The 52952-nt window shown below is 44.5% G+C and overlaps 2 protein-coding genes across 3 annotated transcripts in view; one reads left to right on the top strand and one right to left on the bottom strand.

The window, feature by feature from the left end:
• The first annotated feature begins 6574 nt into the window (after nucleotides 1–6574).
• On the top strand, nucleotides 6575–35453 carry TEX33 (testis expressed 33). Of its 2 annotated transcripts, none has more exons than XM_043969132.1 (6): nucleotides 6575–6839; nucleotides 20147–20201; nucleotides 21782–22266; nucleotides 23079–23220; nucleotides 34509–34619; nucleotides 35313–35453. In XM_043969132.1, the coding sequence occupies exons 1-6, from the start codon at nucleotides 6810–6812 to the stop codon at nucleotides 35399–35401; spliced, it is 912 nt and encodes a 303-aa protein (XP_043825067.1). In that variant the 5' UTR covers nucleotides 6575–6809; the 3' UTR covers nucleotides 35402–35453. The 2 variants fall into 2 exon arrangements, with proteins under 2 accessions (XP_043825067.1, XP_043825066.1); XM_043969131.1 differs by having other exon boundaries at nucleotides 34497–34619.
• A 14717-nt stretch (nucleotides 35454–50170) lies between these two features.
• LOC122729732 (cytokine receptor common subunit beta-like) overlaps nucleotides 50171–52952 on the bottom strand; it is a 19670-nt gene continuing 16888 nt past the window's right edge. The window contains 4 exon segments of the mRNA XM_043968750.1: nucleotides 50171–50519; nucleotides 50521–50745; nucleotides 50747–50956; nucleotides 50958–51522. Coding sequence (XP_043824685.1) covers nucleotides 50475–50519; nucleotides 50521–50745; nucleotides 50747–50956; nucleotides 50958–51522 — 1045 coding nt within the window. The 3' untranslated portion in view covers nucleotides 50171–50474.

Below are 52952 nucleotides of genomic sequence, written 5' to 3'. Positions count from 1 at the left end.
ATCATGGGCACACTCACTCTGATTCAAGCTGCCCACAAGGACTAGACCTGTGATTTTACCAATATGGGGAATTCCCTCTGTCAATGAGGAGGGTAGAGGTTTAAAATACCCTCAGGACAAGGTTTCTTAGCATTGTGTGTCCTGGGCCCCTGGGCAGTAGGTCTGGTGAAGCCTATGGACAGACATCTTCTCAAAATCATCTTGTGTTGTTTTTTGTTTTTTTTTGTTTTTTTACAGGGCAATCAGGGTTAAGTGACTTGCCCAGGGTCACACAGCTAGTAAGTGTTAAGTGTCCGAGGCCGGATTTGAACTCAGGTTCTCCTGAATCCAGGGTCGGTGCTCTATCCACTGTGCCACCTAGCTGTCCCTCAAAATCATCTTGTTAACAGCAAAAAATCAAATGTACAAGATTGTCCAGAAAGCCTATTAATTTGAAATAAAGATAAATTTTTCTCCATCTATATTCATAGATCCCCAAAGGGGCTACAAGTTAAGACACCCTGTTTTAGAGAGTTGCCCAGGACACCTACAGTTAAATGACTTGAGTCAGAATTTGAACCCAAGTCCCAAGGATGCTCCAGTCCATCCTCCTTCATCCCATTTGAGAGTCAGGAGGGAAGTGGAGGTATGGAGTATATGGTGTAGGTGTCTTCACTCAGGTTATGGAGGGACTCCTCATCCCAGTGAGTATTGGTGGGGAGCCAGAAGGGAGCTCAGAGGTCAGCCAGTCCAATCCAGATGCAGAAGCTCAGACAGGAAGAAGCACTTGCTACCTGTGTGACCCTAAACCAGTCACTTCCCCTGTCAAGGCTGAACTTTCCTCACCTCTTAAATAAAGGGATTAGACTTCCAGAGTTCCCCCTTTCCATGGTATGCTGGAAGTTGGGTTTGCCCAGTGCCTTGTCCATGATCAAAATCATGGTGTTTGGAGTCCAAGGACCTAAATTCAAATGCTGTGTGACCTTGGGTCGCATCATCTCTCTTTTCTTGGCCTCAATTTCCTCAGCTGTGAAATAAACAATGGAGTGGGACTAGATGGCTTCCCAAGTCTGTCCCAATTCTGGATCTGTGGAAGATCACTGGATCTGGGGACTGAAGACCTGAGGTTTGAATCCCAACTCTGCTGTGGCCTTAAATAATACCCTGGCTCCCCTCACAGACACAGACACACACACACACACACTCCACTCCATAGAATGAGGCTGTTGGACCAAATGATCTTTAAGATCCATGTAGCTCTTCTGTCCTCACTCCTTCACTAGCCCCAGAATGTCGTCCCATCACTGCCCGAAGTGATACACATTTAGACTCATGGCTCATCTCAAGCTCCACCCCCTGGACTATCCTTTGTGGTCTCCCCTCATGAGACAAGCCCAACCCTTTCTTCTTCACCCCTCTGGGTGGGCCAGGAGGGTCAGCCATCCAATTAAGGTAACAGCCCTGGGCATTGTGGTCTCCATGGCAACCATTGACCACAACTCAGGAGGGCTGCTGCCTAGTAACCAGCCAGGCCTCTTGCCTTTGGCCCTGTGTGCTCATCAAGGCTGGAGCAGAGACCCCAGGGATTTTGAAGACTTTGTAGGTGTGAAGGTATGAGAGAACCGATTACGCAGGTGAGGTGGGAAAGAGTGGCCCCTTACCCTGCAGAAGAGGGTGTATTTCGTTCCTTCAGTCCATTGGGACTTGTGGAACTGCTTAAACCTCCCATTTCTCTCTGGATTTCTCTTCCCTCCATACTTCGAGGGAGATAGGAGAAGAGAAGAGAGGAGCACTTCTCTCTGAGTAGAACGAGCTGTCTCAGAGAATAGTGAGTTTCCTGACACTGAAGTCATCCAAGGGGAGGGTGGATGCTCTCGAGGGGATTTCTGAATGTAGATTTGACTGCACATTTGGGTTGGGGCTGGACCTGTTAATGATGGGGTGGTAAAACCTGAACCAGCTGGGTCCAATGTAGGTGACACAGGGATTCATGTCTCCTGGATGGTGTCCAGGGCAGGAACATCTCTCTTAGGCCATCTCTGGATGGTGTGGCCTTCTGGGAAAAGCACAGCCAAGTCATAGGACCTGTTCTCGGACATCATCTGCCCTGTGACCCTTCATGAGACCTTTCATTAGAGCTAAGGAAGCATGTCAGAAGTCATATAACCCAACCTTATTTTATGCCGGAGGAAACTGAGACCCAGGGAGGTAAAGGGATTGGTCCTAAGCTGGCACAGATGGAATTGGAACCTCAGTCCTCTGAGAGTGAATTCAGTGCTGCTTCCCTGTTTCCCTGAAGTCACTTTATGTCCCTGGGCCTCAGTTTCCTCAACTGTAAAATGAAGAGGCCAGTTTGGACGACCTTCAAGGCCTTTTCATCTCTAACTCTTTGGTCAAAGGCTGAACATGTCTTCTGATTCCTCTCCCCTCCCCCACCCCCCAAGGAGGATATTTCAGTAATCTAAGAGTCAGACCTAGGTTCTTGTTTCCATACTTGTAAAATGGGGGTCATTGATTTATAGCTTGAGGGAACCTTGGAGGAACTTTAGAGGTCTTCTGGTCCAAACCCCGATTTTCCAATGAAGGAAGGAGGCGCCTGCTGGCCGTGAGACCTTGGGCAAGTCATGTAACTTCTAAGGGCCCCCAAGCCCTAAGTGCCAAGGTAGGCATCAATCTGCATTAGTGAAGGTGGTTTTCCTGGTGTGATTTCCCTGCCCAGATGGAGTTACAGATCTTTGTTCTCCCCCCCACTTTCCCTTAAAACAGGGCTGGACTAGATTCTTATAGATATTTGAGAAGTCTGGCTTTGGCTGTCTGGTGGCTTAAAAGATGCAGACAGAGCCTGAAGAGACTAGAGATTGTTTTTTTCCAAGTTGGTTTTGCCTTACCCATTAACCCTGGGCTAGTAACTGGTGAAGAAATCAGAATGAGTGTTTACCACTCACATTCTTAAGTGATCTTAAAGCCCTGGAAAGGGAAAAAGGCTTCTCATTCTACTTAAAGTAGAAGACCAATGGAACTCTGTAACTCAAAAGGAACAAAACAATGAGCATCGATCAACGTTGAAGGAAACCCCTGCTTTGGGGGAGAGTCTGGGAGGAAGGTTCATTTTGCCATATCCGGTGATTTGCTGGTGGTTTCAGGGGGAGTTGGGACATGTTAGCACTGAGTAACCCCTATGGGGACCTGGGGGGCTGGCACATCTGGATCCCAATCCAGATCAAAAATGGCTCCTCTGAAGATTCACATACCTAATCCAATCCAACAAGCAAGCATTTATTAAGTGACTGCCAGATGCCAAGCATGGTACTCAATGCTGGGAATACAAACACCCTTTGTGCTTTGCTGAAGGTGCCTACCTGTGTCGAAAGGAGTTTACCAATGAAGTCACTATCACTTTGTGCCAATCATTGTGCTGTGTGATTATCTAACATGCTGGGCACAGGGGGGTGGGGCACTTCAGCCACTCCCTCTCCACCAAGGAGCACCTCTGCTGGGGACCCATGTAGGCTCCCTCAAGAGGTAGGTTCAGCCCAAGGAGGTTCTTTACTGAGAAGAGGGATGAGGCTCTCTTTTCTCACACTCTAGCTCATTAACTTCCTCACACCACCCCAGAGCCTTCAGTGACAAATTCAAGCTTGGGTTCTAGCTCATATCTGTCTCTCCAAAAGATGGGGGAGGGGGCTGGAATAATATCCATTGTACAATTATGAATCAGGTATTGGTTAGGTAATTATTTCCTCTATACAAAAGAAATGCTAAAGGACACAAAAGATTCATTAGGATGTATGGACATAAATAATTCATAAGGTGGATGATACTCTAACCCCTTCAGAACATACAGTAGATTGTGGGATCATGGAATATGTGTGGCCATATATTGGGGGGTTTTTGTTTGGTTTTGCTTTCTAAACAACTTCTGGTCATCATCTTACTGGTGATAATCTTCTTTGATGAAGACATTCCCTTGACCACCAGGCATCTCTACCTGTAGACCCAATGTACCCCCAGACTGCTAAAATTCATAAAGTTATCTCCGAGCCTGCATGCATCTAGCTTGAGACTAATGGGTCTATCACCTCCCCAGCAAAGGCAAGACAAAGCCAGAAGGGCCCCCAAGGAGCCCAGGCACAAGCTTGCTGGTTGAATCACCCCAGCTTTTAGCCACAGGGTCACTATGATGCCAGAGTGAGATGGGTCAGACGTTCCCTCTTCCATGGGAAGTCGTTGGGGTTCTATAATGACACCTGTAGGGTGCATACAAGAGAAGGGTCAAGCAGGAAGCTCTCTCCTTTTTTTCAAGTTTTACTGAGTGATCGGCACCTCCAGTTTATAAGCCAAAGAGACGATCCTTTTCCCATTTCAAAGCACCCACATTCTTTAGACCTGAGTCATCAGGAAGGAGCAAGAAGCCAGCCTAGTGCTTCCTGGGATAACCCTCATTACACAACCACAAAAGTGACCTTCTTGCCCTCAGGGGGCTCACATTTTGCTGGGGCAGGGGGAATATTATGGCTCTACTTCTACCTATGTGACTTTGGGCATGCAACATCACTTTTCTGGACCTCAGCTTATCTCATTTTGAAAATGGAGAAATTGGATTAGACAGCCCCTGAGGGGTGCCTTCTAAACTCTAAATTCACCAGTCTATGTTCTCTCAAATGACGGAGGGAAGAGCCACAATCTCTTGTTATCTCCCTAGTAGGCTGTAAACTCCCTGGGGACAGAAACTTTTTGGTCTTGGTATTCTCAGTGCCTAGCACACTGCCTATCAAGCAACATGCACTTAGTGAGCCCCGCTCATAGTTCATTGGTGGAGTCACACCTTACACTCTGGAAAACAAAAATGGGCAGGAATGTGAAAGCTGGAGGAGCCTGCCCTCGAGTCCAACAGAACACTGAACATTGGGAAAAGGCAGGGAGGTGGATGGCCCTTCTGGCCCTGAGGGAAACTAAGGAAATCGCCTTCACTTTCTCTGACAGGTTGGGTACCTGCAGGGGCTTGGGAAAGGCCTTCCTACTCTCACCCTTGAATCTTCTCGAGGTCTGTTTCTCAATGTGGCTCCTTTTTGAGGATCATAGATTGGGAACTGGAAGGGTCTTTATCTACTTACTTTATAGAAGGGCCTCAAAGGTCCCTTCCAGATCTAAATCTACCATCTAATGACCCCCATTTTACAGATAAAGAAACTGAGGCTCCAATGAGTTAATAAGGCAGGTGGTGAGCCCGTGATGACAAAGCTAGTTAGTGTCAGAGGCTGGATTTGAACTTAGGTATCTTCTGACATAGTGGCTGAATTTGGAATCAAGGAGGCAAATCCTGCCTCAGACACTTACTAGCTATGTGACCCTGGCTAAGTCATTTGATCTCTCTATGCTTCAGTCTCCCCATCTGTATTTTGTTTGCTTTGGTTTTTGTCTTTTTGTGAGGCAATAAGGGTTAAGTGACTTGCCCAGGGTCACACAGCTATTAAATATCAAGTGTCTGAGGCTGGATTTGAACTCAGGTCCTCCTGAATCCAGGGCTGGTGTTCTATCTGCTGTGCCACCTGGCTGTCCCTTTCCCATCTGTATTTTGGATTCATACCATTTGGTGGTCCTGAGGATTCTATGAGAGAATGTATTTTTTTTTTAATTTTCCAAACTAAGCTAAAGATCTAACAAAATGTCAGCTACAAAGGGGCAACTAGGTGGCCCTGGAGTCAGGAGGACCTGAGTTCAAATATGACCTCAGACACTTTACACTTACTAGCTGTGTGACCCTGGACAAGTCATTTAACCCCAATTGCCTCACACACACACAAAAAAATGTCAGCTACAATTATTTTATCCTGACATTCAGTGTGGCACAGCGTATAGAGAGCGGGTCAGAAAGAGCTGGGTTCTGCCTCTGAGTGTGTGACCCTGGGCAATGTCACTTAACTTTTCTGAGCCTCAGTTTCCCCATCTATAAAATGGGAATGATTAAAACTGTAGTAAGAGGCAGTATGGTACAGCATGCTAGAACTGGGTTGAGAATACCAAGGTGGCTGATAATCCACTGAACTTCCCAATGCCCTGGGTGACTCTCCAAGATGATAAGTTGTCAAGAAGGTAAGCATCTACACTCTAAGGTGTTTAATCATTGGGACTTTTCAATTCCAATGAAATCACAAGGCCACTCCCATCCTGTCTTATTCTGGTTTCATCCATAATCAATTAATGTGTGTTTATTTGTTTTGTTTTTTGTGGGGCAGTGGGGGTTAAGTGACTTGCCCAGGGTTACACAGCTAGTAACAGTCAAGTGTCTGAGGCTGGATTTGAACTCAGATCCTCCTGAATCCAGGGCTGGTGCTTTATCCACTGTGCCACTTAGCTGCCCCGTAATGGGTATTTATTAAGCACCGACTATATTCACCAGTTATTATACCAGATGCTGGTGGATGAAGTGGGAGACACACAGTATGTAATTTCCTCTGACCCTTGAGCCCTGAGATTTATTTGTTGTTCAACCTGGGACAAGTCCCTTCCTATCTCTGGGCCTTGTTTCCCTCATCTGTAAAATGAGAGGATTGAGCTTGTTGATCTGCCTCTAAGACCCCTTCCCACTAGATTCCTTGAGCAAGTGATTCCCCAGTGGGGACTTCCTTGGTCATGGCTAAGGCTGATGTCCAAGAAGGGAAGAGTAGCAGGAATCCTTTCTCCTTCCTCAGAGACTTGTGCGCAGATGGGAGCCTTAAGCCTCAGGGAGACCAGAGAACAAGAGGGGCAAGGTGAAGAGGACTGAGTTGGAAGTGTCTGCCATTTCTGCATGAGACAGGGGAACAGTCTCCTCAGATCAACTCATAGTAATGGGGGAAAAGGTCCCTGAACCAATGAAGGTGAGTCACTTCTATCTAATCCTTCTTACCAGGGCTACTCTGGGCTGATTAGATTGGGGACTGATGGTAAGGGGAAAGCCAAGAACTTGCTGGGTGACCTTGAATGGTGGGGGTTGGACTACTTGCACTTGGCCTTGAAAGCTTTTCACAGGTTTCTGGAATGAATCTTATTATCCACCTACACTACATGTCAGAAGTCTATTTTCAGATCTGTTCCCAGGCTCTGTTTCCTTATCTCTGCTTTTTAGAATCCCTAATACCTTCCAGGGTCCAGCTTAGGTGATGGCTCCTCCCTGAGGCCTTCCTGAAACTCCTAAGCTATTAGTGATCACCTCACCCCAAAATTAATTTCTGTAAATTTGGTATTTATTTTCCCATGTTTGTGTTGCTTTCTTCACAGTAAAATTTCAGCTCCTTGAAGGCAGAAGCTGCCATACTTTTGTCTTTGTGTGATCTGTACCCATCTCCAAGCCTGGCACAGAGTGGGGTGCCGATTAAATGTTTTCTTTCCTTTTTTCTTATTGGATCTGTGAGCTCCCCATGGGGCATTGCCTCTCCTAAAGTGGATTCGTGCTTGGTCTCCAATCTCTGGTCTTAGAGTATGGGTTGGGTTGGAGGCTCTGAGAAAAAGGGACTTGACCATGAATAAATAGGCCATATCTCTAGGCAGGGCATCCTAGTTCAGAGGCAGCTCTTGATCCACCTAGAGCAAGACATACACGTACATATATACTTTAACAGATGAAGAAACAGGTTTCTTGTTTGTTTTGTTGTTTTTTGAAAGATGCATGGTTCAAATCCTCCCTATGACACTTTCTAGTTGCGTGACCCCAGATAAGGCACTCACTGACTGCTGTGAACCTCAGTTTCCTAGAATATAAAACCAGAGAGACTCCACTGAGAGGAGAGAGTACCGAGAGTCTAGAACCTGATCAATATAGTTCCCCAAATGGAGAAAGGACTCACATAGAAGGAGAGTTGTCTGACTGCTTATGGGCATGGGTCTTTGATTTTTTTTTTCAAGCGACATAAACCTGTCCTCTTATCTGATGTTTTGTTAGCCTGAGTCCTTTTGGTGTGGAGAAGCAGATGGGAGCAAAATACTGATATTCCTAGGGAAAATCTGAGTGGGAACATGGGAACAAAAAAGTTAACTATTAAAAATCCCTGGGGACTAAATAAACCTTCTAGATATAAATCTATGTCAGAGGTTCCCAAGTTTTTTTCATATGATGGATTTCTTTGGCAAACTAGCGAAGCCTTCTTGGAAAATGTGTTTAAATGCATATAATAAAGTATGTAGGACTACAAAGGAAAGCAATCCCATTGAAATGTTGTTCCAGCATTTCAGTCGTGTCCAACTCTGTGACCCCATTTGGGGATTTCTCAGCAAAGATACTGGAGCGGTTTGCCATTTCCTTCTCCAGCTCATTTTACAGAGTGGGAAATTGAGGCAAACAGGGTGAAGTGATTTGTCCAGGATCAGATGGCTAGTAAAAGTCTGAGGTTGAATTTGAACTCAGATATTCCTAATTTCACAGTGATTTATCCATTATGCCACCTAACTGCCCCCTTTATATTGCACTTCTGTTGTTTCAAAAAACAAACATCAACTTCACGGACCCCAGGTTAAGAATCCCTGTCAATTCTTGGAGTTTTGTCTGTAGGACCATGAGTTACAACTAGAATTAGTCTATGAATTACAACGTGATGTCCTCCTTGTGCTCCTCCTTAACTGCTATTCTTCTGCCAAATTATTTTTTCCCATCAGATTAATCTTCCTAAAGCCCTTCTTTCATTGTACTCATGCCAAGGGCCTCCCTCCCCCCCAAAAAACCTGTCATATTATCTCTTGGCACACCCAGACTAAACTCCTTTGCTTGACATTAGGACCATCTGGTAGCTGGCTCCATCCTATCACCCTGATTTCCCGTACTTCTCAGCCTTACACTCTGTGCTCCATTGGGTGTCTCTATTCTGTCCTACCAGCAGGCTTCCCAGCACCTCCCTCAGAACTTCACTCACCTTCCCTCTTTTGTCCAGAAGGCCTTTTTTCTTTGCAGTGTCGACTCCCCTCCCCCCAATTTGTCTATCAGACCCTTGATGACCCCATGACTGGATTTTGAAGGCCCTTCCAGCTCTAAACAGGATACGTTCTACATTCACACGTGGCCTTATCTCCTTCATCACAGGCTTGTGAAATCAAATACTATAATGGATGTGAAAATGCTTTTAAAATAATAGGTTTGCTTTCATCCAAATTTTTTCTAACCATTGTGTCACTTATGGTAGATTTCAGCTCCCTGTTGTCCTTTGTAAATGCCACCCTACCCAAATCCAAAGATCCCTTTCTTTGGCAGAGAAAACAGAGCAGAAGGAAGACTGAGTGATTCTTTCACCCTTGGCATCATCCAAACCACTCCTAGTAGCAGCAATACCATGTATTATTAGACCTTCCTCTTTTCCTTTTTTCTTCTCAGTTTTCCCTTGGTCTCCAAGGGTTAATCTTACCCCCCCCCTCTTCCACTACCACCCACCTTGCTATATTATGGGATCATAAATTTAGAGCTGCAAGGGTCCTTGAAGATCATTCAGGACAACCCATTTCTTTCTACAATAGGCCTAGAACAGGGCAGAGATTTGCTCAAGAGGGCAGAGGTGATAACTAACAGAGCAGAGAGTGTAGTTCCAAATATTCCCAGCTCCCCTGAAGCTTGGCAAGTTGTTGGAGTCTGTGCCCTCTCTTTGTATCTCTCAAGTTGGTGTCTTCCATCACGTGTAAACAGATAACAGACACCGGCAAATCTTGGCCGCCCGTTTTCCCGTCCAGTTTAGGGGACTTACCAAGTAAGCAGGCTTCAGCCAGCCAAGCAGTGTTCTTCAGGGTTGGACAAAGAGCCAACACGTGGTTTTAGAATAACCCTGAAGTGCTAGGAACTTTGGTGGTGGTTATTCTTTCAAATTTTCATTTCTGTTTTTTGCATTGGAGTCACCTTTATTTCCAAATGCATCCCTTATCTCTCCCCTTGTCCTTTACCTCAGATCAAAGAATTAAAAAGAAAAGAATCAATGATATTAATATTGTTACTAACCAGATACTAACCAAGTCTGATAGTATATGCAAAATGCTCTACACTCATACTTCCCCACCTCTGCCCAGATAGAAGGGGAAAATATCCTTTTCTTTCTGGGTCCACCCAAGCAGTTCTTGATAATTACATGTGATAAGAATGACAATTGGGCAGCATACTTTCTTTTTTTTTTCCCTTTTCTTTTTTTTTTTTTAGTGAGGCAATTGGGGTTAAGTGACTTGCCCAGGGTCGCACAGCTAGTAAGTGTTAAGTGTCTGAGGCTGGATTTGAACTCAGGTCCTCTTGACTCCAAGGCCCGTGCTCTATCCACTGTGCCATCTAGCTGCCCCAAGGCAGCATACTTTCAATGATAAATAGGTTCAAGATATGGCTGGATAAGGGACTATTGTAGAGATCACCGGGCATTCCATTTGTTATCCGGTGATGTTAGCAAGGTGATCAGGAGGCAGGAATCAGGCCAGACTTTGACCACATGCAAGCAGTAACTAGGAAAATGATTGACCCCAATAGAACTGTTATCACTAAGGGTCATTGAACCTTTCTTTCCCCTTTCCCCCAGAGGTTCCTAGTTCAGCCTTAAGAGTCTTACAGGATCAGGATCATAGACCAAAGCTGGAAGGGGCCTTTAGAGATCATCTACTTTGACCCCCTTCATTCTACATAAGAGCGAACTGAGGCCAACAGAGAAATTATTTCCCCAAGGTTACACAGGCAGCAGAATTCTGATTTTTTGCACACCCCCCCCCCAAGCAGTGTCTCCTCCATTTCACCACCCTGCATCTCTACAGTAATACCACCCCTCACCCCTAATCAAAACTAAATGCTTTGAAGGTCTAATACCCAAGCATGGACTCCACAGAACAGATGTGAGAAGGCACTTTTCCCAGTCTGCTTTGCCAAAGTTGGCAACCATAGTTGTAGAACAGTGATCTCCCATAGAAAAGGGGCCACAAAACTCTACATACAGATCCTTCTGTTGCATATTGACTGAAAACCAATCTATGTTTTTATCTATGTTTTGCTGTATTTTCATTTATTTTGCTAAATATTCCCCAATTACATTTTAGTCTAGTTCCAGTCACACTAGGGAGGATTGCTGGCCCCATGTGTTTGACATCTTTGATTTAGGTCCATCCTTTTATCTGTTTTCTCTCATAACCTAGCTAATGTGGAGATGTTTTCCATGACTACTCATGCATAACTTATATTGAATTGCTTGTGTTCTTTGGGGTGGGGGTTGGGAAGGGAGGAAGGAAGAGAAGTCGGAACACAAAGTTTTTTTTTTTTAATGATGTCAAAATTTGTTTTTACAAACAATTTGGAAAATAAAATTCTAAACAGAAAAAAAAAAAGAAATCAGAATTTAAGTGCTCATTTTGGTACTTAACTTACAGACCTCAAGTAAATTACCTAACATCTCTTAACCAGAATCATTTCCATGAAGTGAGTCTGGTGATGACCTTGGAGTCTGGGTTAGAGGTAGTTGAATGTCCCCAGACTTAAGGAGTCAGAGATTGTCAATATGTCTGTTTTTTCTCAGTGGAAACATCCAGGGGGTTGAAAGCAAGGGGAGTTTTGTAGGAGAGTCTTAATCCTTCCTCCTAAATCTCCTTCTGCCTATGTCAGGGTTCTGGATTTTGGGGATATTAGACATGTATTCTATGGGTGACATGCAAAAGGAGTATCTGGTTCCCAGGTCTGGTCTTCAGGACCATAACTCCTCTCACTTGAACAAGGTATTGGAGTGATCCTCATCTGAGTTGGGAAGCCCAGGATTACTTACACTCCAAGTTTTTCTTGTCTGTGTACCAGAAAAGATGGTGATTATAACAGTGCTAGGCTTGTGGTAGGTTAACAAAGGTAAAGTTCAAAAGATCCAGGGGATCATAGATGGACTTCAGAGGTCATGTGGTCGCATTCCCTCATTTTGCAGTTGGGACAACTGAGACCCATGGAAATTAAGTAACTTGCCCAAGGTGTCACACAAGAAATGAATGTCAGGGGTGGGATTTGAACCCAAGTCTGCTGACACCAAAGCCAACACTCTTTCCACTTGATGTATAAGAGTACATTTTATATGGTCAAGTGAGGAGGGGCATGGGAACCCATACACTAAGGGATTCATGATCTTTGCAATGGGAAATGGTTACATATTTCCCACAGAGGTACAGTAGTCTGGAGACAGCAGGTAGACAAACAGAACGAGTCTCCAAACTTCAGGGGTTCTTCTGGGGCCTGCCATCTGTCAGCCTGGACCCTGTAATGCAGCCTTCATATGATGCACTATGGTGAGGAGATGTTAGCATTGTAGGACTGAAAGACTGATGGGGCCCTAGAGCTCATCAAATTCAGTTCATTCGTTTCACATTTGGAATAGTTCAGGCCTTGGGAGGGGAAGGGATTTGCCTGAAGTCATATAAGCAACACAAGTGAGATTTGAACCCAGGTCCTCCTGATTGTAAAAATTATTATTCTGTATCTTAACTGGGGGAGGGGGGGAAAGGGTCTATGAACTTGCTTGTTGATCTTTTAAATATTTTGATAAGTATATTTCAATATAATTTTGTTTCATGCATTTAAAAACATTATTTAGAGAAGGGGTCTGTAGTCTTCAACAGATTGCCAGAGGTGGGGTCCATGACACACAAAAAAGGCCAAGATATCCCCCTTGTGCTCCCTCTTGAGTTCTCTGTGGTCACAATAGACATGGCTGCTGGGGAGTTTCAAGGCTGAAACTCCTAGCTAGTTGAGAGAGGTGGATTGAAGAAGAATGTAAGAAAAAGGCTTTCTCACCCAAAGTATAGGTTAACTCAAGAGGTAATTGTGAGCACCCCATCACTGAAAGTCTTTAAATGGAGGTTGGATGACAACTTCTTAGAAATACTGTAGGAGAGGTCTTGATCTGGTAGCAGCTGGACTAAATATCCTCTATGGACTCTTTTTTTTTTTTTTTTTGGTGAGGCATTTGGGGTTAAGTGACTTGCCCAGGGTCACACAGCTAGTAAGTGTCAAGTGTCTGAGGCCGGATTTGAACTCAGGTCCTCCTGAATCCAGGGCTGGTGCTCTATCCACTGCACCACCTAGCTGCCCCCTCTATGGATTCTTACAACAGCTCTCAGATCTGTGAATTAGCAAGACACAACATAGTCATGTAGACAAGTGATTGATATAATTATAGGAAGATTCCACTAGGAGGAGTAGTAAGGTTGAGTTATCCTGGTGCATTGTGGCCATAATATCAGAGGCACAGTTTCAATGTGTAATCAGTCAATTCAGTCATTCTGTTGGCCTGAGAGACTTACATAGGGTTGGTATACCTTTGTTTGGAGAGGGAGGACGAGAAATTTTTTTCCCAGAAAGTTGAGAGAGGGGATGCCAGCATGTTGTCCAAGTAAGAGTTTGTGTTTAAGTCTTGCTCTTTGTCATCACTTCCAAACAACAAGAAATATAACAAACAGGGCAGAAGAACAATCCCAACAACAAATGGGAGCTAGGAAAAGAACTCATCATAAGGCAGACCTGGAAGAATAACTCACAGAGCCATTGTCAAAAAAAAAAAGAGTAAAGACAAAAAGAAGTTGTAATACAATAAGCAACCATTATAAAGTAAATACTAGGAAGCGATATTTAAACCCCAGCGACAGTGATGAGAGTCTGGAATAATAATGAAACAGCTGCAAAAAACTCCCAAATTCTTAGATGATCCATAAAGAAAGTGATGGAAGTCAGAAGGATGGAATTGGAAGCACTCAAAGAACTTAAAAAAATAGATTACTTAAAGCAAATGATGAAGCGTTTTTCTAAAACAGAAGATTCTCTGAAAAACAGAGTAGAAGGTTTAGAACTCAAAATTGCAGAGGTAGAAGAAAAAAGATCAGTATCAAATCAAAAGACTGTAGGATTAGAATACCTGAACTCTCCACAAGCCACAACAACTAATCTTGAAGATATTTGGAAGATGGCAAGAAACTTTGATGATGATCATTCCTTCAAAAGAGCACAATGAAATTAAAACTCTGACTATCACATTTCAGGAAATAATACAACAATATTGCTAAAAGGTATTGGAAAACAAAGGGCAAAGAACAAATTGATAAGATTCACAGAATTCATCATCTCACCCAGAAACATTGTACAATGCCAGAGTTTCAACATTAAACAAATCTTGCAATCAACCAGGAAGAAGCCCTCTAGCAAGGACAAAGAGCCCAAATTGCACAAGACTATTTCTTATCTCCAAAAAATGAAAGGAAGAATTGGAATGCTATTTCAAAGATCAAAGAAAGTTAGTGCTCCCTCCTGCAAAGTTGAACTTAATTATCATTTAAAAACTCTTGGTTTTCAGCAAAAGGGAGACGTTTGAGTAATCCTTGCTGAAGAAACAAGAGATGAGAATTATATTTGACATGAACATCACCAAACAAAAGGAACTTCAAAAAAATAAACAAGTCCATATAGCATGACCAAAACCCAAGCAAATATCCTTGTTTACACATTTCAAGGATTGGGCAAGGCTTCTGAGCTCTCATACATTTTTTGTGCAATTGAGAGAAAAATCACTGTGTGTGTGTGTGTGTGTGTGTGTGTGTGTGTGTGTGTATGGAGAGAGAGAGAGAGAGAGAGAGAGAGAGAGAGAGAGAGAGAGAGAGAGAGAGAGAGAGATATCCAAACAAAAGTCACTTGAAGAGAAGGAAAGAGAGAGAAGGAGAACTGAATAGTTCTTAGAAAGAAATGTCCCAGAGTTCACTCAAAAGGATGGCCAAGATGAAGTGAAAGGGGGAAGAATCAGAAAGACATTCATATAGAGGATGAGCAAAAGAGGAGACAAAGCACTCCTCCCTTCAAAGTCTTGCCTTGCAGATGACGGAATTATCCCAAAGGGTGAATGAAGCAGAGGAGAAAGGCAGAAGTCAAGCAAAATTAGGTTAAGAGAAGTGAAAATTCATCTAGAGAAGGAGAAAGTGGAAGGGGATAAAAATTCTGAATCCCATGTTTAGTTGCACCAAGAAGAGGATGCTTTCTAGAAGCTTCATGTTGTATGAGGCTCAAAGAGAGAACAACTGTGTGCAAAGATCTAGGGGAGCCTAAAAGGAGAAAGGCTAAGCTGATAAATTTAGAACTGGAAGGGACCTTTGAGGTCATCTAGTCCAATCTCCTTATTTAACAATTGAGGAAATGGATTCTGAGAAAAGTTAAATAGTTTGTCCAAGGTCCTATGGGTAACAAGTAGTAGAAACAAAATCCGAACTCAGATCCTCTGAGTCCAAAGTTAGTACCATCTATACTGTATACCATGTTGGGAGCTTAATGGACTGAATTAATATTTCTTTTTTTTTTTTTGCGGGGCAATGGGGGTTAAGTGACTTGCCCAGGATCACACAGCTAGTAAGTGTCAAGTGTCTGAGGCCGGATTTGAACTCAGGTACTCCTGAATCCAGGGCCGGTGCTTTATCCACTGTGCCACCTAGCCGCCCCCTGAATTAATATTTCTTAGAAAAGGACAATGGACATTCATTTGAAATAAAAGGTGAGGTGATGATCAGGTGAAATAAATCTGAAGTATACTATTATCTGGGAGAGAGGAACAGAGAAACAGACATAGAGAAACAGAGTGAGAGAGACAGAGACAGAAGCAGAGAGGAGACAAAGACAGATAAACTGGGTGGGGGTGGGGAGTGGAGATAGAGACACAGAGTCAATCACAGATACAGAAAAAGACAGAGAAACATATAGACACAGAGAAATCCAGAAACATAGAAAGAGAGGAAGAGATAGAGAGGAGGAAGAGAAGGAAGGAGGGAGAAGGGAAGAATCAATCCACTGGGCTTGAGCTCAGTAACAGGAGGGTGGGAGCAATGTCTGACCAAAGAGACCACAGTCTCATTACTGTAAGTGTACCTGTTGGTACTGATTTAAAAGGGGAAAAAAATAATACAGAGAAGCAGTATTTGGTAGTGTTTAGAGAACTGGGCTTAGAGTCATGAAGACCTGGGTTTGAATTCTACCTCATAAACATACTAACTGTGTGATCTTGGGCAAGTGACGTTACTTCCCTGGCCTCAGTTTCCTCATCTGTAAAATGAGAGAGTTGGCTCAGATGCCCTCCCAGGTCACTTCCAGCTCCAGATCCAGGATCAAATGAATCAAGAGAAGAAACACCCTGGCTGAACTCCTCATACTCTACTATGGTCACATCATATCATTTGAGAAAGAACCTAGGCTTCTGAACCATGTAGAAAAGTGGGTAGCCAAGATGGTCAGAGAACTGGAAACTTGTACTACTTGATAATCCATTAGAAGAATTTTATTTAATCTGGAGAAGAGGAAATTTAGGGGATGATAATGTTTCTGTTCAAAGACTAGAAGAGCTGTCAGCAGAGTAAGGATTAGACACATTTTGCTTGTTTCCAGAGGTCAGAATGAGGAATAACGGCAGATTATTTACTTTTTTTTTTTTTTGGTGAGGCAATTGGAGTTAAGTGACTTGCCCAGGATCACACAGCTATTAAGTGTTAAGTGTCTGAGGCAGGATTTGAACTCAGGTCCTCCTGAATCCAGGGCCGGTGCTCTATCCACTGCACCACCCAGCTGCTCCTCAGATTATTTAGTCTTAAAACAGGGAAATACTTCCTAAGATTCCCAGACATCCCAAAGCAAAAAAAGGCTTCTTCAGGATGTATAGGTCCTATTGGATTATAAGCTGCCCCCTTATTGGAAGTCTTGAGGCTGAAGATCAATGACCATTATCAGATAAATGCTCATTGACTTGCCTTGACTCCATGGCCTCTGCATAGGGTATTCTGTTCTGGTACAGTTTGGGCTAAATGAGCTCTGAGGTCCCTTCCAATTCTGAAACCCTGATTATTCTCTTAGATTAATGAACTGTCAGCCAATACTCCAAATTGCAAGGTTCAGTGAATGTCATGACTGGGTTGCTCCCTTAAGGAAATGGCTCGAGAGCTTGAACCTGACTTTGATTGCTGGGGTGTCTTTTTGCCCAAGTCATGTCATTTCAGTATCAGTGTATTTTTTGGGGGGGGGGGGAGGGGGAAGGCATACAGGACTGCTGCTGAGCTGGGTCAGGGCTCTGCTAGGATGGTCCTGTCAGTGGTACCTACCTGCATCACCAATGGCTTCTGAGGGTCACCCAGGGAGAATGAATTTTTAGTGATAGGAACCCTACAATTCTAGTAAGTTTCAGAGTTATAACTATCCATGGCTAGAAATCCCACACAGATGATGAGAGGTAGCCTGGTTTAGTAGAAAGAGCATGGACTCTGGAGTCAGAGGACCTGGATTCAAATCCTGCCTCTGATACTAACTAACCTATAAGTGACCTTGAACAAGTCACTCAATTTCCTTGGACCTCAGTTTCCTTATCTTTAAAATGATGGGGGTTGGGCTTGATGATGACTTCTAAGGACTCATCCAGTTTTAGATCTATGATCCTATGGGTCCTTCAAATCAACCAGCAAATATTTGTTAAGCATCTACTGTATGCCAGGTACTGGGCTCAGAATTATAAACAAAAGTTAAACAGTTCCTGCCCTCAGGGAGCTCCCACTCCACTGGGATAGGTAAACAGACAGAGATAGAAAAGAGGTGCAAAGTACACATAGTCATTTGGTTGGGGAAAGCACTACTAGTTTGGGAGGTTATAAGGAAAAGCCTTATGAAATGGTTAATATGGACATAGCTTTTGCATGATTTTACATGTAAAACTGATATCATTGCTTGTCTTCTCATGGGAGGGAGAGAATTTGAAATTCAAAATAAAATTTTTAAATTGCTCAAAATAAATAATAAATTAGAAACCCAAAACAATTTAAAAGAAGATGGAAACCTTGACTATTGTGCTCTCTTTGAATTTTGTACTTGGTGGGACTAATGCTATGGATTAACTCATACTAGATTGTGAGTTCTTTGAGAACAGGGACTGGTTTGTGCCTTTCTTTCTATCCCCAGCATTTAGTACAGAGCCTGGGGCATAGGAGGTGCTTAATTAAATGTTTATGAATTGATTTTTGTTTGTTTGGGGGTTTTTTGGTTGGGCAATGAGGGTTAAGTGACTTGCCCAGGGTCACACAGCTAGTAAGTGTCAAGTGTCAGAGGCTGGACTTGAACTCAGGTACTCCTGAATCCAGGACCAGTGCTCTATCCACTGCACCACCTAGCTGCCCCCTATAGATTGATATATATATATATATATATATTTTTTTTTTTTGGGTGAGGCAATTGGGGTTAAGTGACTTGCCCAGGGTCACACAGCTAGTAAGTGTCAAGTGTCAGAGGCTGGACTTGAACTCAGGTACTCCTGAATCCAGGACCAGTGCTCTATCCACTGCACCACCTAGCTGCCCCCTATAGATTGATATATATATATATATATATATATTTTTTTTTTGGGTGAGGCAATTGGGGTTAAGTGACTTGCCCAGGGTCACACAGCTAGTAAGTGTCAAGTGTCAGAGGCTGGACTTGAACTCAGGTACTCCTGAATCCAGGACCAGTGCTCTATCCACTGCACCACCTAGCTGCCCCCTATAGATTGATATATATATATATATATATATATATATATATATATATATATATTTTTTTTTTTTTTTTGGTGAGGCAATTGGGGTTAAGTGACTTGCCCAGGGTCACACAGCTAGTAAGTGTTAAGTGATTGAGGTCAGATTTGAACTCAGGTACTCCTGAATCCAGGGCCGGTGCTCTATGCACTGCGCCATCTAGCTGCCCTTAGATGGATTTTTAAAAAGGGAAAGCCTTATGAAATACGGGGCTCTTGAGCTAAGTCTTCAGGGAGATGAGGGATTCTAAGAAGGGGTGGTCAGGGGAAGTACATTCCAGGAAAGAGGGGGTTGGGGAAAGATGTGTTTCCCCTTTCACAGTAAATACTTATTTCGGGAAATGTCTCTTGCCTTGGAGTTGCTGTGGGGTGGGGCAGGAACTCATTGGCTGGGCTGAGTTTAGCCACCAGGTGGTACTGTAAGCCACTGGAAGGATAATTTAAGAAGAGGTCAGTATCAGGATTTCCCACGCAAAGGTGGTGGGAGGCAAAAGGCAATCTCTATTCGGAAATGAACCTCCTTAAATGCCACTAAGGCTTACCCCACCCTGTTGGGGGTGGGGGTGGCTCAGTCTGGTCTCCCTCAGTTGGAATCGATGACTCTTGGGTTTCCTTAAGATGAATTAAATGTCCCAAGATCTAGAGAGCAACCACCTGGACCCGGTCCAAGAGGTGCCTGTCTGCATTCTACTCTAAGATTTTCACTTTTCGTTGCTTTGTAAGCATGCCTTGTTAACTCTGAAACAGGAGAGGGTACTTTTGGCCCAGTCATCTAAGGCTAACCCCTCCTCTCTACAACCCAGAGTTAGAAAAGGGAAAGTTTCCTCCGTTAGAGGGGCCCCTGGTATGTTCCCCACCTGCTGCTCTTTCTCACCTACCAGGAGCCAGCTAACCTTTGCTAGGGAGATGGTTAATATTGAAGTTCAAACATCAAGGGAGATATGAGGCAGCTGAGCTGTTGGGAGATGGAGGGCAGCAGTGTCCCTCCCCCTCTCTGAGGCTTATTAGTGGATGGGATTTTAATCTAAGGAGAACCCAGGCTTCTAAGCCAGCTGGTGTGATTTTAGAGCTGAGGGAAGAGCAAGAGAATAAGGTGAGGTGTCTGACAAAGAAGGACTGACTTACTTGTCTGGTACTTTTTTTGTGCCTGAATTTGTGTGTCTGTATAGTAGAAAGAGTACTGAATAGTGAGTAAGGAGAGACCAGGGTATAAATCTTGGAGGCAGCACTTCTGAGTTATGTAGTCATAGGCAAATCACTTCCCTTTTCTCATCTGTAAAATGGGCATAACAATATCGACACAAGTATCTTAGAAACTTTGAGAGAAGGGAATGAGCATTTATTAAGCAACTGAAGTTTGCCAGGCACTGTGCTAAGCACTCTACAAATATTATCTCATTTGATTCTCAGAACAACCCAGGGAGGTAAATCCTATTATCATGCTCATTTTATACAATTGAGGCAGACAGAGAGACCAGATGACTTGCCCAGAGTCAAACAGGGTCAAACGTGTCCGAGGCTGGATTTGAACTCAGGTCCTCCTGACTCCAGGCACAATGCTCTATCCTCTGCTCCCCCTAGCTACTATAGAAGTGTGGGTTCTTTGTATTGGTTTGTCATTTTCATGTTGTCATTGACAGGATCTTGATCTGGATCTACAGGACGCAGAGAAAGAGGGAGCAGGCCAAGCCGCAGGTAGGAGGTATAGACAAAAGGGCAGATGTAGGAAGAAGATGCTGGCTGTGAGATCTGCCGGGGATATTGTAGGGCTTCCTTATCCTCCTATAAGTGGCCCTATTTCTGCCTCTATCTGTACAAGTCAGCCTATTCCCCCTCTGCAACATGATCCTGCCACCCCAAATGAGATGGCCCTCCATCATTAAGGGGATCATTGACCAGCTAGATGAGGCAGTCAGAGCTGGGCTTGTTCACTCCCTGGGTTAATGAGGACTTGGGTCTGAGCAGGCCTACCCTCAGGGAGATTACATTCCACAATAGCACACCCCATGTTCATTGATAAGTGCTTATAGGAATTATGTGAGGCTTTGTGTTGAGGGACTTTGGGGTGCAGGCATCCCTTGCTGCCATCATGGTACCTAGGGATAACACTATCCTCCCAAAACTCCACCCAAAGCCCCACTCCCTCCCCATGACCAACCAGAAATGGCCTGGGCTTGGCCAGGCCAGTCAGTCCATGGGGCTCAGTGGGATGCTCCCATTACATAGATGAATACACAAAATAAACAATGCCCTTCATCTTGTTCATGCCTTCCCAAAGTAAAGAGAGACTTTGGAGCTGGCCAGGACTGGTTGGCTATGAGAGACTGCTAGGACACTCTGGGAGAATTCAATTTCAAAGGGACAAGAGTCTGCTCATTTGTTTTCTGCACAAAGGATTTAGCGGGTTCCTGGCTAAATGAACCTGATACTCAGGATAAAGTCCTATGAGTGGTTTCCTCCCTCCCGTGGACCCAGTTGAACAAGACAGATTTAGGAAAAGGAGAGAGATTTCCCAGGCTTTTCTCTCTTCACCACTACCCAATGCATAGCTTACGGCTGGGTACTTAGGATGGTGCTCCATAAACATTGGTCATACTGGCTCATGCCAGAAGTCAGATAGTTGACAATGCGGTTTAGGTGGAGGTGCAACTAGACTAGCCATAAAATCCAGAATCTGGCACTCAGTACCTGCAGGACCCTGGACAAGTCACTATCCCATGGTAGTGGCATGGTAGACATGAGGAAATAAATGCTCAATTAATGATTAAATCAAAAGTTGCAGAAAGGCAGATTTGGGGCAGATAAAAGGAAAAACTTCCTAACTGTAAAATCAACACATGGAATAAGCTTTCCCTCCCAGGGGGTCTTCCAGTAAAGGTTGAAAAACCAATTGTTAGTGAGGTTGCAGAGGGAGGTCGTGCCCAGGTGCAGGTTGGGATAGATGGCCACTGAGATCCCTAGCACCCCAGAGACTCTAAGATTCTTTTAGTATGTTTTCCTCCCCCTCTCTTTTTTCCCTTCTTTCTGTCTTGTTTTTTCTTCTCATTTCTTTCCCCCTTTTATCTCTCTCCTATGTCATCTTTTGCCTCTCTTTTTTCTTTTCCCTCACTTCCTCCTCATCCTTTCTCTTTCTGTACCTTTTAATGCCTTTTCTCTTGTCCTTATCTCCTCTTCTCTCTGTGTCCCCTCTTCTCCATCTTAATGTCTTCCTCTTTGTCTATCTCTGTCTCTTTACGCTTTTTCTGTCTGTGTCCCTATTCCTCATTTATCTCTAGGTGTGGCTTATGGGTCCAGGCCTCCGACAAACATCCAGAAAGACAATGACCGGCAGTCCCAGAAAGGACCCAGGACTCCTTTGGACCAATCCCATCCCAAGAAGCAGTCACCATCTCCTATAGAGCCTCCCCCGACAAGGGACATCAGCGTGAAAAGTAGTAGCCGGCTGGGAACAACTCATTCTGTGGAACCAAGGTTGAGCACTGGGTCATCTGATGGGAGGGATGTCTCCAGCCGTGAGGCAGTCACCCCCAGGAAATATGGGTCAAGAGGCTCCTGTCGGTCAAGCAGGATGAGCTCAAGAGAGGAGATACATTCTTCCAAGGGGGCAGAAGATTGCAGAGTACCCATGGCTGAAGGGGATGACAGCTCTGGTGCCGAGTGCCAAGAGGGCATGATCGGCAGAAGTGCCAGCTGCATCCCCAGCAATATCCGGCACAAGTTTGGGAGCAATACGGTGGATCAGCTTGTGACTGAGGAGCAGGTATCTATCTCTAGGGCATTCTTTGGTCTGGTCAGGGAACAAGGAGAGGACCGAGGATCAATGGTGGGGGATGGCAATGAAGGGACCTACTTTAATTTAATTTTTTTTTTGGGGGGGTGAGGCAATTGGGGTTAAGTGACTTGCCCAGGGTCACACAGCTACTAAGTGTCAAGTGTCTGAGGCCGGATTTGAACTCAGGTCCTCCTGAATCCAGGGCTGGTGCTCTATCCACTATGCCATCTAGCTGCCCCAAAGGGACCTACTTTAAAGCTGAAATGGCCCTTGGAGCATGGAATGTCAGAGCTGAGAGGAACCTTAGAACATGGAATGTCAGAGCTGAGAGGAACCTTAGAACATGGAATGTCAGAGCTGAGAGGGACCTTAGAACATGGAATGTCAGAGCTGGGAGAGGCCTTAGAATGGGGAATGTCAGAACTAGGAGGGGCTTTAGAACAGGGAGAGCTGGAAGGGAGCCTTAGAACATGGGGTGTTAGATCTGGGAGAGATTTTAGAATAGAGAAAAGGTCAGAACTGGGAGGGTCCTCTAGGAGGGGCTTTAGAACTGGGAATGTCAGAGCTAGGAGGAGCCTTAGGACAAGGAATTCCTGAACTAGTCTGTACCTTAGAGAATGTCAGGACTGGGAGCATCATAGAACAAGAAACCTCAGAACTGGGAGGGGGCCTTAGAACACGAAATTTCAGAGCAAGGAGGGTACTTAGAACAGGAACTGTCAGAGCTGGGAGACACATGAGATTGGTAGGAGTTCCGAGGTAGGTGCAGAGCATAACACCTTGAGCTCCCTTCATCCCAGGCTCGAAGGGCTATATATGAAGTGATCGAAGGACAGAAGCAGGCGAGCAACCACGTGAACAAGACTCGGAATTCAATGGAATCCTCTGCGTTTGCAGATTATTATGAGCTGGGATACAATATGAGATCCAACATATTTCAAGGTCAGAGGGTGGTTATAACTGGGGTGAGGAAAGAAGCCAATGGGGTGAGGGGAGGAGAAGGGAGAAACAAAATGAAAACCGCAGAATATTCCCAAGTATTCATTGTTCCCTAAAAGTTGTTGTCATGGTGATATGGACCGTGTAAGCACTTCCATCTGTGATCTCCTGAGCCTGGGTTATCACAGACAAGTGCCCCCCAAAGTGGCTAGACATGTGCTCTCATCGCAATCCTGCCACTAACTCATTGTGGGACTTTGGGAAAGTCACCTGTCTTGGCAGCAGGTAGTTTCTTCCACTGTATAGTTAGTGATTATATGGCCAGTTGTTTACAGAGACTTTTCAAAAATGGGTTTACAGCAAAGCCATTCTCAGTGCTCATAAACACACACATCTCAACTCTTCCTTAAGCTTCACCCTTTCCTGCATGTGCCCCAACCCCTGCCTAGTGCTCCCCAGTCACTGGTCCCTGTCCCCCCTAAGCTCCCCAAAGTGGCCAAACTGAGGCTAGAGAGGGTGGGGTGCTGTGTGCCCAAGAAGTAAGGTATCTCACCCACCCTCTCTCAGGCTGTTTCCTCATCTGTAAAATTAGGGGATTGGACAAAATGGTTCCTCAGGGTCCCTTCTACCTCTAATGTTCCATGTGCTAAGGACCCTCCCACCTCTGACCTTTATTCTAGTCTCTCCCCTAACATCCCATGTTCTAAGGTCCCTCCCAGCTCTGACCTTCTCTATTCTAAAGTCTCTCCCAGAGCTAACACTCCATGTTCCAAGGTCCCTCCCAGCTCTGATATTCCATCCCCTTAGAACCCTCCCCGATCTAACATTGTGTGTTCTAACAATGAGTCTGTTAGTTATTGGCAGCCTGCACTAGCATCATGGTGTAACAGATAGAGAGCAGAATCAGAAAGAACAGGCTTCAAGTCTTCACTCCAACACCTATTTGGCTGTGTCCCCTTGAATAAGTCATTTAACCTCTGTGTTACAAGAACTTTCGAAGTTCTTTCAAGGGAGGTACCTCCCTGCACAGGCTCTGACCCCTCACCATCCCTCTAGTTCATCTATACCTATGATTTCCCCAGTGCAGCCCCTGTATTGAATTCCGACCTTCCAGGGCCTTTAGGGGCTCACTCACAACAGCAGCTCCATGGGATTTCAGAGTATCAGGCACCCAAGGGTTCCGAGTAGCACAGTACTCTAGAGCCAGCTCTGGCCTTGGGCCTCTGACTTTAGCTTGTGTCTGATTCTCGCTCTTGTTTTGTTCACCTCCTCGGTTCTCTGGTTTGACTTATGTCTCGGCTTCGGTGATTTGATGTGCCCCCAGCCTCCAGGGCCCGCCTGCCAGCCCTTCCTCTTCTCCAGGAGCGTCACAGTAAAAATCTTGCTTTTGGGATAAAACTGGGCTTCTGGGGTCCAAACAGCACTCACGTTCCTGAACTGCCCCAAAACTACGAAAGCCCCACAGAGTTCGGCAGGCATAAGTGGCCCCTCTTACCATTCTGACCCTTCAATCTCGTCCCCCTTCCCCTGTCTTAGAATATGAGATAGAGGCATAAATGCTCTAAAGCTTATGAGTTGCTGTGTCTGCTGTTTCCAAGTGTACGGTCTTCCTCCCTGTCGGCCGTCTAGCCTGTCTCTGATCCCCCAGGATTTGATCCCTCCCTCCCCACTCCCACCACACACATAAACCTACCAGACTGCTTGAAAGCAGAGACTGTTTTTGGATCTTCAGAGCCTAGCGTACATAGTAGGATTTCCCTTGCCTGTAATAGATGCTTAATGGATTGAGGTGAATCACCATGAGCTGGGAGAGCACATAACCAACCTTGTTAGTACTGTGTATAAAATTAGAGTAAATAGGTTCAGAGACAGAAAGAGACTTGGAAGTAGTCTCCTAGAAAAGCTCATGAGCTACAGTGGAGAGAAGCAGGATTAGATAGAGTTAGGGTTAGATGGTTAGGGGTAGGGTTAGAAACAGGGAATTAGGGTTAGAAGCACAATTAGATGCCGAATTAGGGATAATATTTGGAATAGCTCATCTCTGCTCAAATTTTTTTTTTGGGGGGGGTAAAGTGAAGGGATAATTGACAATACTCATCTTAGACTCAAATGAATGCAAAGCCCTATATAAATTCTAATTATCATCATAATCACCACCATCATTAATCCCTGTTAAATGTAAATTTAACCATTGCTGTGAAGGGGGCATCACCTTCAGTTCCCATAACCTCCAGTTAACTTTTTTTTTTTTTTGTGATAGGCCTTGTATCCACTGCCTTTCCTGACCTCCTTCTTCCCCGGCTACATTGTTTTGTTTTGTTTTGTTTGTTTTTTTGGTGAGGCAATTGGGGTTAAGTGACTTGCCCAAGGTCACACAGCTAGTAAGTGTTAAGTGTCTGAGGCAGGATTTGAACTCAGGTGCTCCTGACTCCAGGGCTGGTGCTCTATCCACTGTACCACCTAGCTGCCCCTCCCAGCTACATTGCAAGCTTCTCCAGAGCAGGGGTTGTCTTGATTTTGGCTTTGCAGTACCTGGTAGCCACAGTAGGTGCTGGTTGTGTATTGTGCTTGATCCTGTCTCAGTTCTAGCACCAATGATTTGTACAAGAGCGCAGCTAAACGTCATTCCCATGTGCAGCAGCTTGCACCCACAGCCTGTTTCATGTTCCCTGTTCTTTTGCTTATAGCATTAAAGAGACTCATTTTGGGAGTTCCCCTTGAGGGGGTTACACTGAGGAGTTCTGGCTAACTTCCCCTCCTTCTCCACTATCTTTCCTTCTCATGGAGAATGAGAAAATCTCAGAGTTGGAAGACACATTAGTGACCAAGTCCAACTTGTCACCTGATTCATTGTCACCAATGAAGGGTCACCCAGACTTTTCTAGAAGCCCTCCAATGAAGGGAAGCCCCCCCCACCTCCTAGGGCAGTCTGTGGGGACAGCACTCATTATTAGGGATTTCTTCCTGATATCAAGTTAGAATCTTTGCATGCTTCCCCCGCCCCCCCCCCCACCCCGGTTGCTCCTGGTTCCGTCCTCTGGGGCCAAACAGAAGAAGCCTCATAATTCACATGATCCAGATGTTTAGAGATGATAATGATGCCTCCCTTCCCACCCCACCCTCCTTTTAAGTTTTCTTATTTTCAGGTCAAACATGCCCAGTTTCTTCAGAATTGATCTCCATGTAACACAGATATGATAGTCCCCTCTCTGTCCTGGGCTCTTTCCTCTAGATAGGCCCTGCTTCCTTCATAAAATGTTACCAGACCTGAATTCACTACTCGAACTTCAGCATCTGACCAGGGCAGAGGTCAGTGGCACTCTTAATTCCCTGGTTATGAATAGATTTCTCTTTTAAATATAGCCAAAGCACCCTGGATTCAGGAGGACCTGAGTTCAAATCCGGCCTCAGACACTTAACACTTACTAGCTGTGTGACCCTGGGCAAGTCACTTAACCCCAATTACCTCACTAAATATAGCCAAAGGTCATCAGAAAACTTGAATAAACTTAGAGCAACTCAACTCATCGTTTGAAACTTCTTTCCCCAAGAATTAAATTTGGAGACCCTAGTTACTCACCAAGACCATCCCTTTAAACCATGTGGGGAAGCAGAATGGGATTGAGATGTTCATCAATGGATGGACCAGCTGCTCAGATACATCCTTGAAACTTTCAGACTTCCTGTTTAATCACTTAACCAAAGGACTGGATATATTGTGCTTTCTAGGATGCTCCTCAGGAAATTCGCACTGGATTTTGACTTTGACCAACTTCACTGGAGTTAATATGAGCAAGAGTAATGAGAGCAAGCCGTAGGAGATAAATTCTAAGGGTCTTTCAAAGCCCAGCATTCTATGTTCTAATATTTTGTGTTGTAAGGTCCTTCCATACTCTGACATTCCCTGTTCTAAGGCCCCTCCCAGCTCGGACATCTTCTATTCTAAAGCTCCTCTCAATTCTGACCTCCTCTTTTCTAGGGTCCCTCCCAACTCAGATATTCCATAGTCTAAGTTCCCCCAGATTTGACTATAAAATATATATTTATATCAGGATACTTATATGTAATATATAATATATAATATAAGAATATATCATACATGTATGTAGTACATAGATAAATATTTCTATATTATATATTTCTATAATATATATTTAATATATACAAGGCAAGGCGATAGGAAAGATATGGAGTCAAAATACTGCCTCTGATGCTTGAATGTGACCTTGAGACAACATTTAATATCCTGTCTCTGCTCTTGGTTCCTTTATTTGTTGTTTTTTGGGGTTTTTTTGTGGGGCAATGGGGGTTAAGTGACTTGCCCAGGGTCACGCAGCTAGTAAGTGTCAAGTGTCTGAGGTTGGATTTGAACTCAGGCCCTCTTGAATCCAGGGCTGGTGCTTTATCCATTGCACCACCTAGCTGCCCCTGGTTCCTTTATTTGTAAAATGAAGAGGTTAGACTACTTGGTTTCTGAGATCCAATTCAGCTCTAAATCTATGATTTAGTTGTCACCTCAATTCTCAGGTCCTCCCCAGGAGGTAAAATTGTAAGAAATTATGAATCTGCAGTCTCTGCTCTTCATTCACTCACCCATATTCACTGATTCTACTTATAGCAGGTAGTGTCAGGGAGAAAATCCTGGACTGGCTTAGACCTGGATTCAAGTCCTAGCTTTGAACCATGAGATATATGAGTGTGAGTGTATGTGAGGTAAGATCAATGTGATAGAAATCCTACTGCAGGAAGAGACAGAAGACAACTCACCTCTACTGCTTCTTAGGTCACCTTAATTTCTTCATCTGTCAAAGGGGGGAGGGAGAGATTGGAGTAGATCTCTTCTGGCTTTAGATATTCAAAACTATGGATCACTAAGACCCTTCCTTTCTAGCTTTGCATCTTGTGATCCATCCCATGACCTGGGATGTCTTCAACACTTAGCAGTAGACCTGCCCTTGTTCATTAAATCTTAGTTTCCTCATCTGTAAAAATAGCCATGCGTAATATGCACCTATCTCACAGGATGGTTATGAGTATCCAAAAAGGTGAATTAAATTTTAAAGAGACTGATTTTTTTTTTGATGTCCTGGGCCCCTTTGGCGGTCAGTCCAGTGAAGCCTATGGACTTCTTCTCTGAGACATGTTTTTAAATGCACAAAATAAAACACAGAGTATCCAAAGGAAAGCAATCACATTGAAATGTGGGTTTCAGAAATATTTTTTTTTTAAAACAAGGTTCCTTAGCTATGCAACTCTGGGCAAGTCACTTAACCTAGATTGCCTCAAAAACAAAAAAATGCCTGGCATATGGTAAAATGAATGCTTGTTCACTGACTGATGTAGGAAGGCTTCATTAGGGAGAGAGGGGTTTGAATTGAGATTATAGGATCCGAGACCCCATGCTGGAAAGAACCTAAGTGACCATTTAGATCAAGCCCCTTATTTTACAGATGAAGAAACTGAGGGCTAGAAAGGGTTGATGATGGGGTCACAGATCTAGTAGGGAGTATGGTCCAGATCCAAACCCCAGGTTGTTGACTACAAATCCATCTCTCCTTGAGACCAAAAGCTGATTTTCCTTCCTTTCATTGCCCCTGTTTTCCTGGTAAGTCAAGGAAAGGTGGTCATTAAAAGGGAAACTCCCCTACCTGTAGATGGTTGGTTGGCTGGTGAAGACTGGCATGCCTGGGGTCGCAGTCTTGGCATTGATGAAGGATGGCAACTTCCAGATGGGGAGATTAGAGGTCAAAGACTTTGAATTGAAGGAACTTAGAGGTCAGCCCCTTGTTTTACAGATGAGTAAACTGAGGCAAAGGAAGGATAAGTGACTTGGGATCATTGAACCAAAGAATCATAGACTTAGAGTTCATCTAATCCAACAACTACATTTTACAGAGAGAACTGAGGACCAGTGAGGTCGAGTGTTTGCCCTGAGGTCACACAGGTAATAAGTGGCAGAGAAAGGATTCGAACTCAAGTCTGGTGCCTCTAACTTCAGTGTTCTTCCCACTATATCTTCCTCTTTGACCTTCCCCTGTCAGTCAGCCAAACCTCACCTGTCTAAAAAAAAAGGCACATGGGGCAGCTAGGTGGCACAGTGGATAGAGCACCGGCCCTGGAGTCAGGAGGACTCCAGTCTCAGACACTTAACACTTACTAGCTGTGTGACCCTGGGCAAGTAACTTAACCCCAATTGCCTCACTAAAAAAAAAAATTTTAAAAAAAGGCACATGACAAGTCCTTCAATTATGCAGTGTTCAGTGCTTTCCTAGATGAAACCACAAGTTGTGTATAGAATGTTGTGCATGTGTGTGTATCTGTGCATGTGAGTTTTATTTATATGTATCTCTGAAGGGGAGGCCATCTAGTAGACTTGGACTGAGAGCCATAACTAGGACTGGGCGATTAGAATTTTGTCCTAGGGTGTGAAATTTAGAGGGCACTGATAGCACTTGCAATCCTCCAGTAGCTTTGGAGAAAAAAGAAGAAAAAAACAACCCAACACTGCACCAAATTAGCAAGGATATTAAAATAGGAAGCTGTCAGGGCTAGTGTAAGCTTCTGTCTCCCCATCCTACATAATATAGCTTTCCCAGCAACACTGGTATCCTGGGGTCTCTGTTTTCCCAGCACAATGTGGTGTCCCATATGCCTTATATCTCCCCTCTCAACTTGGGGGCACCTATGAGTTCCTCTTGGTCCTAATTGCTCAGCAAATCAGGCCAGGCAGTGACAAGGCAGGGAAGTTGAAAGAGGAGGAGGTTAGTTCAGCTAGTGAAAGAAATAGAAATAGACAAAGCTCACCTGCCATCCAATCAGCCCATAATAGCCCATCACTACCAAGGCTAAACAGCTGGACTTACTTTACCTTTCCCTAATTGCATCAGATCTCAGTCCACAGTGTACATTTTAACCATTTGAGGGCAGAGAGTTTTTCTTTTACCCTTGAAGGCAGCCCTTGGGATGTATTTTAACTTTATTTCCCTGAGATCCATAAACTGGGGGGAGTATTGTCCAACAGTGCAATTTACCCTAGGCCATGAATCATTCCACTGGGGACAGCCCTAGATGCCACACCCCTAGGGATGGTTCCATCTTCCCCTTTCCCCAGCCTCAGTCACACTACAGGGGCATCCTGGGAATGATGTTGTTGATTTTTTTCAGTTGTATCTGACTCTTCATGGTCCCATTTAGAGTTTTCTTGGCAAAGATGCTGAAGTGGTTTGCCATTTTCTTTTCCAGTTCATTTTATAGATGAGAAACTAAGGCAAACAGGGTAAAGTGACTTACCCAGGGTCACACAGCTAGTAATTATCTGAGGCCAGTTGTCATATTACTCTATCCACTGAGATACCCACCTGCCCATCCTGGAAATAGTGGAAAGAAAAAAAATCACTGGATTTTGGAGTCAGAATATTTAGGTTTAAATGCTAGCTCCACTGAAGATTACATGTGTGACCTTGGGCAAGTCATTCATACTTCCGAAAGTCAGTTTCATTTATAAGATGACCTCTTTCAGGCTTAAATTTGTGATCCTAGGAATGTCTCTGAGTTTTAACACCCCACTAGTGAAAGCTCAAGTCCCTCCCCCACAAAACCCCCATTCCCTAAGGACCCTTTCCATGCTAGGTCCCAGGTAAGATGCATGGTTGGTAAAGCTAGGAGGGCTGACCAATCTGTGTCATGGATGGGGCATATCTTATGATGTTGATCTGGGTAGGGTTTGTTGGAAAGGGTGAGATAGGAGGAGATGACTGATCCAACCTGAGCTTATGGTACTTAGAGCAGGAATTATTTTTTATTTTGGTCTTTCTATTCTCAGTAGCTAGTGTGGTGCCTTGCACCCAGTAGGTATTCAATAAATATTTATTGACTCTAATAGAATTGAGTGGAGTTGAATTAAAGTCCTTCTGGATCCTAAGTCTCTCTTTCCTCTTTCCTACCTTCCTCCTCAGTCCTATTCCTTGACACCTATGCCAGTTATATCCCACTTTCAGAAATAATCATACTCCCTAACCTCTGTGTAGGCTTTAAGCACAAAATACCTATAAACTTATTGGCTTTCCCCTTCTCTTCCCCCATCCCCCACCTTTTCCACTTTAGCAGGCTTTGAGGTATGGGTAGTGGGGGAAAGAGGGAGCAGAGAGAGTATGAGGGGCATGGCAGGACAATCCTGAGGAAGTGTGGTCTAGTGATTAGAGCCAGAGGACCTAGGTTGGATTCTGTGTTCTGGGCAAGTCAAACTTCGTCTCTCAGACTTTGTATGAGGAGAGTGGACTCAGTCAGGGGCTCTTAACATGTTTTGTAACCTAGCCCCCCTTAGCAGTATTGTGAAACCTATGGACCCCTTCCCAGAATCATGTTTTTTAAATACTCTAAGGCAATTCTAAATTTAAGCTAGAATCAGTGAAAATGAAGGACAACCCCCCCCCCCCCACCCCCTGCCCAATTTATCCATGGACCTGTTAGGAGTCTCAGATTAAGAATCCCTGGACTAGATCAGGTTTTTTTGTTTTTTGTTGTTGTTGTTTTGTTTTTTGCTGGGCAATGAGGGTTAAGTGACTTGCCCAGGGTCACACAGCTAGTAAGTGTCAAGTGTCTGAGGCCACATTTGAACTCAGGGCCTCCTGAATCAAGGGCCAGTGCTCTATCCACTGTGCCACCTAGATACCCCTAGATCATTTCTAAAGTCTCTTTTGGCTCCAATGTCTATAATCTCATGCTCTCCTAATGTTCCTTTGAGGAAGGCAGTGTTGGAATTATTAGCCCCTTTCTCCACATGTCCCAAAGTCCATGGATCCACCATTCATCCTATCCCAGCACGATACTCTCCAGTTTCCCTCCTCATTGTCCTGTGAATCCAGGAGGAAAACACCCAGGAAATATTAAGGACAGAAGTTAAGTTCTTAGGGACCTGAGGGCAGCCATTATCTCTAACTCTGTCTCTCTTTCCTTGGGATTCAGTTTCTCGTACTGTATTCCTCTCTCAAAAGCATCCAGCATTTATTATTCTCCAGTCCAGTCCTATCAAACGCAAATCCAAATAGGGCCACTGAACGGTACATGAGGATTCTCGTGGGCCTCATATTGACATTGAAAACAAAACTCACACACTAACATTATCTATAGTCTGTGGTATTTTTATTCATTTTGTCAAATACTTCCCATTATAGTTTATCTACTTCTGGTGACTCTGGGGAGTGTTGTAGTGGATGTGGCTGGTGGGCAGTACATAAGTCTAGGTTAAGTGGTAGTAAGTAGCGGGTCAGCCTCTTTGACTGAATCCCTTTTTTCCTGTTCCCAAAGTGCACTGCCTGGATCTAGGTTCCAAATACTTCCACTCTTTATCTCTTGGGTCTAAACCCAAGTGGGCTCTGTCCATGGTTCCATCTTCTAACAGACTTGCCATTAGTTTTCTTTCTTTGTTTCTTTGTTTCTTTCTTTCTTTGTTTCTTTGTTTCTTTGTTTCTTTCTTTTTCAGGGCAATGAGGGTTAAGTAACTTGCCTAGGGTCACACAGCTAGTAAGTGTCAAGTATCTGAGGTTGAATTTGAACTCAGGTCCTCCTGAATCCATGGTAAGTGTGTGTATAAATATATTATAATATACAAATATATTATAAATATCTATAAATGGATGGATAGATAGAAAAAGGCAGATAAATAGAAAGAAAGATGGATAGATGGAAAGATGGATGGATTGATAGATAAATAGAAAGATAGATGATAGAAAGAAATGCAGATGGTAGATAGATAGATAGATTGATAGATAGATAGATAGATAGATAGATAGATAGATAGATGATAGACAGACAGACATAGGTAAGTAGGTAGCCTAGTAGTAACCAGAAAGTAAATTATGGAACCAAGTGTTCTTACCATTAATTCCCAGATGTCTTGTGCCTCTCGTCCTCTGCCCCACTCCCATCCCTGACCCAGCAGGAGAAGGGGATAAGTTCATTTAAACTCAGTGGGATATTAGTTGCATTGGCAATCAGTCTCAGCTTAGTCCCTTCCAGGAAAAAGCAAGCATTGTCCTCTTGGGAATCCATACCTCGAGCCATTGTTACCATCTCTATTGCCATGCCTCATCAGCCTGCCTCATGCAGACTGCATCTGGACTCCCAGCATGATCAGGATGTGGCTGCTATATTTCATTCCCATCCTTCTCAGTCTCCACACTATACCTGGGCCCACCTGCTGTCACAAGGGCTTTCCTCACCACCCCTACAATTCTCCCACGTTCTTTGAAAACTGAGTTCTCAGGAAGAATGCCTCCCCAATCACTGCATGGTAGACCTGACCAGACACAGCCTTCTGGGAGGTAGAGTCCACCAAGAATTCTCTTCTCTTCCGGTGAGTGATGCCAACTCAGGGCAGTGTGGGATATGCGGCCCCTGGCTTTTCTCTCCACCCAGAGATGGAAACTGAGGCTCAAAAAAGCAAATTTTCTGAAGGACATGCAGCCAGTAAGTGGAAAGACCAGGTATAGAAAGTCAGTAGTAATCTGGCTCCCATCCCCTTGGTAAGGACATGGTCATCCTAGAAGATTCATTTCAACTTTTATTTCAACAAAAAGTAGGATTCGACTATTTACAAGGCCCTGTGCTTGGTGGAGAGGCTACATTTCAAGGATCATACTTTCTACTATGAGATGTATAGAATCCCCCCCATAGGTCTCAGTTTCTTCCCCCTATAAAATGAGGGGGCTGGACTTGTTACTGAAGTCCTCTTTGATCTCTTAAGTGCTAGGATCCTACAAAATCACTTTGACACAAGGTGTTGAAGGAGGAGGAGGGGGTTGGGGGATCAAGGGAGAGATCCAGATGAAGACACTTGGAGGGATGTGAGGAAGGAGTTATCCATTGTCAGCTGGGCTGGGCTGGGATCACGGAAGACTTCCTAGAGAAAATGGCACCTGAATGGGACCTTGAAGAAAAAGAAGACTCTTTTGACAGGTGGAGGTGCCCAAAGGTTGGGGTGAGGAGGGGGTGGCCTGCCTTGGGCATAGGATTGGCTCATGTCATTGTCTGGAGACAGGATGCTCCAAGGTGTCTTGGCTAAGCTCTATGGGGCAGAGCTGGTTCTGGGACTACAATCTCACATAGGAAAGAATCCCTTTTTTCCCTAAGACCCTCTCTAAATTGAGGGTGAATTTAACACCCTTGATGCCGGCCCTTTCTGAAGTCTCTGACATCCGCTGATGTCAGACCTTCCCTTCCCTCCTTCCTCTTCTCTTCATTGACTATACTTTCATTTTGGCGACTCCCAACCTTCCCAGGGGTTTTGACAGGGCCCCCCATGGAGGCAAGGAGCTTAATGAAGGACTCCTACACCATGGAAGTGATTGAGAGATCTGTGAGAGACCCCCAGCACTGGCATGGGAGGAAGACAGATGACCTTGGTAAGTTTGAGGATGGGTAAAGCATTTTTTTGTTGTTCTTTTGGAGGCAGGAGGAGACACAGGGAAAGGATTATTCTCTCCTCTTCTAAAATTAAAAATAAAAATATAAAGAGGGGCAGATTAGCTAGGATATGGGGAATGAATGCAGTACTCACTGACATTGCTCCTAAAAGTGAGGGTAACAAAGTGTGGTCTAATGGAAAGACTGGATCTTGAATCCAGTGACCAGAGTCTGCTACATGTTACCTGCATGACCTTGTTCACTTAAGTTCCCTGGGTCTCAGTTTCCTAGTCTGCAAAATAAGAGGGTTGAACCAGGTTCCAGCTCTGGATTAGGGCTCCTTGGGTAAGGCATTTCACCTCTCAACCGCAGTTTCCTCATCTGTAAGATGAAAAGAAGGGGACACTGGACTTGATAACCTCCACATCTATGATCTCATGAATAGGCAATGCCCCATCTCCACCTCTGAATTCCATGATTTTCCTTCCCCTCTTGGGCAAAAGATCTTTGGAACTAAGGTCCAGGAGGGAACACATGGCCCAGACTCCTTACACACCCCAAGAGAAGCTCATGGAGTAGCTGAGTCCTATGGACCCAGTGGACAGCTTGGGGAAATTGCCTATCTATCCCAGGATGCCAAGCTGGTTCCAGCAGCTGTGAATGGGTCCTTCTCATTTTTCCTTCCTCCTCAGGGCGCTGGCATCAGAAGAATGCCTTAAACATGAATCTGCAGAAGGCTTTGGACCAGAAAATCGGAGAACGGAGCAGAAGCTTGAAGTAGGAAGTTCTAAGAAAAGGGGATGCTCTCCCTCCTAGAAGGAGTTAATAAAAAAGACAAGAAGAATCCTGAGTCGTGTTTGCTTTTGCTCACCCACCTTCTCTCTTTCCTTCTCTTCCTCCATCCCTCAGTCCACGGGTGGAACCTGAGAGCCAAGACCTTCCTGCATCCTCACCCCATTCCATCATTCATCTTTACAAAGAGGGTTAGGGAGCTCAGAGCTTAAAGGGAGGGGAGGCTGGGAGCCTGAGCCCTTTGGTCTCATCTCTTTTGAGCCCATCATGCATAAGGTTGCATAGTACCAGGGGTAGTGGGGGGCTGGGGTGGGGAGACAGGTCTGGGAAGAGATGCTTGGATTTTGAAGAACAGCTTCACCAAAGGCAGGAGCCCCCAACTGGACAATTCCAGTACCGGTACCTTATGGTCCCTAGATCCAACTCCCTCCCAAAAGAATTTGGGGAAATCAAAAAGAGGCCTTCACTAAGAAAAGAGTGGGGACCCTTATCTCCTGGAGTGGTTCTTGGGTTATAGGTGGAACTCCAGGTTACAGTGCCAAGAGTTAAAAAGAGTTGGACCAGATGGGCCCCTCCAGTCCTATCTGTGTAACCTCAGATAAGTTTGTTAACCTCTGTGGACATCATTTTTTTTCATTTGTAAGAAAAATGAGATTGGACTAGATGAGCATTATAAGTCCTGCCAAATTCTGTTTGCAATTCTATGATCTGCTACTGGGCCTAGCTAGTCAAGAACCTTCTAGAGGATTCTAGTTCCTTCTTTGCCCCAGGACCTTGGCTTTTCCTCACTCTTCACTTTCCTTACCCTCTAAACCTTCCTTGGACCCTTAATCACTTTCCAAGGAGCCCCACCCCTCTTGCATGTCCCAGTCTTTAAGCCTGCTTAGCTCCTTGAGTTCAAAACCCCTAATGACCACCTCTTCTCTTGCTGCTGTCACTAGACCATCACTTGCTCCCTCTTTCTCTTTAAGCACACACCATAATGGGCAGAGGTTGCAGAGAGGCAGATGTTCCTCTTTACAGAAAGAAACACTTTCTAACAATTGGAGTTATCCTCAAATCTAAGCTGAAATGGAACAGAGATCAATGTCAAGTCTTCTCCTTGGCTCTATAAAGTCAACTTCAGGAATACAAGATGGTGCTAGGAATTTTAGTAAATCACAGCTGAGTCCTCTTGTTGACTCAATGTATGGACTCCTATTGACATAGCAACCAAAACTAAACAAAATGACCACTTTCCCCAGCTGACTTGAGAGGCAGAACATTCAGCATTAAGGGAAGTGAGAATTGCCCCATTACTATACTCTTATCAGACCACATTGAAGTATAATGTTCAGGTCTTGGCTACATTTTAGGAAAGATACTGGTAAGCCAGGCAGAGTCTAGAGAAGAATGAGCAGCATAGTGAGAGACCTAGAGACTGCTACTTGAGGACCTTATGAAGGAACTGGGAAGATTTAGAATGGAGGAGAAAAGATGCCTGTCATTGGGAAAAGTCCAATTTGTCCAGCTTGGCCCCCAGGGACAGACCCAAGAGGGAGAGGCATATGTTGACTCTGTAAGAGTAAAGAATTCTTCACAGTTGGAACCACCCCACAGTGGAATCTACTGCTTTAGGAGGCAAAGGAGTTTCACCTGACCAGAGACCTCCCAACAAGGCCAGATGTCCATCTGCCTTGTTCTAGAGGGGATTCTGGGCAAGTGGGAATAGACCCATTCTAAGGGCCTGTCCACCTCTGCAGATTCTGCTCACAGTCTAGGGAGGGCACATAAGATGGACAAAGGTGCGTACTTCACAAACTAGAAGGTGATCCATGAAAAAAAAAAGAAGATAAAATGCTATGAGGTTAGGTGAGGGAGAGAATGCTAACCGCTAAGGAAATCTCTATAAGCTTCATACTAATAATAGCAGGCATTTCTAAGAACTTTGCAAATACCTCATTTGATTCTCAGAACAACTCTAGGAGGTGGATGCTATGGTTATCTCCATTTTACAGATGAGGAAACTGAGGCTGAGAGAGGTTGTCATTTGTGTGTGGTCACACAGCCAGTCTATGTCTGAGACCAGAGTTGAACGTGGGTTTTCCTGAGTCCAGGTCCCGTGCTCTATCCACTGCACCCTTCAAGGAGGAATCAACACCTTAGTTTTAAAAACAGGTTCATGTGCCTGTGGTGGCACAGTGGATATAGTCATATTCCTGAATGCAAATCCAGCTTCAGATACTTATTAGCTGTGTGACCCTAGACAAGTCACTTAACCCTGGTTTCCTCATCTGTAAAATGAGCTCAAGCTGGAGAAGGAAATGGCAAACCCCTCCAGTATCTTTGCCAAGAAAACCCCCAATGAGGTCATGAAGACTCGGATATAACTGAAAACATCTGAACAACAAGGACATAAGAGAAAACCCTAGCTTAGGGCATCTTTAATCCCTAGGATTTAGATCCAAAGAGGGTCTCGAAGGATCTGCTCCCAGGTCTTGCATTTGCCCATCTCTGTCAGGGCTCCTCTTTAGAAACTATCCAAAGGAACCTTGTCTCAGGCCTTTTCCTCCTTTCAACACTTCATAAGCCCCATTTCACAGGGCTTCCCCACTCCCCCATTGCCCTGACTTACTGGTTCCCCGAGTCTGCCTGGCTCCCTTCATTGGGAGCTCAGAAAGACAGTGCAGTATGGCAGAGAACACACCTGACCTGGAATCAGAGGGCTTGGGTTCAAATTCCTCTTCCTTCCCCCTACTCTCTGCGTGACTTTGGTCAAGTCCCTTTCTGTCTCTGGGCCTCAGAGTCCTCATTTGTAAAATAGAGGTAATTGAACTAGATGGCTTCACGGGTCCCTTTCAGTCCCCAATCTATGGTCCTGTGACCCAGAGATCCGAAAGACAAGTAAGTGGTTGTGGCTAGAGTGAATGTATTCCTGAGTCGGAGGATCCAGACTTCTGGCATTCACTCACTGGGTGACTGGGCAACAAGGCTTAACCTTTCGAATCTCAGTCTCCAAATCTGTAAAATATCTCTTCTAGTCCTATTCCAAGGGGGTGGTAAAAACATAGCTCGCAAATTTCTAAAAAGGCAGCTGGATGGATGGCGGAGAGCGGTGGGCTTGGAGTCAGGAAAAGCAGTTCAAATCCAGCCTTAGATGCTTACTAACTGTGGGACCCTGGGCAAGCCTCAGTCCTCTCTTCTGTAAAAGAGGGACAGTAATAGGGCCTACCTCACAGGGAGCTAGTGAGGATCAAATGAGAATGATATTTGTAAAACACTTGGGAAATTGTGACTCACTGTAAGAATTATTCTTTTTATTATTCCTGTCAATAGAAGTTTATTAAAGGAACAAAGAAGTAGAATGGGATTAGGAGAGAGAGAGAGAGAGAGAGAGAGAGAGAGAGAGAGAGAGAGAATGAATGTAATTAGCCACAGGGACACTTCTTCTTCTTCTTTTTGGTGAGGCAATTGGTGTTAAGTGACTTGCCCAGGGTCACACAGCTAGTAAGTGTTAAGTCTGAGGCCGGAATTGAACTCAGGTCCTCCTGAATCCAGGGCCGGTGCTCTATCCACTGCGCCACCTAGCTGCCCCGACACTTCTTTAAGAAAGCATCCTCCCCTTCAGGGCTGGAAAGGAGTCTTTTATAACGAGTTTCTATCAGCATCCTTCTAGTAGCTGGGCTAATTTGCATTTCAGTCTTGATGTCTTTAACCAAAAATAGAAAACTGTGGTTTATCTGCCTAGAAGCAAGGGCAGAAGTGGGTCTCAGACTCATAGTAGCTAAGTGATTTCAGACAAGTCAATCTCTCAGCCTCAGTTTCCTCATCTGTAAAATGGAGATCATAACTGCACCCATTATTGTAAGGATCAAATGAGAGAATACATATAAAGGACTTTGTAAACCTTAAAGTTGTTGTTGTTGTCTCCTTCCTTCCTCTCTCTTTTTCTTCTTCTGATGTAGGGAGGGCTTAAGGGAAATAAGATAAATGAAATCATCCTTGATTTAAATGAAATGAAGGTCAGTTTCTAAGACGGAGTTACTCATCTTATGATGAGAAGATATATACATATGCCTGTGTACACAACGCGCGCGCGCGCGAACTTCTGAATGGAAATAGTTTTTGCTAAATCAATCAAATGATATCAGTTCCCCAGTTTAGGAAACAGGGCCGGCTTTGCCAGCAGCCACTTGCTAGGATGGGATAGGATCTAAGGTTGAAGGGAGCATAGAAATTATCTAGTCCAATCCCCACGTTGTACAAATGAAGAAACTGAGACCCAGTGAAGAGATGTGACTTTGCCAATGCCGCGCACCTGTTAAGTAACAAGCCGATATGCAAATACAGGCTTTTTGATACCAAATACAGTGGAATAGAGCAACTGTATTCCAACATGAGTCGTACTCACAAGTGTCTTCCCCTCTCCTCTCTCCTCTTTTATAAAACTCAGTGCCAGGGCAGCTAGGTGGCGCAGTGGATAAAGCACCAGTCCTGGATTCAGGAGAACCTGAGTTCAAATTCAACCTCAGACACTTGACACATTTGACGTACTTACTAGCTATGTGACTCTGGGCAAGTCACTTAACCCTCATTGCCCTGAAAAACAAACAAACAAACAAAAAACCCCAAAACTCAGTGCCAGAGAGACTGGAGGTATAGTCTACCTGTGTCAGCATAGATAAATCACTATTCCTTCTCAGAACCTTAGTTTCCCCACCTGGAAAATGAAGATAATTAATTAATCCCTGCGTTACCTAACTGACTTGAGGGCAAAGTTTGCCATGGAAATAGAGACTGTTAATATTACTCAGGGCTATTCTTCCTAATTCCCATCTCACCTCCCAATCCAGTAATAACCATTCTTAAGTCTTTAGAAACCTAATAGGTTGTAAAGCCTTAATGGCCGGCCCTACTCCATGTCATTTAGAGGACCCGTCAGACACTTGATTTTCCCATCTAAATAAGTACAGGCTTTGAAATTCTAGCCCCAACTGCAGTTCCTTAGAAAAGGGAAGTAGAAGTACTTGTTAAACTCTAAAAGCAGCCTTGCAAATATACTAATCCCTATTACCTAACTGATGACCTGAAAGCCCTGCCTTCTCCTGCCCCACCCCCACCCCAGCCTTGACTCATCTCAGAATATGTAACCTTAAGGTAGTGCCTTCCCCTTTCTGCTCCACAGCTTCCTTATCTGTGAACGAAAGGGTGAGATTTAGGGTCTTCCTTTTATGATAAATCCATCCCTCTTGGAATCTTTCTATGGAACGTTGTATGGGAAAGGTCTTGGCCCTTGGATGCCAAGGGTAGTATGAAGCATCCCCTAATGACCCCCCAGGGGTCATATTCTTTCTTTCCCCCAATTAGATATACTTATTTTCTGTGGGTGTGATAGGTCTCCCCCTCCAGAATCTCAACTTCTTGAGGACAGGAACTACTTTGTTTTATTTATTTTTTTCCTTTTTTGTGTCTAAATCCCCAGTGCAGGGGGCAGAAGGAACATGGGGTGGGGAGAGTTTGGAAAACCTGCGTTAAAAATCAAGAACCCTTATTCTGCTAAACTCACTTAACCTCTTGGCGGTGTTCCAGTCTATTCTCTAAGACAACAATTTGCCAAGCACTGAGCAACCTCCAAGGGTAGGGGGAATTTCCTTATCAGGAAAGAATCATGGGGTTGGATTTTTAAAAAAATCCCCAGTGACTAACACATTAATACTACTAGCTGACATTTACATCCACTTAAAGAGTTGCAAAACATTTTATATTTTATCCCACTGGATTTTCCCAAGAGTCCTATAACCTTGGCGCCATTATTATTCCCATTTTACAAATAAGGAAACTAAGCCTGAAAGAAGTAAAAGGTCTCTTGCCTTGAGATCACACAGCTAGTAAGTGGGTCCGAAGTGGGTTTTGAACTCAGGGTCTTCCTGACTCTAGTTTGAGTTTAGGCTTAAGCAGGTGTTTGTTGAAATGAATCAAAGTAGGAGGGCAGCTAGGTGGCACAGTGGATAAAGCACGAGCCCTGGATTCAGGAGGACCTGAGTTCAATCTAGCCTCAGACACTTGACACTAGCTGTGTGACCCTGGGCAAGTCACAACCCCCATTGCCCTGCAAAAAAACCAAAACAAAACAACAACAAAAAGAAATGAATCAAAGTGATTTGGCATTATTGATGTTCTTTCTCAAACACTTTTTTTCTTTTTCTGCAGGGCAATGAGGGTCACATAGCTAGTAAGTGTCAAGTGTTTGAGGCTGGATTTGAATTCAGGTCCTTCTGAAGCCAGGGCCAGTGCTTTATCCACTGTGCCATCTAGCTGTCCCTTATCTATTGAACATTTTTACAAAGGCTTCCCAAAACAACTGAGAAGGCAGAAACTACAGATAGAATGGTGTCCATTTTATGGAGAAGGAAACAGACTCGGGGCTTGCCTATGGTAGCCAGTGTCAGAGGCTTTCCTAATTGTGTGGCATACCCACCTATTCAAACATAGGCCCAGTGGACCTGCCTTTGGAATCTGAGGATTTAGAAGGCCAGGTCGCTCTCTTCCCTCTTAACCTCAGCTTCCCCATCTATAAAATGAAAAAGGTCAACTAGACAGCAGCTCGGGTTCTTTCCAGCTCTAGATCTGCCAGTCTTTTGCTTGGGGACAAACAGCAGCAGAGCCGGGAATCCTGTGGCTCGCGGCCAGATGGGTCTGTTTTTATCAAGCCTGTGGGTAACAATGAGGTGAGAACTCTGGGATTAGAGCTAGAATCACTTGGTTAAAACACCAGGCCTTTTACTTATATATGTGACTGTAGGTTATTCCCCTGTCTGGGCACCCCACCCCACCCCATCTCCCAGCTCTCCATCAATAATCTTAGGAACTGATGAGCCCCATGAAGGACCAAGAGGCATGTTTGTAATCTGTTAGTGTGGGAGATACTGGGCTGGTTTTCATTCTAGTGGCCCTCCCCCATCCTCTCTATCCCACTTCCTTCTCCCCACAGCCTGCTGGTCCAGGCCTGGGAGGTCCTCTGGAGGTAAGTCCATAGGCCTTATAGACCAGGGGTTGACCCATCTGTTTTTGTGCAGCCCTCCAGCTAAGGAGAAGGTTCTAGAACTCAGTGCCTTTGCTCCTTTTCATGTATCCCCCTTTGCTTTTGCTCCTTCCTCTAGGGTGTATTTGGTCACCAGGGGAATGAGTAAAGTTTATAAACCTATAGGGTTTGATGCAGTATGCATCAGGGGTCATCAGCTTGAGAAATGGTACTTTAGAAGACCGATTGTGAGAATCTAGAATGTTGGAGCTGAGGGAAGATAGGCCTTAGGACCAAGAATATCATAAGGCCTTAGAACATGGAATGTCCAAGCTGAGAAGGGCCTTAAAACAGTTAACATCAGAGCTGGGAGGGGCTTTAGAAAAGGGCATTTCAGGGCTGGGAGGGGCCTTGGAACAGAGGATATCAGAGCTGAGAGGGATCTTTAGAGATAATATATGTCCAACACCTTCATTTTACAGATTAGGAAAGTGAGACCTGGATCAAGAGAATAGCTTGTCTGATCTCAGAGTGAGAAAAACTTAGGCTACTTCTTGGACCTTCCCACTGTGGCCCTGAGCAACTGCCTCTTGTTTTGTTTTGTTTTTTGTGGGGCATTGAGGGTTAAGTGACTTGCCCAGGGTCACACAGCTAGTAAGTGTCAAGTGTCTGAGGTCGCATTTGAACTCAGGTCCTCCTGAATCCAGGGCTGGTGCTTTATCCACTGAGCCACCTAGCTACCCCACAACAGCCTCTTGTTGCTGGTTGCTCAGGAGACAGCCTTGCAGGGTAAAGGATGCCGCAGGATCATTGAATTTAAAGCCAGAGGAGTAAGGAGAGTTATCCAGGAGAGATGGGACCAGCCCAGCTGATCTCTTCCTGCCTCCTTTCCTCCCGAGTCTCTAGAGACAGAAGCCACAAAGCACAGGTGGCTTGGGGCAGAGCTTCCACCCAGAGATCAGCCCTGAAAAATACGCTCCACACCAACAACCAGAGACCTCGGGAGGTGCAAGCCCGAAAGCTGCAGTTCTCCATTTGCAACGTCAAGCAAAAACGGCCATTTTCAGTTCCCATCCAGGAACTTTCTGGGAAATTCCATTGTGAGACACACATCAAGCCTATAGAGACATGGGGGCAGGAGTGAATGAGTGAGTGAGTGAGTGAGTGTGTGTGTTCAGTTTAGATTGGGGCATAAGAGCCATATCCTGTTTATCTTCATAACCCCAGCCCCTGGCACATAGCATGCTCATGATACATGCTTCTGAATTTATTGACTGAGTCTTTGTAGCAATAGCACCTGACACGGTGTCAGACACATAGAAGGAATTTTACAAGTGACTGTTAACTATATGGACATGATGGAATACTATTGCAATGAAGAGGATACTTTCAGAGAGGCCTGGGAAGACTGGGATTGATACAAGAACAACATTATAAAGACAATCAACTTTGAAAGGCTCAGGGACTCTGATCAAACAATGATGAGCTGCAAATACAGAGAACCAAGGACGAAGGATGCTGCCCACCTTCTGATCAAAGAACAAAGGACCAGATGAGCAGAATGAGCCACCTGTTCTGGGACATGGCCAATATGGGAATGTGTTTTGTCTGATTATATATGTATGTGTGTGTATGATTATATACATATATATGATTATATATATGATTGTATATCATTATATATATATACATAAAATAAAATTTTTTTCTTTGTCTAGTAGGGAAGTGGTAAGGAAATAAATGCTTGGTAATTTAAAAATTAATTTAAAATTTTGTTTAAATTTAAAGATTCCCCCCCACCAACTCATGATAGAAAATGCTTTCCACCTCCAGAAAAAAGAACTGTGGGATCTGAATGCAGATTAAACCATGCTATTTTTACCCTTTTTTCCCCTTTTGTTCTGATTCTTCTTTCACAACATGACTAATGTGGAAATGCATTTAACAGTACAAAAATAACGTATATCAGATTGCTTGCTGACTTAGGGAGGGGGGAGGGAAGAGAGAGAAGGAGGGAGAAAAATGTGAAACTCAAAGTTTTATAAAAACGAATGTTGAGGGGGCAGCTAGGTGGCACAGTGGATAAAGCACTGGCCCTGGATTCAGGAGGACCTGAGTTCAAATCTGACCTCAGACATTTGACACTTACTAGCTGTGTGACCTTGGGCAAGTCACTTAACCCTCATTGCTCCACCAACAAAAAGAAAAACAAAAACAAAAAACCCAAATGTTGATTTCCACCCTCTCTTCCCCAATTTGTGTTTTTAATTTGGGAGGAAGAAAGGAAGGTTAATGAGAGGTGTAGTTAGTAATGATGTAATAGTAATGTCTTAAGGGGTCATTGAAATATTTCAAATTCACTCAAGGGAAAATCAAAAGCATGACAAGCAGGACTTTTAAAATTAACGTATAGAATTATATACTTAGAGCAACTGGTACGAGATAGAATTCATAATTTCATATACAGTCCTATTTTTACATGTTTTGTTTTCTGTATGGACATTCTCTATGGTTTTTAAATGCAGCATTAAATTAAATCCAAACAAGTTATAATTTAGCTTTTTTGGGAGACCTTTAGTGGTTGGGATGCCTTCCAAAGCATCCCATTTTGTCATGTTACTATAATGTATGTTATTTTCTTTATAACAACTGATCTGTTCTCCATAATTTAGACCCATTGTTTCTGGTTCTGTACTGCTTCTTCCCATCTGATTCTTTTTTTACTTTAAATAAAAATGTTTTTAAAAACCCAAATGTTGAAAATTATCTTTATATGTAACTGGAAAAATACCATTATGATTAAAAAGATTCACCCCCCCCCCCAAAAAAAAGATGGTTGATTGATAAAGTTGGAGAATGTTATTATCTGAGCTAAAATCCAATGAGAATGGAAGGCAGGAGGCCAGATATGTAGGTGTAACATACCATGGAGACATCCTTTACAGCAGGGTAGAGTTTGAAGGATATTGACAAACTGGAGCCTGTGCAGAGGATGACCACCATGATGGAAAGGCTAGGAAATATGAAGGATCAGTTGGATTCTTGGGGCCAGTCAGAGTGTAGAGAGTGAATGGGCATGCAACACTCATAAGGATGATGAGAGGCTCCTTGGAATGGTGGAAGGGACATATGATTTGAACTCAAGTCTTCCTGACTGTAGGCCCAGCATGGAAGGTGGGGATCAGAGAGAGCTTGGATGAAAAAGAAGCAGGTATAGACTTGACAATGAACCTTAAAGAGAAGATGTAGATAAGGAGATTGAGGATGAAGGATAGGACATTGACCTGACTCCCCACTCCCCTGCTCAGAAGGCTCCAGTGGCTCCCCGTGGGTCTGGAGTAAAATATAAATCACTCTGTCTGGCACTTAGAGTCAGACTGTCTGACTTGACTTGAATGGAGAATCTGGCTCTAATCTATCTCTTCAAATCCTTTGCACATTCCTCCTCATCTAGTACTCCATGGTCCAGCCCAACTGGACTTGGTGTTCCTCATGTGTAACAGTCCATTTGCCTCCTCCACATCTTTGTCCCGGCTTTTTCCCTCAGTCTCTCCATCTATAAAATGGGAATAATGACCCTTGTATGCTCTACTTCACAAGTTAATGGGGGAAAGTACCTTGAAAATTTCAAAGTCTTCAGAAACTGAAGAACTAGATAAATGTGAGTTGAGAGTTGTATCACCAGTACCCCTCAGTGGTCTCTATGACTCAGAAGAGGCTGGGCTGGAGGGACACAAGCTCTGGCCAGTCCCACTGGGTTGGAAAGATGCTGAGTAGGCACTTAGCCAATGGGTCTCCAGTTGGATACAGGCTCATGGACAGACTGTGTGACTGTCATTATAGATAAATCTTTTATTAAGCTCCAGAAACCCAGGGTAACCTCCCATCAAGATGTGATGGGCTTGGATTTGCCCCAGTGGTGGAACCCAGAACTCACATTGTTGATATTATGGACCTTTGGATTATTACATAAACAAAACCCAACACATATAGGTCTTATTTAAGAAGGCTACTGTTCAGTCAACTGGCCTTCTTACTGTTGCTTATGCATGGAACTCCATCTCCTACTAAACACTCCTGCACAGGCTATGCCATTCTTATGCCTGGAATGCACTCCCTCTTCATTTGCTGCCTACTAGAATCTTCAGGTCTCTTCATGCCTCAGCATGGCCACCATCTTCTCCTACATGAGTTCTTTCCTGACTTCCCTAGTTCCCCAACTGCTAGTTGTTTCCCACCACAAAATCACCCGGCATCTACTTTGTTTATAATTATAAATATATGTATACATAAATACCTGTATGTATATGTATATATTATCTCACATTCCCCCCAATAGAATGTAAGCTACTTGAGAGCAGGGATTTTTTTTTTTCATTTGCATCCCCAACACCTAAACACAGTGCCTGGTATATCATCAGAGCTTAGTAAATGCTTGTTGGTGGCTTAATTGATAAAGTACAATTCCAGCAAGAATTTAACTATATTTGCTCACCCTAACTCTGAAGTCTCCGAGGGGGTGGGCATCCTAGAAATGCCCAATTCACTGGAAAGAGCCCTGATCTCAGAGGCAGAGCCTCACTTCAAAACTCAGCTTCCCTACTGGACACTCCAGCTCTGATATCCTCTATAATTTTATTTCAAAAGATAAAACCATTATCTTCCTCTGCATGGGAGTGGAGAGAGCAGGGCAGGCTTTCTCCAGAAGTGGTTCTGTCATGATCTGATTTAAGGGGTTGAAGTACAGCTATGGAGCCTTCCTGGCCAAGTCCACATCCCAGAGCTGTTGAGATGGCAGCTTCCTCAGGGTCTTCAGAGCCTGTTGGCTCCAACCTGGCCTCTGGATTTCTCCAGCCACTCCACCCCCACTTCCATAGACTCTTTTGGGTGTGTCAGCACAGGTGAGAGGGTGGGTTTCTAACAAATTTTATCATTGGTGTCTTAAAAGAAAAGAAAATACCAAGGATGCAACTGGAGATTTTATAGAGCACAGACATCTTCTCTGGTTCCTCTGAGCCCTGGAAGTCAATGCATCTTCTAAGGCCAACTGGCCTTGACCAAAGAGATCTTTTCTTTGGACACCATCTTGGCCATTGCTAGGATCTCATTGGTCGAGCTGGTGACATACCCAATCAGAAGAAAATATTGACTCCTTCTCTCAAAGAGAATGGCAACCGGAATAATTATCGGTGAAATAGCATGTTCTGTTCTGTTATTTGTCCATCATTCTCGAAGAGGACCATGACATCGGGGTGATGTCATGATTTGCAATGAATTGTATTTAAGTGAGGGAGGGCTGTTCAAGGTCACCAAACTCATTCTCTCCTCCAGAGCTATCAGAATAAAGTGGCAAGATATATATCAGGATGACTAGAGATGGCTCCAGATATTTAGGCAATTGGAGTTAAGTGACTTGTCCAGGATCACACAGCTAGTAAGTGTCTGAGGCAAGATTTGAACTCAGATCCTCCTGACTCCAGGGCCAGTGCTCTATCCACTGCACCAACCAGCTGCCCCGAAAATAACATGTATAAAGCGCTAAGCAACCCTGGATTCAAGCTGTTCTCCTTCACCACCTGCCATGCCAGATCCATAGCCCTGGCATCTGAATGGGATAGCTGATGGCCTGCTCATTCATTCATTTATTGCAACAAGCATTTATTAAGCACTAAATGTATACTGGGTCCCATGCCATATTCCTTCCCTCAAGGAGCTTCCATTTTGGGGGGATGATCATGCCCACAACCAGTCCCAGCTCTTTCTTTTCCAGCCTAGCTAAGAATTTAAAGTCTTTCAAATCCCTGAATGATACAGAGATTTGGGAAAGGACCATTTCGTTTCTGCACTGGCATCCACTCACAGCAATCAATACATCACCCTTTCCAAAGCACTTAGCATATGGGGCCAAGAGCAAAGTGAGGAAGTGAGAATCAAGACATGGACAACAAGGAGAAAACATGACCCCAGCCCTCAGGTAAGAATCAAATGAGCAGAAGTAACATATAAAGAGCTCTGGAAATGCTTAGGCCCTCTCTAAATGTTAGCTATTGTTCTTAAGGAGCTGTCATTCTAAGTGGGGAGAGGACATGCACACGCAGAAAGTAAGAAAAACATACCTGGGCATAATGAGACTGCAGAACAACTGAAAATATACACATGAGAATATACAATGAGAAATCACGGGGCAGCAGGGAGTGCAGAGATCGGCACTGCATAGTCTCCAGGAAGGTTCTCTGGAAGATGTGGATTGGGAGCAGATCTGGGCTGTGGGAGTGGAGAGTGTGGAGGATGCTCTGGGTGCAGTGGGTGGTCTCTGTTCAGGTCCAAGAAAGGCAAAGTAAACAGATTTGTCTGAAGGGGAAAAAAATCGGAGAATCTCCAATTTAGATAGAACCTCTCTCAGAGGCTACCTACTTCAAACCAGACCAACCAGGGTGATGGAGGTAGCCATAAGGGGCGGGGGAAGGACAGAGGGAGAGTTTGTTGGTGGGAGATCTAGGTATCACTGCTAAGAAGTTTGGATCCAACAGGCAAAAGGGAGCCAGTGTGTGCTCTTGAGTAGGGGAGTAATGAGACAAGAGCATTTGGGGAGAGAAGCTGAACTTGTGACCTGTTCTTGTTGATGGAGCTGATGGTTTATCCTCTGGGACCCTGGATTTCCCCAACAGATCATTTCCAAGAGACACTAGCCAAGATAATTATAACCCATCATTTCTCTGTCCCCCGGCCTGGTCTCTAGGGAGACCATCAGGCACTTAGGAAATTTCTTAGAACATAAGAACTTAAAGGGACCTTAGAGGTCTAGTTTCAGCCACTAATTTTATAAAGTTCAACATGAGTTTTGTTTTGTTTTTATACAAAAGTTATTTCCTGATACCTCCCCCTCCCCCACCCTACACACTATCCTTGTAAGAAAAAATATGGTTTAGCTGAATTGACCAACTCAGTGTATAGCTGATGCACAGGAAAGAGAGAGTGACAGAGAGAGAGAGAGGTAGATAGATGGTTTGATAAATAGATAGTGAGAGACACAGAGAGGGAGATAAAGAATATATAAATTGGGAGAAGTGAGAAACAGAGAAGAAAAGAATATGCAAGGATAGAGATAGAGAGAATAGAGATAGATAATTGATAGAGAGACCACTGATAGAGATAAAGAGAATAAAAATATGAATAGAAAAAAATATAGATAGAAAGGAAGATAAAGATAGGTAGATGAAGACAATGAGACAGAGATAGAGATAGATGGATGGGACAGATAAAACAGAAATACAGAGATAGTAAGAGATAGAGGTAGATAGAGATATAGGTAAAGTTTGTAGAGAGATAGTAAAAGAGGTAGGGATAGAGATAGATAGATAGATAGATAGATAGATAGATAGATAGATAGATAGATAGATAGATAGATAGATAGATAGATTAGATGATAGAATCCTATATTTAGAGCTGGAAGGGACCTTAGAAATCATTTCAATACAGCACCTTCATTTTTATAGATGGAGAATTTGAGGTTCCAAATTAATTGACTTGTCCAAAGTCACATAGGTATTAAGTGGCAGAGTCAGGATTTGAACCCAGATCCTATGACTCCAAATACACTGCTCTTTCCACTTCAACAACTCTTTTCATTATTTCAACATAAAACCTCAATTTTGAGAACTGAATCAATAGTTCTATCAATGGATGGGAAGGTCCTCTGATAGTTCACCTATCAGAGCAAAAAAATGGTATGAATTTTGACGACTCTTCTTCCAGAAAATACATTCTTTATTTGTAAGTCCCCATCACATTCTGCATCTGTAGAGGAGGTGAACATGTTTCATTGCCCATCCTCTGAGACCAAAAAGCAACTGAGACCCAGAGAGGGAAATAACTTGCCTGAGGTTACAAATGGGCAGAGTTTGCTCTCAAACTCGTCTTCGACAGAAACAGGAAAATCCTTGCCCTCAAAGAGCTTCCATTCCACTAGGTATAGAAAGTACAAAACCCAGTGAGGTGGGCACCCAATGAGAAGGTACCTGCCCACTGGAGACTGGCAGCTGCCCTGTCTGAGGGTGTTTTATTAGCACACCTGGCCTGACCCACAGCTGTCCCATGGGGGCAGAGTAAAGGTAATCCTGATGCTTCATGGCCTTGAAGGAGCTGGATTTGCTGGCACCTGGGGCAGGGACTGGCTTGGGGGGCTCCTTACCCTGAATGTCTTGGGGCTTACCCATTTTCTCAGGGCAATGGCCAGGAGTAACCAACTGGCTCTGGGAAGGGAAGAAGCAATAGTCTCCTATCTGCTTCAGGACAATGAGTCCATTGGGATGGACCACTGTTATGGTTTCATCCCTGCTGAGCATTCATGACATTTGGAGCTAAGGGGCCAGGGTTCTCTGGAGGGGCCTCAGCACTGACCATGTTTGGAGGGACCTCAAAATAACCCTCCCAATGTCAGCATTTGCAGGGGCTAGAGGCTGAAAGAGGCCCATTTGGTCTCTTCTGGGGGAGGCCAAGACTGGACTCAGGGGCTGACAAGGGTATGGGAGGCATGGTGGAGAGGAGGGAGACTTTCAGGGTTCTCAGAGCCAAGCACCAGGTCCTCAGGCCGCAATGTAGCCTGATTTCTGGGGGCCTTGGAGCGGGCATTTGGTTGATGGAGGCTCTTCTCCTGCCTTGTTTCCCTGAGTGTGCAGGGCTCAACTTCTTCACTGGATGAAGGATGACCAGACAATGTTTCCTTTTTTTCTTTATCCCTTCCTGGTTCAGCCAACGTGGCCATAGGAACAAGGCCACCCTGCCCACCTTGTGGCAGACATAAATACTCCAGGGACTTATGGGGCTGCTTCTTGTTCCCTTTAGCCTGGCAGGATCTCATCTGGTCAGAGATATTGATCAGGGAGTGGCTTTTGGGCAGGTCTAGGTAGAGGCCATTGAAAGCAAGGCCAGAAGCTAAGTCCTTCATTGGGTTGTTGGGCTCAGGCTCTTTCTGGGAGGTAGACAGGCTCAGGTCCTCATCAGGTAAAGTGATGGATGCTGGGTCAGGGACAGAGGACAGAGAACATGTGTCTTGGGGATCCACAGCAGTGAGAGGGGACACGGAGCTTCTGTTATCTTCAAAATCATGCCTGAGGGAAGAACATGGAGGTAAGATCCTGGCATCACCACTATGGCAAGGTGAAGGTGAGAAGAAGCCCCCTTTTCTCTACGGCCTTTAAGGTTTACAAAATCCTACTCCCCAAAACATCACTGTAAGGTATGAAGTGAGATTATTATGCCCATTTTACAGATGAGGAAACAGTCCCAGATGTCATGTCTAAGGGGGTGATTTGTGTAGGGCTCAGCCCTGCTTTCAGAAAAGGCACCGAAGATTTGTAGGAGCAGAGGGAAGGAAGGAGAAACCTTGCAAGGTAAAGGCAATGGGAGAGAAAGAATTGCAGGTTATAGCCTGCATTTCCACCCACCCCCTTGCTCATTTCCTACCTCCCGTTCGCATTCTCTGCATACATTTCCTCTGTCTACCCTGAGCTTCTCTTCAAGGCTAGGCTCCTCCAGGAAGTCTTGCCCAATGACCCCAGCCCACTGGAGCTCACCATGCTCTGAAGTCTGCTGGTGTTGTGGGTCTGCAGATCAGAGGCAGCACCTTCCTGTCCAGGATAGTCCTGTCCAATACCCCAGAGTATTCAGGCACAGTGTAGGGGAAAGAGCATTGGATGGGGAGTCAGTAGACTTCAGCTGTTCTTGGTCTTAATCATGAAGTCTTGGGCAAATGACCAAACTTCTCTCGCCCTATTTCCTCATCAGCAAAATAAGAGGGTTGGGCTCATATTTCTATGGACCTTTCCAGTTCTTTTGCTCCTCTCTTCACCTTCCCCTTATGGCCAGAGTTTGCCTCCCAGTGTGGTGGGTAGGGGTAGGTTGGAAATCATACTAGCCTTCAAACTATATGACCAGGGCTCAAGTTCCTGACACTACCTTTGTTGGGTCTGAGACTAGATTTGAATTCAGGACTTCCTGATTCCTGGGACTCTACCATCTGTTCCACCTGTCTCTAGCCTTTATTTGATAGATGAGGAAACTGAGTCACAGGGAGATCAAGGTCACCCAGGAGGGGGACAGAGTGAGTCTGTGAAGCCAGGTCCCCTGCCCCATCCAGTGAGTCCCTCACCACTGAAACCCTCTAGGGCATCTCTGAAATCTCTGCTCGAGGGTCCTCAGTGAGAGGGAGCTCTGTGCCCCCTACAGCAGCCTCTTCTCTGACTTGGGGAAGGCTTCCCCTGCACTGAGCTGAAATATGCCTCCTGGCACTTTGCCCTCATTGGTGTGCCAGGGACAGCTATTGGGCACCACGTACAGAGGCAGACAAACTGTTTCTTGTGGGTGGCCAACAACCACATGAGGGGGTAGCTGGAGTGGGAGGGAGGGGCTGTGGGTGAAACTCTCTGCCCCCCTCTGTGGTCTGGTGACTCAGGAATCAAGAAGAGAGCTGCTTCCTATTTTCAGCTCTGCAGCTGCTTTCACCATCAGTCTCTGGGCTTGACAATCCCTCCTTCAAACA

Source organism: Dromiciops gliroides, chromosome 5 (genome assembly GCF_019393635.1).
Source record: "Dromiciops gliroides isolate mDroGli1 chromosome 5, mDroGli1.pri, whole genome shotgun sequence".
NCBI classification, from domain to species: domain Eukaryota; kingdom Metazoa; phylum Chordata; class Mammalia; order Microbiotheria; family Microbiotheriidae; genus Dromiciops; species Dromiciops gliroides.
Note: the sequence above shows the minus strand (reverse complement) of the source record. Positions and strands in the feature narration are given on the sequence as shown.

Coding starts and splice junctions, on each gene's coding strand:
- TEX33 (XM_043969131.1), top strand. CDS start 6,810: ATGGGGGAAAAGGTCCCTGAACCAATGAAG. Junction 6,840..20,146: donor AGGTCCCTGAACCAATGAAG/GTGAGTCACTTC, acceptor TGTCATTGACAG/GATCTTGATCTGGATCTACA. Junction 20,202..21,781: donor GGGAGCAGGCCAAGCCGCAG/GTAGGAGGTATA, acceptor ATTTATCTCTAG/GTGTGGCTTATGGGTCCAGG.